The 72,089-nt window shown below is 38.9% G+C and overlaps 4 protein-coding genes and 1 non-coding gene across 6 annotated transcripts; 3 read left to right on the top strand and 2 right to left on the bottom strand.

Moving 5' to 3' along the window:
* Positions 1-2,373: 2,373 nt before the first annotated feature.
* TRNAE-UUC lies at positions 2,374-2,445 on the top strand. The gene has a single exon. It is a non-coding gene; the product is annotated as a tRNA-Glu (tRNA).
* A 14,356-nt stretch (positions 2,446-16,801) lies between these two features.
* Positions 16,802-61,900, bottom strand: LOC122642106 (3-hydroxyisobutyryl-CoA hydrolase 1-like). 2 transcript variants are annotated; one of them, XM_043835522.1, is made up of 14 exons: positions 43,608-43,639; positions 43,215-43,295; positions 43,005-43,073; positions 19,552-19,615; positions 19,372-19,451; positions 19,193-19,276; positions 18,918-19,002; positions 18,620-18,705; positions 18,171-18,292; positions 17,685-17,745; positions 17,399-17,497; positions 17,214-17,315; positions 17,040-17,081; positions 16,802-16,939 (listed from the first exon to the last, which is right to left on the bottom strand). In XM_043835522.1, exons 2-14 carry the CDS (start codon positions 43,215-43,217, stop codon positions 16,802-16,804), a joined length of 1,035 nt encoding a protein of 344 aa, XP_043691457.1. In that variant the 5' UTR covers positions 43,218-43,295; positions 43,608-43,639. The 2 variants fall into 2 exon arrangements, with proteins under 2 accessions (XP_043691457.1, XP_043691458.1); XM_043835523.1 differs by lacking the exons at positions 19,552-19,615; positions 43,005-43,073; positions 43,215-43,295; positions 43,608-43,639 and adding exons at positions 61,413-61,476; positions 61,591-61,659; positions 61,826-61,900.
* On the top strand, positions 49,050-50,840 carry LOC122642110 (secoisolariciresinol dehydrogenase-like). The gene is made up of 2 exons (XM_043835526.1): positions 49,050-49,191; positions 50,057-50,840. The coding sequence occupies exons 1-2, from the start codon at positions 49,154-49,156 to the stop codon at positions 50,838-50,840; spliced, it is 822 nt and encodes a 273-aa protein (XP_043691461.1). The 5' UTR covers positions 49,050-49,153.
* LOC122642111 (3-hydroxyisobutyryl-CoA hydrolase 1-like) lies at positions 57,378-61,240 on the bottom strand. Its single transcript, XM_043835527.1, has 10 exons — positions 61,184-61,240; positions 60,866-60,949; positions 60,605-60,689; positions 59,555-59,640; positions 59,029-59,150; positions 58,335-58,395; positions 58,048-58,146; positions 57,822-57,923; positions 57,679-57,720; positions 57,378-57,546 (listed from the first exon to the last, which is right to left on the bottom strand). Exons 1-10 carry the CDS (start codon positions 61,220-61,222, stop codon positions 57,409-57,411), a joined length of 858 nt encoding a protein of 285 aa, XP_043691462.1. The 5' UTR covers positions 61,223-61,240; the 3' UTR covers positions 57,378-57,408.
* An 8,403-nt stretch (positions 61,901-70,303) lies between the features above and the next one.
* Positions 70,304-71,334, top strand: LOC122643830 (secoisolariciresinol dehydrogenase-like). The gene is made up of 2 exons (XM_043837405.1): positions 70,304-70,341; positions 70,770-71,334. Exons 1-2 carry the CDS (start codon positions 70,304-70,306, stop codon positions 71,332-71,334), a joined length of 603 nt encoding a protein of 200 aa, XP_043693340.1.
* Positions 71,335-72,089: the final 755 nt, after the last annotated feature.

Genomic DNA, 72,089 nt, shown 5'->3' with positions numbered 1-72,089 from the left:
ATCGGATGGTTTTGTCCTCATTTTTTGAAGAAAAAATTACTATTTAAATCATTTTGGGGTGAAAGATCAAATGGCTGCATCAGGCAAACAAGAAGTGCTAGTTGGACCTGTATTAGCCAGCCCAAGACCATTCTAAGTGGTTCAGGCTTGTTTGGGCTTTCCAGATTCAGGCTAGCTAGCTAGCTGAGGTGCTTAGCTTGTATGAGTTCTCTACTTAACTATAGAATGAGAGAGTGTAAGAAATTATATGTTAGAGTATTAAGAGATCAAACATAAATGAGTAGAAAGTTATTTTTACTGTAAGAGCTTTTTCAAAATTTTTTTTGCACTGCCTCTTTCAAGAACATATAACAGAAATTATGTTAAAAAATTGGAGGACTGATTCGTGTCACTTGACATAGTCCTTAAGACTGTAGACGCCTTATGGTGCAACTGGGAATATTGCGAATTGGCCTATAAGATAAAACAACCAATTGGCTCTCCCAGTAATCGTGCACTCGACTACTAGACCCTTTCGAGTACTATAGGACTGTGCTCGAACTAAAAATAAAATACTTATAATAGTATCACTTTCAAAACTCAACAAAACAATGAGAATAAATAATAACATGCATATAGAATGACACAAGGGAAATTCATCTCAAGAGGGAGTTGATTAGACTAAAGGGGGACTTGATTCCTCTCAAAAGAGACTTGATTAATCTCAAGAGACTTGATTAATCTCAAGAGAACCCTTGATCCGTAAAATGTTAGAGGTTCCCTCAATTTATAGAGGAGAAAGACATTTAAGAGGAGATACTAAGGATCTTCCAAAACTAAATAATCAATGAATTAAGAAGCTTCTTAAAAAGACATAAAATGTCTTCAATAATTGAATTAACAAATTAAAGAAGAGGTAAAGTGTTAATGAAACTTATTTGTATTTAAACAAATACTTAAGGTTATTTTGAATCTTAAATTGTTTTAAAAACTTATTTAAAACCAAAAGAGAGAGAGAGAGAGAGGTTCTTCGTTGAATGTGTGGTTTGGGGCTATGAAAGAAAAACTTGGAGGTGCCCTGTTGCAGAATAATAAACACTAAAAGTAGAACTTAACAAGCAATGAGGTAGAGAAGCCACAAACACATTAGCATATAAATAGATGTATTTGGCACTCACTAGGCCTACAAAGCTTCTGCTTCTTGCTTCTTCGATGAACCAATAAATAAAGGGAAAAAAATAAAAAACTAGAAAATAGAAAATGCAATGTGGCTCTTCTCCAATCGTGGCGGGAGTTGGAGGGTTCAGCCTAGCAAAACAAGGGGGGCTTTGGTCATTTCACAGGTGGGACCAAAGTGGGCCCCCCTATGAAATGACTGTAGCCCCCTCCCCTCCTTTTTTTGCTGGGCTGAACCATCTAGCTCCTGCCAAGGCTAGACGAGAGCCAGATCCATAAAAAAAGAATTAAGATTTTTTCCTATGACATTTAACCACAAGACTTGATCTGCCACCATCCATGGGCTGTGGTCCCCACATCCCATGGTTGGTGGGAGATCGACTCTGATGATCTGATGGTCTGATGGATCAATGTCTATTTTTTTTTTTTTTTTGGGTGAAACTGATGGTTAAATGCCACACCAGATAGGATCCGAACTCAATAAAAATGCAATAATATTCGTCAATAGGCACCACTTACCTTTCTTGTGTTGGGATTCCCATGTGATTGTTAGATTTGCACTCCAGGATTTGGATATTAAAGAAATATTCATTAACGTTTTAACGCAACATCTGCGTAACATTAATAACGTTTTTTTTTTTAGGTAGGAAAACAATGGTTTATTCAAAAAGATAAAACTGAATCTAGGGATGTAAACGGATCGGATTCGGATCGGATACGGATCGAATGTGATCGGAGTCGGATATTCCCTGATCGAATTCGGATACCTCTAAACGGATTCGGATTTTTGACCATCCGTTTACATCTCTGCCTTGTGTAACCTGGACCTTCCTCCCCCTAGTGGATACAATTCACTCTCAATCCATATCTCTTAGATCATGATTATCTTTTCATCATATTCTAGAACCTATTGAATCTTAAAAAATAGTCAAAATCATTATTTATTTAATTTTTTATTATTAAGTATTCGGATTTTTTTTCGGACGGATTTTAATCGGAGTATTCGGATTATTTCTCGGATATCTCTAAACGAATACGGATGCCCCTAAACGGACACGGATGTAGATTCGGATTCGGATTTCGGTTATCCATTTACATCCCTAACTGAATCACACGGGGGAAAGATTAAGATACTTTTAATGTAGTGCTTTGATGGCGTACTTTGCACTTAATTTTTTAATTTAATTTTATTATAGAAAAATATTTTTCATTTATCCATCCGTTGTCGTCCAGCGGTTAGGATATCTGGCTTTCACCCAGGAGACCCGGGTTCGATTCCCGGCAACGGAAATTAAAATTTTTTAGCTCATGATGCGGCTTTGAAGGTGTGAGATGAAAGGAGAATCGAAACAAGTTCTGTAATGCCGGACCCATCCTGCGCAAGGGAGGTCCTCCCTCCTGATCGATCTATGACGGTGGCGGCGGGGTCTGGTTCATGCGGTGATGCGGTTTCCTCTGGTGGGGGCGGTGGGGCTATGCGCTCTTTTGCGGCGGTGGTTTCACATTCGGCTTTGAGCACGGCTCCTTCGGTCCCTCTTAAAAAACCCTCGACTCATCTTGGCTTACCGGCGGTAATTTTCTTCTGCAGATGAGATTGCAATTTCAAAAGTTCCCTTTCGTTCAGCCCTTATTGCCAAATGTTCATATGGAAGACCTTCAATCTTTGAGATCAAAAGGTTTGTACAGAATGCTTTCCACCTGTCGGCTGATGTGGTGATCACCGCTTTGGATCAAAGACATCTTCTGTTTCGCTTCTTGGATCAGTCGGATTATGTGAAAGTTTGGCTTAAAGAACAGAGTTTTATTAACAAGTTTTCTTTCCGGTTCTTTAAGTGGTCAAGTGATTTCAAAGCGGGGCAGGAGTCGCTGTTTGTTCCCGTCTGGATTTCATTCCCAGGTCTTCCGATTAATCTTCACCGTGGGAATTTCTTCTTGTCGGTGGCGGGAGCTGTTGGAACTGGGCTGAGAGTGGATGGGGCTGTAGACAATTGATATATTCACACTTTATTAATGAGAGAAATTACAATATATATAGAGTTTGTGCAGAAGGCTATGTGAACAGATGTGTACAGAGAAGGTTCTAGACCGTATAGATATTGATAGTGACATATAACAATAGATCCTAACAGTCTAACCAACCATAACACTTTTCTCCTTAACACGCCCCCTCAAGTGCAACGGATCTGTAACCGTAAGCTTGTCCCGGAGAGTAAGGAACCGTGTGCGTGGTAGACATTTAATTAAGATATCAACCACTTGATCAGTAGTAGGCACATAGCGAACTGTAAGACGGCTAGCAACCACAAACTCACCCACATAATGGAAGTCGATTTCTATATGTTTGGTGCGAGAATGAAAAATAGGGTTGGCGGTGAGATATGTCGCGCCAACGTTGTCACACCATAGTGTAGGAGGTAGAGGAAGAAATACGCCTAGCTCACCGAACAAGGATCGTATCCAAACGAGCTCAGTTGCTGTACTAGCAACAACCCTATACTCCGCCTCCGTCGAGGAGCGAGAAACAATGCGTTGTTTGCGAGCACCCCAAGAGATAAGATGGGTGCCGAAGAAGATACCAAAACCAGTAGTTGATCTCCGATCATCCGGGCAACCAGCCCAATCGGCGTCGGAGTAAGCCGTAAGAGAAACAGAGGACTTCGAACCAAAGAATAAGCCCAAAGAGATTGTGCCGCACAAGTAACGTAAAATACGTTTCACAGCGGACCAATGTAAATCGGTTGGCGCATGCATGAATTGCTCAACATGACTGACTGCATAACCAATATCAGGTCTCGTGACCGCCAGATATTGGAGAGATCCAACTGTTTTTCTATAAAGTGTGCCATCGGATAAAGCCTTGCCTTGAGTAATGGACAGTGTATCAGAGCCCATAGGAGTCGAGATGGGCTTGGTTGTAGACATGTTGGTTTCCTTGAGTAAGTCCATTATATATTTTTGCTGAGACAAATGCATTCCCGTGGCTGTGCGTTGGACTTCAACACCAAGGAAAAAGTGCAGGTCCCCAAGATCCTTTAGAGCAAAGGATCGAGACAATGCTTGTATGAGAGCCGTTATGGCAGCATTGCTGTTCCCGGTGACTAAGATGTCATCAACATAGATAAGGAAATATAAGACCACTGAGGCAGACCGATATATGAAGAGTGAAGTATCAATCCGCGACGCCATAAAGTCATGTGACAGGACAAAAGAGCTAAGCTTGGTGTACCAAGCACGAGGAGCTTGGCGTAGCCCATATAAAGATTTCCTTAAGTGGCACACATGTGAAGGAAAGGTAGCATCAACAAAGCCCGATGGCTGCGTCATATATACGGACTCAATGAGTTCCCCATGAAGAAATGCATTAGAAACGTCCAACTGACGCACCGGCCAACCATGAGTTACCGCAAGGGAAAGAACGATACGAATCATAATTGGCTTAATCACGGGGCTAAAAGTCTCATTGAAATCAAAGCTCGGTCGTTGGTGAAAGCCTTTGGCCACCAAGCTGGCCTTGTAGCGTTCAATAGAGCCATTGGGGCGCCGTTTAATTCTAAACACCCATTTGCAGCCAATGACATTTTGATGAGCGGCTGGTGGTACAAGGACCCATGTGCCGTTTTTTATTAAGGCATTGAGCTCATCGGCCATTGTAAGGCACCAGTGAGGAGATTTGACAGCTTGACTGTAGCAATTTGGAACATCATCTGAGGTGCCCACCACAGAAATCAAATTGAGCCGAGTAGTTGCCTTGAGAGCACCAGTACGAGAGCGAGTCACCATAGGATGAGACCTGTGAGTAACAAAGGGTGCAGCATCACCAATATCTGTAATAGACCCACTAACAGTCATGTTATTGTTGATAACTGCATGATCAGGCCCAAAACTCATATGCAGCCCAGGAACAGAAACAGTATTAGGCCCAGAAATAATATCCACCCTAGTGATAGGCCCAGAAGCACTGTCAGGCCCAGTAGTATCAAGGCAATTAGCAGCATTAATAGCAGGCCCATGTGAAAGCACATTAGCAGGCCCAGTGGCACAACTTGGTGCATGCCGTTCAGGTGTAGAACAGGGAAGTATAATCTGGGCAGGTTGCGATGGAAACCAAGAAGAGTAAGGTGGAGGAGTAGGCCGAGAGGAAGTCAAGGACACATAGGGAAAAACATGTTCATAAAAAATGACATGGCGCAAAATAAAAATCCTCTGATTTGTTGGATCAAAGCATCGATAACCCTTATGAGAAAGGGAGTACCCCAAAAAGACACAAGGTCTTGAATGTGGGGATAGTTTATGCATAGAGTAAGGCCGAAGCCATGGGTAACACAAACAGCCAAATACTCTTAAAGATGAGTAATCTGGTGAGGTGCCAAAGAGGCATTCCAATGGAGAAATGTTTCCCAAAGATGGAAGTGAAAGTCTATTGATCAAGTAGACACTGGTTTGTACAGCTGCTGTCCAAAATTGAGTAGGCATACCAGCCTGAAATAAAAGAGATAAGGCTGATTCGACAATATGTCGATGCTTTCTTTCAGCAAGGCCATTTTGAGCCTGGGTGTGGGGACATGAAAACCTATGTGAAATCCCATGTGTGGAAAGAAATTATGCAAGTTTGACGTATTCCCCACCCCCATCAGATTGTAAAACTTGAATGGAGGATTGAAAGTAATTTTCAACAAGGCATTTAAACTTGCTAAACACAGAGATAATGTCCGATTTATTACAAAGAGGATAAAGCCAGCAATATCTGGTAAAGTCATCTATGAAAATGATATAGCATCTAAATTTATCAAAAGAGACAACAGGGGCTGGGCCCCAAATATCAGTATGTATAAGCTGTAATGGTGCAGATGTAGTAGAAGAAGATGAAATAAAAGGTAACCTATATGACTTGGAGTAGCTACAAGCATCACAAAGTGGAATAGTACTAGAAGTAGTAAGTGGTAGCAAAGAAGTAGGTAAGATATGAGGCAACCGTTGAGCAGAGGGATGCCCCAAACGCCTGTGCCAATCAGTAACAATCAAGGCAGCATATGAAACAGGTAGCTGAACAGAGGAGTTGCCATGCTCAAAAGGTAATAATTGAAGCCAGAATAACCCGTTGTCACTCAGGCCTTGAGACAGAGTCCGATAGGTCTTGGAGTCCTTAACATAAAAGAAAGAAGCATGGAACTCAAAGTAAACAGCATTGTCAACACAAAACTTAGAAATGGAAAGCAAGTTGTAGTGGATTGTAGGAACAACAAGCACATTTGTCAAACGAAATATAGCAGTAGAAGAAGACACAGTAGCAGATCCATGATAAGAAATGTGCAAACCTTGGCCATTGCCAACAATGATGCTGTCAGATCTAGAATATAAGTCACAAATGGCTAAGTTGGACATGTCTGCGGTAATGTGGTTGTTAGAACCACTATCAAGAAGCCAAAGAGTGGGTGAAATGGAAAAACCAGGTGTAGCAGAAGAGCTAAACTTACCCAAATAGGCATGATTGAATCGTTGAGGACATTGTCCAGCAACATGACCCTCCATTCGATAAATTTGACAGGTAGTGCGAGGATTATTAAGGAAGGAAGGCTCACCTGAAGCAGCAACACCATTTGAACCTCCAGAATTACCTCTGTAACTAGTGTAAGGGCGACATCCATCAGAAGTGCTCGAAGCCAAGCTGCGATTCTTGGAACCATTTCCTTTACCAGAATAGGAACGATAACCATTGCCAGAGCCCTTGGGTGAATATTGGTGACCATTATTGGGATCATTACACCCCTGATTTGAGTAATATTGGCGACGACCATTACCACGGAATCGAGGATTTTGATCATTACGTCCAGTACGATCAGATCCAATACTGCGATCAGATTCAGTGGCAACATTAGCAGTCAAGATCGGAGCAGTCACAGTAGACGCTGAAGAAGATAGGTAAAGTTCCTGAGTCATAAGCAGACCACAGAAGTCCAAGAAGGTGACTGGTTCAGCGCGAATGCGCACAAAGGTGGCAAAATCATAAAAGTCCTCTCAAAGGCCACGCAAGGTTGTAAGAACCAGATCCTCATCGAATACTGGATTATTTATGGCGGCAAGAGTATCAGCCACTGATCGCACTTCAAGAAGGAACTCAGGTACTGTAGAGGTGCCTTTCTGAAGGCGCAAGAGGCGATCCTTGAGATCCATCACTCGAGATCTGGAGGATGAGGCAAAAACACGATTGAGAGTGTTCCAAGCCTCAAACGATGTTCTCGCACTGATGATATGTGGCAAAGTCTCATCAGACAGTGAAGATATGATCCAGCTTAGTATTAGCTGGTCCTAGCGATCCCATAGCTGTGACGAGTCTGCATCCAAGGAAGCAGGTCTTGGAAATGTGCCATCAACATATCCAAGAAGGTTGTGGCCATGCAAGAGCGGAAGGAACTGAGCACGCCAGAGTAAGTAATTCGCTGCTATAAGCTTGCGTGGAATCGCAGTAGTGGCATTCAAAAACACCAGCGGTGGCACTATGGTGGTGGTGGTAGGAGACAGACCACCGGAGATCTCAGAGGACATTTTGAAAGAAATGCAGAGTCACAGCAACGAAGAGAGGGACACTCGTAGGAGCATAAAAAGCTCTAATACCATGTAGACAATTGATATCTTCACACTTTATTAATGAGAGAAGTTACAATATACATAGAATTTGTACAGAAGGCTATGTGAACAGATGTGTACAGAGAAGGTTCTAGACCGTATAGATACTGATAGTGACATATAACAATAGGCCCTAACAGTCTAACCAACCATAACACTTTTCTCCTTAATAGGGGTGACGGCAAGGTGTACGCGAACGGTAGCTGCTAGGGCTTGTGTGGAGTTGAATCTACATAATGATCACCCAGAGCAGATTTGGATTGGATGTGGTTCATCTGGTTTTTACCAAAAGGTTGTTTATGATCGACTGCCCAAATTCTGCAGATGTTGCTCAAAGCTTGGGCATAGAGAGGAGGTTTGTCGCAAGAAGCGTGTTTAAAAGACTTGAAAGACTTAAGCTTCAACTTCGATGACTTGCATTGACGTAATTGAACCATCAAGATAGCCAAGCATCTGAGTTGCTCGGAGAATGGGTATGAATTGAGAGCGCCATAACAAGTAATTCTGACGATCAAGTTTGATGGAGGCAAGATTTGTTATGTTGGCTAGTGGATTGAGTGCAGAAGGTAATGTGGAGGCAGCAATACTGGCGGTGATGGCATCGGATGTTGTAGGGTTTGTTGACATGATGATGCTGATAAGGAAGAAAAAAAAAAAAGGAACGAAATTGACATTAGTCATCTGGCTCTCGATACCATAAAAAACTTGAAAGACTTAAGCTTCAACTTTGATGACTTGCATTGACGTATTGGTATCCATTTATACAGGAAAGTGGAGAGTTTAAACTCCAACAGTATAGCTATACGGTTCCTTAAATTAAGGAAACCATTTTACAAATTTTGAAATTTCCGTAGAGTAAGTTTAGGGATAATGTGAATCAGTTGTGGACCTAGTCTTTGGCATATCTTGAATGACTAGATTGTCCTCATCTACTATTCCGTTAATAGTGTTCCTCAAGAAGGGGAGGGGGTTACATCAGGTGTTGAGCAGACTGAACATGATGAACATTTGAACAAGGGGGTTAGGATGATGGCATCGAATAATAAAACTGGCCAAGGTGTTGCATCACAGCGTGAGGGGTTGTTGGATGCAAGGAATGCGTTATCACATGCGAATGTTGTTCGACCATTGGAGTATATTGAAGGTGGTGACCGTGAGGCTAGTGACTTTGTTGGGAAGAGGGTTTGACACCCTTCAGGTCGAGTGCTGCAATTGCATCACGTTCTTTCGTCGGAGAATGGTGCGGTAAGTGTTGATGTGGACGAGATTACCTCGGTCTCTAGAGGTAATAGAATCAACTCGCAAACTGGGAAGTCTCCAAATTTGGAACGTATTCAACCTATCTCCATTCAAGGTGTACAGTCTTCCCATTTAGTTGGGAATCCCGTTGATAGTGGAGAGAAAGAAGGGATAACCACGGGTGGGCTTCAAACCAGCACGAGTTCGCCTCACATGGGAAAGCTCTTTGAGGGGTTATAAGAGAATGAGCTGGCAGTTGAAGACGGTGGAGACATTCACATTTCTGGGGCATTGAATGCTCAAATTGGGTAAAGTTCTGATTTGGATCATGGATCCAAATCCGATCCAAAAGTTCAGATTGAAGGTCGTGTTGAGGAAATCATTGATCATCAATTACTTGAAAGTATGGAGGTGCATAATTCCCGCTTTCAAGATGGGGCTATCATTTTAAATATGCCTAACGAGGTGGAATCAGTTCAAAGATCAGATTCTAGTGGGTCGGGTTATGACCAATCTAATCAAGAGGAGGTGCAAGACGGATGGACTCAGGTGTTGAGTTAAAAAAATCGTGATAGATGTAGGAGTACTCTTCGAGGTGGTCGTGTGGGTTCCCATATGGCAACTCTAGTTATTGGTAGAATTCGAAGTCAAAGGAATGCAAATCTTGGTGTTAAGGCAATGGACAAGATGGGAGAAAAACATCAGGTTGAGAAGGAGTTAGGAGTGTGTTAGCACCGGACTATGGGCAGAACAATATAAGAATACAAATAGTAATAAAAGCATAAACAGCAGTACAAAACAAGAGTATAAATAATCAAATAAATATATGTATTTGTTAGTTGCAGGATATCGCCAAAGGAGACAGTAGGTTGGATCGAGTCGTATCTAGATGACACCCTCCTTAAAGTCTTTAATCGCCCCTTATTAGTGCAGACCGGGAACAGTGCGATTATACCTCCAAGATGAAACAATCCACTAATCACTAAAGGCGGCACTCCCAAAGTGATTACAGAAGGGGTTCAAAAGCTATACTCAACACACAGAGACAGTAAGGACGGATAGAAACACTCTCTAATGAAAAACAGAGAAGAACCACTCCTTGAGAAGCAACAAAACAGGAAGAGACTAAGTGAAGTTACCCCTACCAATACCCTTGAATATATAGAATATGTAGAGGCAGGTTGTAAAGGTACTGTACGTATACAGGCATCCCTGTATACGTACTTTAGGTGTCTCCTTATGTGTGCACAGGTACCAATACACACTCGTATAGGTACTGTAGGTGCATGTATAAAAATAAAAATAAGATATTTATTTATACACACCCACACCCACACCCACACCTAGACTCGAACTCGGCCCGACCTGGCCTGGCTCGGCTCGATTCGGTTTGGCACGCATGATTTAAAAGCACCTCGGACCAACCCCCACACAAGTGAGAGGACACACTTCTCTGTAAGGAACCCATGTCCCTTAAGGACCCATGAATACTTATAAGCAAGCTCACATCCTTGAAGCTAACCAATGTGAGACTAAACAACATTGGTTCTTTTACAAATGCAACTCAAAATATGGAGGGAAATGAAAACTCAAATTTGAATAAGATTAGACAATGAAAAGAACTTTTAGACAAAAGATAAAGACCACATGTGACAAAGACCTTTTGAATTTTTAGTATAATGAGAGATAATGAAATTGAATTTAATTTTTATCCAACAATCCCCCACAAGATTCAAAATGTCGATAGAGTGACAAAAGTGTTGAGTATATTAGACATAATAGGACACATCGTTGCAGGTGTCTTTCGAACTTGAACCTACACTAGGTCTGATGAACTTCACTACAGAGTACGGGTGAAGTCAGGCTTCTTGAACCTTTCCTCATTGGTGTAGCCCACAAGCTCACCACCCATATCCTATCAGTCGACTTTACGTGATGTACCCTTATAAATTAAATGGATATTTTTCTCTATTTTTCAAACAGAATCTGACCTTGTCCCATATCTTGGTATCATGGACGTTTAGAGAGTTCGCCTTTAAAACTCTCATCGATTGGTGGCCTCACCTCCTACATCCATTTAGGTCAACCCATAGTGTGCACCATAGATAACACACCCCCACATTTCGTGAGATTTGGTTTGATTAAGAGTTAGTAACTCAACCTCTTTCATTGTGGTGGTACTACCTTTCCATCTAACAGAATGAGCAACTATTGGTAGTACTCATCAGATCATCCGGTGATTTCGTTTGTACCCTTTGAACCTAATTTAGGAGTTAAACCTCTTCATAGGTTGGGTTTCCATCACATAACCTATGTCACAGGCTTTAAGCCCATTCCCTTAGATGATTCTATATAGATCTTTGTAGGCATTGGTTTTATGAATATGTCTACTAAATTACAGTCTGATTTCACAAAATCGATAGCTATCGTTCCCTCATTTATATACTACCTTACAAGATTATGTCGTAGGCGAATATGCCTCCTTTTTCCATTATAGATTCTACTTTTAGCTTTAGCTATAGCCGCCATGCTATCATAATGAAGTGATATCGAAGGAACAGGTTTTGGCCATAGTGGAATATCTGCCACTAAATTTCTAAGCCATTCGGCTTCAGTTCCTGCCTTTTCCATGGCAATAAATTCTGCTTCCATCATGGATCCTGTCCCACAGGACTGTTTAATCGATTTTCACAAAATCGCTCCATCTCCTAGTGTAAATATATATCCACTAGTTGCTAATGATTCATTTGTATCTGATATCTAGTTAGCATCACAGAAACCTTCTAATACAACTGGGTTTCCGCTATAGTGAAGACCATAATTAATGGTACGTTTTAGATACCTCAATAGTCTTTCAATAGCATGCCAATGTTCGTTGCTTGGGTTATGAGTATATTGACTCAGTTTTTCCACAACCAAAGCTATATCAGGTCTAGTGCAATTCATTAGATAAGAAACAAAACCAATTATCTGTGAATATCTTTTCTGATTTACAGGGTCACATTGATGTCGTTGTAAATGACATCCCATCTCAAAAAGTGTTTTGACCGACGATAAGTCAAAATATCCATGCTTTTTAAGCATGTTTTCTATATAGTAAGCTTGTGATAAGATAATCACTTTCTCCTTCCTGATGATTTTGATTCCTAGAATCACATCAGCCTCTCCCATGTCCTTGGTTTCAAAATTGGACATTAAGAGATTTTTAGTATGTCTCACTATATCTAGGTTAGTGCCCATAATCAACATATCATCTACATAAAGTAAGATGAACACACCTTTTTTGTGATGAAACTTACTGTATAGACACCTCTCGGCATCATTTACAAGAAATCCATTTGATATGAGTACCATATCAAGTTTTTCATGCCACTGCTTTGGCGCTTGTTTTAGTCCATACAAGGACTTAACAAGTTTGCATACCTTATTTGATTGTCCAGGCACAGTATAACCTTCCGGTTGCCTGATGTATATCTCTTCCTCTAAATCTCCATTGAGAAATGCTGTTTTTACATCCATTTGATGTATCACCAAATTGTAAAGTGATGCAACAACCACCATTACTCTTATAGTGGTGATTCTTGTTACTGGAGCAAAAGTATCAAAGTAATCATAGTTCTTCTTTTGCCTAAAGCCTTTGACAACTAGTCTGGCTTTAAATTTATCAAGTGATCCATCTGATTTCAATTTCTTTCGAAATATCCATTTGATGTCTAACACTTTGAAACCTTATGGCAGGTTTACCAATTCCCAATTATGATTGAATAATAATGAATCAATTTCACTTTTTATTGTCTCTTTTCAGAAGACGGCATCTCAGGACGTAACTGCCTCATTATACGTAAGAGGATCCTTATCCACAATATGGGCAACCCAATTACATGATTTGGGATCCTCGTTTATAGAATAAACAACCCAATCATTACCAAAGTGCTTAGCTTTCCTTTGCCTTTTACTTTTCCTCAAATGACTTTCATCATTGTCATTAGATATAGGATCATCTTGATAAACAGAATCATTTTCTGTACTCTTTGATACAGCATCTTTGAAATTTAAATCACCACTAGCATTAGTAACACCTACTTCATTGGATTTATAAGGAAATACATCTTCAAAGAATTCTGCATCCCTAGCTTCTATTATGTTGTTTTCTTCACAAACACCATCTATGGTTTTGAGAACCATAAAACGATAAGCATTACTATACGAAGCATATCCTATAAAAATATAGTCAAAGGTTTTAGGACCAAGTTTCCTTTTCTTCGACTCAGGTATTAATACTTTTGCCAAACAGCCCCAGACCCTTAAATGCTTTAAGTTAGGTTTTCTATCAAACCATAACTTAAAAGGTACTAAACCAGTTTTCTTATGAGAAATTCTATTTAAAATATAGCAAGCCGTTAGAATAGCTTCCCCCCACATATCAAGGGTTAACCCAGAACAAATAAGGAATGAATTCATCATTTTCTTCAATGTACGATTCTTTCTTTCGGCTATTCCATTGGATTGTGGTTGGTATGGAGCTGTAGTTTCATGTATAATACCATTCTCTTCACAAAATTTGTAAAGATTAAAACACTCTGAACCTCTATCGGTTCGAAGTCTTTTAACTTTACTCCCTATTTGATTTTCAACTTCTCTTTTATAGGATATAAAGGCATCACTTGCTTTATCTTTTGATTTCAGTAAATACAACAAAGTAAATCTTGAGTAATCATCAATAAAGGTAACAACATAATTTTTTTCACCTCTTGATTCATACGATTTAAAATCACACAAATCACTATGAATCAAGTCAAGGCGACTACTTTGCCTCGTTACTGACTTATGTGGCCTCTTTGTCAGTTTGGCCTCTACACAAGTAGTACATTTAGACACCGGTGGCTTTCCAAGGCTATCAATAAAACTTAACTTGCGTAATCTAGATAAATAAGGAGCACTAATATGTCATAATCTATTATGCCACAAATTAAAAGAGTCAACAATATAAAAGGAAGAAGCACTCGGCTTATCTTTTTTTACGTTCAGAACACTGATTACAAAAAGACCATCACTTACATAACCCTTTCCAACAAAAACATCATTCTTCAACAGTACAAGTTTGTCAGATTCAAATGTGAGTTTAAACCCAGCCTTATTGAGAAGTGGACCAGAAACCAAATTTCGCCTGATGTCTGGAACATGAAGCACTTCCCTTAAGATAAGTGTCTTACCCAAAGTGAGCTTCAATGTGACAGTTCCTTTACCGATAACATTAGAAGATTGGGAATTTCTCATAAAAACTTGATCACCCGAATTAACAACAGAGTAAGTACCGAACGCATTGCGATCGCCACAAATATGTCGAGTTGCACCCGTATCAAGTATCCAATCTTTTGGTTTTTCAACCAAACTTACTTCTGTAATCATGGCGGTGAAAATGTCCTCCTCCAGTAAATTAGCCTTCACTTTCTCAGATTCCATGGACTTCTTGTTCCGACAGTCTCTCTTGAGATGACCATGCTTACCACATGTGAAGCACTTCACTTTTGACCTCTTGAAATTCTTGCCTTTCTTGACTTGAAGACCTTTTTTGAAATGACCTTGTTTGTTTGATTCGACAAAGTTGGCTTTGAGTCTTGTATACCCAAGAGGCTTTCCACCATTTTCCTTGTTCTTGTTCCTCTCCTCGATCTTGATTCTGATCACAACCTGTTCAAAGGACCATTCCTTTCTCTTGTGTTTCATATTATTTTTTAAATCAATCCAAGAGGGAGGGAGTTTTTCAAGGAGGGAACTTGTGACGAAAACATTAGGAAGAATAACATTTTTCTTAGATAACCTTCCCACTAAGATTTGAAATTTATCAATTTGGGAAGAGACGCTTTCGTTGTCGATCATTTCAAAATTCAAGAAATTTGCTACCACATATTTCTTGCTGCCTGCATCATCAAGAGTATACTTGTTGCATAAAGGGTTCCAGATCATATATGCATACTCGTATGAGTTATACACATTGTATAGATCAATGGAAAGCGCATTCAATATCCGATTTTTACACTGAAAATCGGCTTGAATCCATGCAATCCGTTTTACATCTTCTTCCAGAACCTCACTTTGTGGTGGTTTGGGATCCGTTAATGCAAAAGCAACCCCTATTTGGGTTAAAGCAAAAAAAGCATTTGGCTCCATCTCTTGAAATTCTGCCCATCAAATTGTTCGATCTTATCGAACTCTCTAACAGTACTCATCTTCTCCAATGCGGGTTGAAGAGTGGTAACAGCAGGGACCACATTAGTTGGAATGGGATCAACACTGGATGTGTCCTTTTGACCAAGTGTATCTTGTCCAGCCATAGTCTTAAATCTGTTTATAACAGTATTAAGATCCACTGTTAGAAACAGCCACGATGTATTTAAAGACCTTAAGATTGTTAGCACTGGACTATGGGCAGAACAATATAAGAATACAAACAGTAATAAAAGCATAAACAGCAGTACGAAACAAGAGTATAAATAATCAAATAAATATACATATTTGTTAGTTGCAGGATATCGCCAAAGGAGACAGTAGGTTGGATCGAGTCGTATCTAGATGACACTCTCCTTAAGATCTTTAATCACCCCTTATTAGTGCAGACCGGAAACAGTGCGATTATATCTCCAAGATGAAACGATCCACTAATCACTAAAGGCGGCACTCCCAAAGTGATTACAGAAGGGGTCCGAAAGCTATACTCAACACACAGAGACAGTAAGGACGGACAGAAACACTCTTTGATGAAAAATAGAGAAGAACCACTCCTTGAGAAGCAACAAAACAGGAAGAGACTAAGTGAAGTTACCCCTGCCAATACCCTTGTATATATAGAATATGTAGAGGTAGGTTGTAAAGGTACTATACGTATATAGGCGTCCCTGTATACATACTTTAGGTGTCTGCACAGGTACCAATACACACTCTAGGTACTGTAGGTGCATGTATAAAAACAAGTGAGAGGACACACTTCTCTCTAAGGAACCCATGTCCCTTAAGGACCCATGAATACTTATAAGCAAGCTCACATCCTTGAAGCTAACCAATGTGGGACTAAACAACATTGGTTCTTTTACAAATGCAACTCAAAATATGGAGCGAAATGAAAACTCAAATTTGAGTAAGATTGGACAATGAAAAGACCTTTTAAAAGACAAAGACTACATGTGACAAAGACCTTTTGAATCTTTAGTATAATGAGATATAATGAAATTGAATTTAATTTTTATCCAACAGAGTGGGGTTGCATAAAATTCCATCTCCCTTTTCATGTATAATACCATTGGCTCTCACATGTACGTTCACCTGTTGGTACGTGCAGATGATCCATTCTCTAAACCCAATAAGCCAATAGGAGTGAGTAGACGTCGTTGCTGATGGCGGCTCTTACCATGGGTTCTGGAATCGAATAAGATTGTGGGCTGCTTATAGGGGCTCTTAATCATGGTTTTATTAATCAGAATTAGATTGAGCATATAAGCTATTATTCCAGATCGACCATCTAAGTTGCTTCGGATGCGCCTGTTTGTGGTCTAGCTCCTCCCTCCACACACTCAACCCGATTGTATTTGCAACAAATGATTGGACCATCACAGGCACTCCTCCTCTTCACACAATATTTATAGGATGGAAAGATTTTGTATTTTTTTTCTAGTTCATAGAGAAATGGATGTATACATAATAAATCGGGGAAGAACATAGATATCCAATTGGTATCACGTATTCTCGTACGCAGTACATTCATGTAATACAATTTTATTCTTTAAGATTAGAGTCTTGATAGGAATAAGTTGGCATCATCAGATCTAGCATCAAGCCGTAGATCTTCCCAATCATCATCATCCACTTTGGTGAAAAATTGACCCACCATTTCATTTGTGACCAATTCTAGTTTTGGAACCTCCCACTGCATCCTCAAAAAGAAAAAGAAGAAGAAAAAGAAATTAGAATCATTTTTACAAGAACATTATTATTTAAATAAAAATGTAGAATCTCTTTGCATGCACCTTTGGTTGTTTATCTTTATCAAACAATATTGCTCTACAACCCTGCAGCATTTGGAAAAAATATTAGAAATATTAATTAGATGAATGAAATTGAGCAATATTCATTGTATATATATATATATATATATATATATATAGAGAGAGAGAGAGAGAGAGAGAGAGAGAGAGAGAGACCTCATAAAAGTCATTGTTTACTGTTTTGCGCAAAGCATGAGAAGCCATTCTAAACTCACGAATTAGGCATTGATCTAGGCCTTGCCCCCGCCCTTTCCTGATCTGTTATTTATTAAATATATTTAATTAGTTAAACATAAACGTTGAAGAATTCTTATATTCATAATTAATGAAAAAGTTATTACCGATCTAAGAAATATTTTAAGACTAGTTGGAGATGCTGCTTTCATAGACTTGATTGCTGCCACAATCCAACTATCTGCCCCATTCTTAGCCTCATTTTCCTATACCAAACATGAATTTTTTTCTTCTGATGTCAACAAATCTTATCCATATATTGTAACAACTAATTAGGAAAATTATCTAAAAGTGGGAAAAAATTTATAAATGAAAACATTAATTAAAGAAAATGAGAAATTAAATAATGAACAAAATGGTCTTCTATATCTTTAAAGTTTTCTAAAATCTTACCAATGCTGATAGTATTTCTTCAACTGTTTTTCTTGAGAAACATTTGTTGATGATATCCATGCTGCATCATCATAACAAACTTCTATCACAATAAGTCATTGATACGGAGAACATAGGCATTGTACATGACATTACCCATTCATAATATGTTCATTCATGGTCCACCTATTTTACTCACATGGAGGGATCTTTGAAACACTACAACTATAAAGGTATGTTTCCATGGGCTTGGTTTTTTTTGGTTACATGGTTGTTTTGTAGGCACTTAGGCTTTGTGACGTGTTCTTCACATCATCATCTAACCATGTTTTGATATTCAGTCTAATTTGGGACAGTCAATGTTAGTTATTAATAGTTTTATTTGAAATAGCCTTATGAAGAAGAAGGGACGCCGTTATATCTCCTTAATAATTGAATTTTTAAAAAGAAAAAAAGAACAATCTTTTGTCTTGCCATAACTCCTTAAAATATTATGGTTATCATTACCTTCTAAAAGCAGAAGTAGATTTAATAGATGGTTCTTCAATGAAGTTATTGATTACTTTAAACACGACAGTTGGATCTCTAGAATTAATTCCATCCAACTCTTTTTCCAATGAAGGTAAATCCTGTCATCAAGAACAAAACCAAAATTTATAAATCATGAACATATAGTGCGCTTTAAATACTTAAGTTTGTTAGATATGAAATATTACTATATATTAGACAATAAGGAACACTATAAGCCCATATGATCATGAAGTTAGTAAAAACATCAAGATATTAAGAATATAATATAGAAGTACATGGCCTTTTCTATCTAAAGGTTGGAATCATGACATCATTCTGCCACGTGGCAAAAGCCATGAAGTGAAAATTTCTTTTTTTTAGTAACTATATATTGAACATTTTCAACAAAACCTCATATCAAGATATTAAGAATATAATATAGATACCTTGGAAAGGATAAAATGAGTAGCAAGGCCACATGCAACCATCTCTGCCCCACCTAACCGAGCACCAGTGAGGCCCAAATACTCTCCTGAATGATATTGGCACATGAAACATTTTTAAAACATTTTAGAAGACATAAGTATTGATTTTTTTTAATATGTATCTATTAAATCACTGACTTTAACACTAAAATAACAGTAATTCAAAAAGTCAGTTTCTTCTTAACTAGGAAATTGTTTCTTATTAGTTTTTTATTTTCTAGTTATTGACTTCACAGGAAGAAATGATTAGAGTATTTACCGAAGAAACCTGGCAGCCTAGACAAAAAGTATGAAGCACCTACATCCGGAAAAAGTCCTAAACTTGATTCGGGCATCGCAAATACCTGTATAAACAAAAATTAAAAGTTTTTTTTAATTTTATTTTATTATTTTTGGGTGAATAGATATAATATTACATTAATTTATTTTATATTATTAGTATCATATCTTGGCTACAAAATAATGACAATCATTTTTTCAATACGTGCAAATTAATAATAATATGTCAGATTTCATTAGATTTTGCGACATTACTGCTTTCTCGGTCACAACTCGAAAGTTTGCATTCATGGATAGTCCAGCACCACCTCCCATGACCACTCCATCAATAAGTGAGACCTTCACAAATCCACATTTTGTTTTAGGATCAAATCCATGTAATTAAGGCTAGTTAAAGAAAAAAAAAAAAAATACTAATAAAGATAATATCTCACCAAAGTTTTATCATGTGTAGCTATAATATAGTCTAGGATGAGTTGTTTTCGATAAAAACTTGCACCAAAACTCCAATGACCTGATACATTTAGTGAGGTGTATTATATAAGTTAATAGATTCTGGTTTAAATGTTTAGTATGCAAAATATTTTTAAGAACGTGGTAAAGTGGAAGTTTACCAGCAGTGATATATTTAACAAGAGCTACACAATCACCACCCGCAGAAAAAGCTTTTCCATTTCCCTGCAAAAATGTTAAATCATTTGATAGTGACCGATCTCTTAGAATTGATTACATGGATATATAAAGCACTAAATTAGCAATCTAGGCTGGGTGGTCTGGTCATGGCTTAATCTAGGGTCGGTTAAGTCTGGGCTAGCCTGAGCTAAGATTGGGTTGTGTTTGATCCCAAATCTAATCTAGGGTCTGTTAAGTCTAGGCTAGCTTGAGCTTTACATTGGGTTGTGTTTGGTCCCAAGGAGATAGAGAGGCTGCCGTACGTGGGTAAGGCTGACCTTGGCAACATTTTATCATTGCAACCTAATGTTTCGGTAAATAAGTGGCAGTACTGTATTGACTTGTACAATAATTAATTTTACTTCAAAATCTCTACCCCAAAAGCAAAAATACATATATATATATATATATACCTTCAATATCACTAATTTCACTCTGGAATCCTTTTCGTATTCTTTCAATTTCTTTAACATTTGAGAGACCTATCAATAGAACAAAAGAGACAAATAAACATGTAGAAGTGTGCATATAGTGAGATAGGTTAAAACGATGATGTTTTAATAACTTCTCTATCTTCATACCATGTGAAATGTAATAGAATTCAGTCTTGTAGGCCGGTTTAATATCACCTTCCTTACACTTGAATTTTCTTCGAACAAAACCTGTGTTTGAGAGAGAGAGAGAGAGAGAGAGAGAGATAAGAAGAAAAAATCACTAAATGAACCATTTTGAGCTGGAAGATCAAAGAGAAACCTGATTAGGTTCTTCGTTGAAAGTATGGTTTGAGACCATGAAAGAAAAACTTGGAGGTGCTCTAACTATTGCAGAAGAAGATTAATTAACACCTAAAGTAGAGAACTTAAGAACCGATATTGAGCCGAGGTATAGAAGCCACAAGCAAGTTGCATATAAATAGATATATGTATTGGGCACGTGCACGTACTGGGCCTATAAAGCTTCAAAGATAGAAAAGGAGGGAAAAGTAGAAAAGAAAAGCAGTAGTAATGTTCGTCAAAAGTCACCGACCTTTCTTTTGTTGGTATTCCCATGATGTGGATTGTTAGATTTGTAGATCGGCAATAATGTTCTTAACCCAACACCACCTGCGTAACAATTCAAACTGTGGTTAATTTAATCAAGATAAACGTGAATTGAATGGAAGTAGTTTTTTTATCATTCCGCATTGGATAATTTTTTTAAAAATGTTTTTAGGTAAGAAAAGCAAAAGTAATGTTTGTTTTTGTTTTTTTTGATAAAAACGCAAAAGTGATTGAGTCTCAGATTTTTATGTTTGAAAGCCGACCACGTTTCTTTTGTGGGGATGTTAAGTTTCCCAAGTGGGTAGCTGATCCCGACTCCCCCTCCAGCCATGTCTGGAACTGGAGAGTGATTTATTCAAGAGGATAGGGGGTATTTATTATCACTCCCCTACACTTAGCTTATATTTATTAAAACTCCCCTTTCTTAAACTTCTTTTCTAATACTCCCCTGCTTTTAAACTTTTACATCTTCTCTTCTCATGTTTTTAAATACTTAGATTGCCTTTCCTTTTCACCTGGTAACCTACAAATCTATTTATCCATTCTTAGTGAGTGGCTCACAAGTTGCTTTTATCGAATCAAGAAAGAACCAACCAGTTAAAAAATTTGCTTTTACCAAAACCCATTGAGCCGGAGATTTATGGCCATTCTTTTGGGTCAAAATTTATGGCCATTAATTAGTGTGGAAAAAAATAAACTTGGTTTACTTGTATGACCACATGCATTGAGACATGTATGGTTTGTATTTTTTATGCAAATAATATTTTGTAGAATGCTACCTAGGTGCGTGCTGTGTGCTGCCTTGCGCCCAGGTGTACGGAATGATTGTCATGCCCCTGAGAAATTCCATCTTTTCATGGGGACATGATGGTCATTCTGCGTGCCTCTATGTCTAGGCACAGGGGCAGTGCACCGCACACACCTAGGTAGCATTCTTTTTCCCTAATATTTTACATGAAAGTTTTGTTATCTAAAATATTTTTATTTTTATAATACCTTATTATTTTATAAAATAAATGGCCAAAAGATCTCTACCTGGTCGTATAGCCATTACATCAGCATAGGTGCCAATGAGAGCATGTATAGGGGCATCAACATGGGTAGGATTTTTTGTTTTACAAGACAAGATTGTAAATTGATACTCTTGTGTCTGGGGCAGGAGCCACATGATGGACCAGGCATTGTTTTTTGGGTAAAGTACACGTACCCCCCTAGAATGCACCCAATATTCCTCGTACCCCCCTAAGCGGCTCAATATTCCATGTACCACCCCTCAATATTCCATGTACCACCCCTGCTTTACACCCCAAATGCCATTTAAGTCCACACCAGGTATTAAATGCTAAAAAATTACCAAATCACCCTTTCTTCTATCTTTTCTAAATTTTGAAAAGACCTAATTGCCCTAACCTATTTGCTACAATTTGCAAAGACCAAAATGCCCTCATCTTCTCCAAACATCATCTTAATACCACCACCACCACCACCAACGCCGCCACCCGCCATTAACACCATCACCACCGTGAAGCCCCACCTCCGTATCTCTCTCTAATCTCATATTTCTCTATCTTCAAACCCTCGCACTGACTCACTCTCTGCCCTCTGCGCACTCTCATATCTGCTCACTGTGGCTCCCTTTCATTGTTGTTGTTAATCCCCACTCTTAATAACTTCTCCTCCACTTAATACTCCTGTTATTCCTTTCGAAATTCCTTTCTTGAGTTCTGGATTTGGTATTATTTAACCTGCACTACCAACCAGTTCCCAAACGAACTGTCAACACTGGTGTGAAATACAAAATTTCTGAAACTGAAAAAAAAAATTTGTGGTAAATTTACCTTCTTTCTTCATCAATCTTCTATTTACATCTGTGCATCGATTCAATCCCAACCCCCACGAACAAGCTACAAAGATGATCAATTTTCCTATGATCTGTTCCGACTTCGGATGCTATTTGACATTTATCCCAAAATTAAGAAGAAGAAGAAAAAAAAAGTAGGCACAGATATGTTCTATATAAACTAGAATTCGACATTTAAATACAGATTAGGGATTTGATGCGAGCATTTGTTGATGGAGAAGAAGATACACACATACACAGAGAGCATATATCACATCCAGAGAGCACCAACGTCTCGAAGCAAAGGCACCAGTTTTCCACTGAGATGAAGCACCGTCAGACTCTCTAATCCTCCCAACCTCTTCCCTCCTATGAACACAGCCGGTGTAGGTGAAGAAGGTGTAGACAGAGGCGTAGCCCCTGATCTTCCTTCACCATCACCCTGACTATCGTGAGCAGCGAGTGCTCCCAATTCGGCTTCTTCTAATTCGATGACAGGCGGGTGAACACCAAGAGTGGAAAGCAAACTCAGGGAGGTGGGCTTCACGGTGGTGAAGCCCCACCACAATCACAATCACATCGATCAAGAAAAGAAAAGTTTCAGAGTTCGTGAAGACAAACAAATCGAAAGAAAACACTGGATTCCATTGCTTCACGATGGTGATGGTATTAATGGTGGGTGGCGGTGGCGGTGGTGGTGGTAGTATTAAGATGATGTTTGGAGAAGATGAGGGCATTTTGGTCTTTTCAAATTTTAGCAAATAGGTCAGGGCAATTAGGTCTTTTCAAATTTTAGAACAGATAGAAGAAAGGGTAGTTTGGTCATTTTTTAGCATTTAACACTTGCTGTGGACTTAAATGGCATTTGGGGTGTAAAGCAGGGGTGGTACGTGGAATATTGAAGGGTGGTACGTGGAATATTGAGCCGCTTAGGGGGGTACGAGGAATATTGGGTGCATTCTAGGGGGGTACGTGTACTTTACCCTTGTTTCTTTGAACAAAATAAAAGAAGAAGATATCTTACTGTGAAGAGTTTTATCGGGAATTATAGAAAGGAAAATGATGATATAAAGGAATTTAACACACCTATAAGCATCTCAATTGTTCGTTACCAACACTTCCTACACTGTTCCTATTCTATGACCAAAGGCTTCTTCTCTCGTGCCAATTATGTCAACACATTAGTGTGTAGATCATTTTTCCTTTTTTTTTAGTGAAAGCATTGGTCTTCTTTTTTAAGAAATATGACAATGACTATTCAAGTTCCTCAATTACCAGACATCATTGTGGTATGTATTTGGCAGAGCCCTTCTTACCTATGATAAAATGATGCTTGGGTGAAAGAGAGAAAATAGTAGCTGAGATAAAATGGAGAAAACACACGTAAAGATGGCTTTATTGAGGAAGTCTAACCTCCCTACTCAAGAGTAGATTCATAGGATAGCTTCTTTTTTTTGGCTAAAGATCAGCAAGGTATATATTATGAATAGAAAAAAGAATGATACAAGAACATGGTAACTATCCCTACCAAATCAGTAAAATAAAGGGATAGTCACAATCACAAGCATCCTAAAGTCGATTAAAATTTGTAATCTGGGCGGCACATTGCCTCCCATACAATGGACTGAGCTATAAAACTCGGAGCTGTGGACCAGGAGTGTGATTCTTTACGCGTTGCTGCCTTTTTGGCAAGCACATCAGCTATAGAATTTACTTCTCTAAAGCAATGAGTCAATCGCCACTGAATGGAGTCTAGGTAGCCTGCTATCACCCACCAAAGTTGCAAGCAGTGCCAAGGAAGGTTGGCAGACAAAATAGATGAAACTACCGCTGCAGAGTCGCATTCTATCCATAGTTGGTTTATTTTCAATTCCTTAGCTTCCTTTATTCCCTCAAAGAAGGCTACCAATTCCGCTTTGAAATTCGCCCTCACTCCTTGGAAGGTAGAGAAACATCTGATTGGGGTGCCAAGATGATTTTGAAAAATCCCCCCTGCTCCTGAAGCTCCTGGATTTCCCAAGGATGACCCATCTATATTAAGCTTTATCCATCCTGTAGGAGGTAACCTCCACCATACCTCCTTGACTAAGTGGACTGGTGGGCGTGTGACCGCAACATGAAATCTTCTAGCTAGAATTAGATCGTGTATTGATTTCACGTGAGCCCCTATGATTCGTGAGGAGTCTGCAATCTCTCTTAGGCAGCGTTTCACAACTTGCATTGGCGACCCTCTAAGGTTTTCATATCTTCTTCTGTTGCGCTCAAACCATAACTGCTGACACCCAACAATTAGGAGCACCCCCCAAACTTCTTTTAAGGGCACCGTCTTACACCTCCTTCACCACCAAGAGAAGAGAAGCTCCACAGAAGGAAACCGGTTTTGGCTTTCATTAAAGTAAAACAGCATTTCTCTCCATACTTGACTTGAGAAGGAACAGTCCATAAAAATATGTGAGCTTGCTTCACTGTCTGCATTGCACAAATCACATCTTGAGACCATTGGAACCGCTTTTCGAGCCACCCTGTCATCAGAGAGGAGCACCCCATGCATTAGGCGCCATCCAAACAAGGAGCTATGGGGGTGCAAGTGTCGCTGCCAGATTTCCCAACTCCACTCAAGCGAGATAGCCTTCACTCTTAATTCTTCCCATGTTGTTCAGACTGAGAAAGAGCCTAAAGATGAGTGCGCCCAGGCCCTCCTATCTTCCCTGGCCGTTGCTGTAATTCCCAATTCTAGAATCATTGTAAGGACACCTTGTAGCGCAGCAGCTGAAGCATGTGGGAAACGCCATGTGTCATTGTCAAGGAAATCTGAGACTTTTGCTATAAGATTACATGGAATCTCATTCGGCTTCAGAAGCTCTTGTACACTGTGCTCCCCTATCCACGTGTCATACCAAAACCTTATTGATTTTCCATCACCCATAACCCATCGTTCCGCTTCTTGAACAAAACTCCACACCCTTCTAAGACCTGGTAGCACTGAAGATGCTCCCACCGATCTCCTTAGGCTTCCATCCTTTTTCATGAATCTGCCTCTCAAGAATATTGCGAATTTTGTGCTTGATGTTTTGATCGACCATGCAAGCTTTGCAAGTAGCGCCATGTTTAGCTCTCTCAGCCGCCGAATTCCAAGCCCCCCCTCTTTCTTCTGCTTGCAAAGACGTTCCCAACGGACCGTGATAGATTTAGATGAATTTGCTTCCCCCGTCCATATGAAATTGCGGATCCAACGTTCCATAGTAGCAATTGCCCATGCTGGCCATAGGTAGATTGAAAAGTTGTGTATTAGAATACTACGCATCACTGATCTAACAAGCTGAACTCGGCCCGCCATGGACAACAGTCGTCCTTTCCAAGTCGATAACCTTTTTTTGAAGCTGTCAATCATAGGCATGAACATCTTCCTTTTCCTCCTTCCTTGTATCAGTTCCACTCCCAAGTACCTTGTAGGCAGCGTGCACACTGGGATCTATAGAATCGATGCAAGCCGGAGCTTCCGAATCAATGAGATGCGCCCTAGGAAAACTTTGCTCTTGGTAAGATTCACCACTTGACCAAAGTAAGCTCCATAGTCTTCTAAAAATTTTTTAATCTGCTTCACGCTCCGCACATCCGCTTTCATGAAAATTAAAAGGTCGTCAGCGTATAAAAGGTGGGAGGGGGTAGATACCTGACGGTGCCCTGGCAGCGCCTCTATCATTCCCCTATTGCACAGATCGGATATGCCTCTACACAAGACTTCTTCAGCCAAGATAAATAAGAGGGGGGAGAGGGGGTCACCCTGCCTGAGTCCCCTTTCAACACCAAAAAAACCTATTGGTCCTCCATTTATTAATATTGAGATTCTTGTAGAGAGCAGAATCTGCTGGACCTATGAAATCCATAACTGAGAGAATCCAAATGCACCAAGGACATCATTTAAGAAATCCCATTCAAGCGTGTCGAAAGCCTTCTGGATGTCGAGCTTCATTCCCAAACCACCACCCCTACATTTCCGCATCATGGTATTGGTTAACTCCAAAGCCACACCAATACTTTCAAAAATAACCTTCCCTTGCTGGAATGCTCCTTGCTCAGGGGAGATTAACTTGTGCAAGATCAAGGATAGCCGTGTTGCCATGATTTTTGGAATCAGCTTAAAAAAGAAATTACCCAAGCATATTGGCCGAAATTGCCCCAATTTATTAGCATTGTCTACCTTTGGGACCAGGCTTAGAAAATTACAATTTATCCCCTTTGTCACCACTCCCTCTTTGAAGAAATTTTGTATCCCCCGGCAGACATCATGTCCTACCACATCCCAACATGATCTGATGAATGCTCCTGGAAATCCAACTGGCCCTGGTGCACTGGAGGGATCTAAGTAAAAAACAACCGCTTTTATCTCCTCTTGTGAAGGGATCTTAGCAAGCATATCATTATCTGCATGTGTGACTATAGACGGGATTACTGCAAGCAAATTCGCAACCTTGGTGGACCCCTCTATCTTGAAGAAATTTTCAAAATTTGAGGCCATATGAACACCAATGGCACTAGCGTCCGTTAGGACCTCCCCGTCGCCCTTTTTTAGTTTCCTGATTGAATTCCTTGCTGCTTTGATCCTGGCAATCATGTGAAAATATTTTGTGCACCTGTCACCCTGTTTTATCCACTTGTCCCTGGCCTTTTCACTCCAAAGCTTCTCTTGAAGCAACGTTGCCTGGTCAAAATTCTTTTTAGCCTGCAGCTCACTTTCTAGTAGATCACCAGAGAACCCTTCCGCTTCTATAAGTGCCTGCACAGCCTCAAGACTAGCCCTTGCATGAGCAATTTCTTGATCAATATGTGGCAATACTGCTCTTGCCCACTCCCGCAGTGGGCCTTTAAGTCGTTTCAGCTTTGTTGCAACAACATAAAGTGGTGAGCCCCGAACCAGCACCGACCATGAGCCTTTCACAAAATCATGAAAATCAGCATGCTCAACCCAAAACCGCTGCATCCTAAAAGGTACGTTAGAGGGCCGAGCAACCTTATCACAAGAAATCACCAGGGGTGAGTGGTCAGAAGGACCCCTAACCAGCACCCGCTGCACACTTCCCTCGTACTTTTGCCACCAGGCATCGTTGCAGAAGCTGCGATCTAACATTGCCATCACATTACCCACTCGTCGATTGTTCGACCAAGTGAACCTGTTACCAGATGAGGGAATCGGCAGGAGGGAAGCAGATTCCACCATCGCGGCAAATTCCTCAGCTAATCCCAAGTTAAACCTGCCCGGACCCCTTTTCTCTTAGGCATATAAGCAAGCATTAAAATCTCCTATAACTGACCATGGACAAATAACTCCTGCCAGGGATGCCAAATCATGCCAGAGCTGTCGTCGAAGCACACGAAAACAGCTAGCATGTATGACGGAAATGATGCTTCTAACTCCCTGCTCCTCCACCTGCATGGTTAAGTGCTGATCAGACTCTAAGATTACGACAGGCCGAGGCAAACCAAATCTCCACAGGAACCAAATATTTGGAACTCCAACTTCACGGTGGTTGCATGGTACTTCTGCGTGCATTCCCAACCTGGCAAAAAACTGTAATGGGCAATTACTGACCCGCACCTTTGGCTCCACCAGACACAAAAAATCTGGTCTTTCGTCCTTCATGAGAGACCTTAAGTGAGCGCGTGCTCTTTGGTTCCCCACCCCTCTAACGTTCCAGTAAATGCACTTCATTGATGGAGGATTTCTGTAGAATCCTGGCACCGTCCTTCAACACCCTCCCTTTGCGCAGCTAATATCTCTCTGTCAACCTGGCCTACCTCCAATACACTCTGTCCACGGCGACGCGAACCCGGAATTATGTTTGCATGCTGGATGTGCTTCTTCATTATCACCATTAGTGCTATTTATCTACGACTAAGGACACCTCACTAAGTCCCCCCTTCCTTCACATGTGATCATGGGCTCAACTATCAACTAAAAGGAAACTGTTCATACAACTTCAACTTCCATACTTTGGCTGGACTTCCCCATGCCTCAAGCATTATTGCATATATCACATTGGTTGTCTTTTATTTTTCTCCCTATGAGGATAAAAGCATTGGTCCTTTATCCTTTTATTTGATTGGCACCTACATCTCTGTGTCTCTCTCCAGTCTGCAGTGAATGTGTGTAGGGGGCTTGGAAGCCGTGAACCACTTTTTCTCAAGTCTTGAGAGTATCTTGGGGGTTTATATAAATGGAAAATTATCTCCTTCAGTTCCATGTCCGATCCAGTTCCCTAATGCCTCTAATAAGATCCCATCCAAACAGAGTGTTCAGACAAAGTTAGGGTGATCATTGTGTCCCTTTTCTTAAAGGCAATGCGGAACTGGCCAGACAAGAAACTGAGGGGATAATTAAGATCGAGATATATATCAATTTCGGGCAGCGTGCAATAGAGGATTAGAATCCGTTATACATACTAGCTTTCGGTAACACAATGAAATGGGTTCAAAAGACCAATAATTGGGAGAATGTTCTCTTTGCCGTAGCACAGGCTGCACCCAGGCATATGAGCAGCCTGTGCAGGGGGCAGGGTGGTCATTACGCCCACCCCCATGTGCCTGCCTTGGGGCAAAGAGAAAAACGCCTCACCCCCCCCCCCCCCCCCAAAACAAAAATATAAGGAAACCAATCGCTTGTGAAGCTAGCGACTGTCCAACTGTCCAAGGGATAGTAAATAAATACTTATTAACGTCTTAACCCAACATCTGCGGAACAGTTAACAACGTTTTTCTGTAGGAAAACAGTAGTTTATTCCAAAATATAAACGTGAATCACACGTACATAAAAAAAAACACACGCATAAGTAGTTTCCACAGATTGCGAAGTTTGTTACTGTTCCATCCGTGAGTTCTAAATAAAGCTGCTTTTTCTATTAAAAAAAAAAAATAGTTTCCTTATTGGTGTGAGATCAACTCTGATAAGGACCTTTTTCGATAAATTTCCCTCGTGGTTGTAATTAGAAGTTATATTAAATATGGATTAGGAGGTTTTTAAATCACGGTTTGTATGTTACACAGTACATAGTTAATGTGATTATGCAGATTCTTTCCATACTGCATCAGTCATTTTTTACTAATCCAAAAGTCATCTACCTTACTTTTGTTGGAACCTCTCTCTCTCTCTCTCTCTCTCTCTCTCTCTCTGTCTGCAGTGTGTGTGCGTAGGTGGCGTTGGGAAGTCATGGATCACATTTCCTCAAGACTTTGAGAGAATCTCAGATAGTCATAGTGTTTGTGTGTTGGGGGGGGGGTATATATACTTGCTTTGAGTCCCGATATGAGATACGGGTTTAGAAGAAGATCAACAAAGATCTAACTAACCAAACCAATCTCTTGTGAACCCACTGTCCAAGTTTCACCATGAGTTCTGACAAGCTTCTTACTTCTATGGGAAGGTGGTTCTCTCTCTCTCTCTCTCTCTCCTTATATTGTCTTTCATTTCTATGCTTTTAAAGAATGGCAATAGGGTTTCCCTCCGATGTTGTTATAACAGAAATGAGGCTGGTTTTTCCGAGTTCAGTTCCTCTGCACGTACATGTGAGAGGCAGTCACATGTCTCTTTTGTTTTCATAAATACTCCTCCTGCCCGCCCTTGTAAATGATAAAAATGGGACATGTGATTACCTCTCGATCACATGTACGTATGCAGATGATTCATTCTCGGGCTTTCCTAGGTACTAGGATCAACTAATTAAGAAACTTTAATTTCTTTGTCGGAAATTGAAACACCTTAGTTTGTGTATATTTTTTTCTTTTTCATTTCCAATAAATTGATGATGATGATGATGATGATCATAACCATTAATTGATTGACAGACTAGAAGGAAAGGTTGCAGTGATCACAGGTGGTGCTGCGGGCATCGGTAAAGCTACTGCCAAACTATTCAGCCAGCATGGTTGTAGGGTAGTGATTGCCGACATCCAAGATGATTTGGGTCAATCCGTGTGCGAAGAAATTGGGGCAGAGATGTCGTTATTCGTGCATTGCGATGTCACCAAAGAAGATGATGTGAAGAACGCAGTAGACGAGGCTGTTTCAAGATTTGGAAAACTTGACATAATGTTCAACAATGCCGGGACCATTGATCCACCTAAGGTAAGAATTATGGACAACGAAAAATCGGATTTCGAAAGGGTCCTCGACGTCAATGTCACCGGTGTGTTTTTAGGCACCAAACACGCAGCTCGTGTCATGTTACCGGCGAAACAAGGTAGCATCATTAACAATGGGAGTGTGAGTTCAATCGTGGGAGGTATAGCCACTCATGCTTACGTAGCTTCCAAGCATGCAGTAGTAGGTCTCACTAAGAATGCAGCTGCTGAACTGGGTCGGGTTGGGATTAGGGTTAATTGTGTCTCAGCATTCGCGATCGCTTCACCTTTTGTTAAGAATGTGTTGAAGAAGTATGAAGATGATATGATAGAGAAGAGTGTAGAAGGGTTGGCGTGTCTCAAAGGAGTTAACCTGGGCGAACAGGATATTGCTGAAGCTGCACTTTATTTTGGGAGCGATGAGTCAAGATGTGTTAGTGGCCATGATTTTGTTATTGATGGAGGTTTTACCGTTGCAAATACCAGCTTTGGTATCTTCAACAACCAGTGAAAGAAATGTCTTTCTTTCTTTGGTGGTGTATGATCTATTATCTACTGCTTAGGGTTATTAATTACTTATGTATTATTATTCCTTTCTCCAAAAAACAACTATGAATTGCTTCTCTTCTACCCCCAAAAAAAATATATGAATTATTTCTCTGAATTTATACTTGAGATAGAGGTAGAGAAGAGAGAAGGTGATGGTGGGGACATTGAATGTGGGTCCGATCTAATTTTGTTCGGAAGCAATTATTTTTGTCGGATTCAAGAAAAAGAGGAGTTTTGCAGTTTGCAGGGTTACGTGGATAGTCAAATCCGTCAAATTTGAAAATTTTCAAAAGAGGAAGGTATTCATACACTGGAGACTGGAGACTCATCTACTCCATCAAATAAGAGGGCAGGGGATGTTTATGTCATTTTAAATAAGTATTTATATCAATCTGACTACATGTAATACAGGTTGTACGCATATATGGTCAATCATAAACTTTTTTGTCTAAAAAAGGAAAAAGCTGGAAAGTCAAATATTTATCGTTATCAGCATCGATTAGCTCTTTTACCCGTAATTGAAAAACTGGATTTTGATTGGGGTGAGTCATCCGAGTCAAGTCAAATTTTGAAAAGCCTGGTCAAGAGTCGGGTAGACAAGGTCAGGGTAAAAAAATGAAGAGACTGGGTCATAAATGGTCCGAGTCAAATAAAACTCGGTATTTTTACTAGAGTCATGACAAAATCGACGAATTTAATCGTTTAAAAAAAAATCATAAAACCAATTCACTTAGAAACGGAGTTTTTTTTTTTTTTTTTTTTTTGGACAAGAGACTAAACTTATATTAAAGAAAATCAGCAGAGGAGGATCTCCCGCTGAGAAAAGTCGTATTTACAAGAAAAGGAGGTGGATTAGGCCACCAGATTCTAGATAAAACAAATTTAGAAGCTCTTATTGCAAGGAAGTGAGCTTCCTTATTCAAAGATCTAGGGATAAAACGAAACTCAACGTTGATAAAACTGAAGGAAATAGATAAAATATCCTCCACAATGGAGAGTGCAGTCCAATCAAGGGAGGATGGGATCCCATTAAGAGAGCTGACAAGGGCCTGGCAATCTGAGAATAAGACCAGGTTTGAAAAACCCAGGCTGCTAGCTAGCAGTAATGCATCACGAACACTTTCTGCCTCCATAGATGCTGCTGAGATACTCGAACCAGCCTTGCATTTAGCCGCAATGAAACGCTTAACTCCATCGAACAGAATTACCCCCTTCCACCTTTCATTGACTTGTTGTTCCATGCCCCATCAGTGAAAGCCAGTATAAAAGTTGGAGAAGAAACAGGCAGGCTGAAATCAAAAGACAAGCAGTATGAAGAATGATTATTATCAGGCAAATGAGGATTAAGGAATTGGCTTATACCCAGTCTACCTTCTTCCACAGTATGATTAAAAGCTTTGATGGTGGCAGTAAGGTTCGGATTTTCAAAGTTAAATACTACCTTATTTCGGGTTTTCCAGATTTGTCAAAGAAGAGATGACCATTGGATATAACAGTTGCGTTGGTTTGGAACATCCCTATACTTATCAAACAAGAACCAAATCCAATCTTTAAAATCATTACCTTGAAAGGAAGATGTGTCCAAACAGAAAGGGAAAGCCAACCAATATGAAGAGGCAAAAGAACACCGAAACAAAGCATGCACAATGGATTCCTCATCCAACTGACAAATGGGGCATTTAGCATTATGGGTGATGTATCTAATAAAAAGTAACTGATTTACAGCTAAAGCATTAACACAACATCTCCATAAAAAGAGTTTCAGTTTTGGCGAAATGTCTAATTTCCAAAGCTGTTTCCAAAACAAAGAGTTCGATGCAGAAGCACAATCAAATCTATTTCTAACAATGTTAGAATTCAAAGCTAAGTAATATGCATGCAGACTTTACTGAAAACTTACCACTTTATAGAAACGGAGTTAACTAAATAGTAAAAATCCATAATCTAAAACAATAACAAAGCCTCAACTCCTTGACTCCCTTTTCTTTTTCAATGGTATAAACTCAAAATGCATTGATATGTGATCACTTGATTTTTATTTTTATTTTTTTTCATTATTTTCTATATTTTAATGATTTTTTACTAATTTATACATATTTAATGCATTATAAAATTAAAAAAACGCGACTCCTCTTGACAAGGTTTGACAAGGCTGAGTAACCAGGTTTTTCTAGAAGACAAGTCGAGTCAGAAAATCTGGTTTTCCAACAATGCTTTTACCAACAAAATATAAACATCAATTAGCATATCCTAACTAAATAAACTCGGCCACATGGATCTTTGTAAAGATAAATTAATAATAAAAGACAGTTTTCCACCACTCATAGAAGACGGTTTACCCATCATCTTAGCATTCACAAACCACAATTGGGTTTTATTATTTTCCCAAAAACACCCTCATGATGCCATCATGTCCATCCCACATCTTTTCTGCAAATAGGAGACCACATCTTTATGATTCTGAATCAAGAATCACCTTCTCAAAATCTTCCAAGAGTGCATTATGTAGCATTGATGATCGAATCGCCATGGCTTCACCAATTGTTTAATCATGTTCAATATTAAAATATAGAGGAAGTGTTCTCTGTCTGAAACGTGGCTCCTGTGCACACAGGGGAATCAAGTGAGACATCATTTGCACATTCAATGGGGACTACCCCACCCTTTAATGGTAGGCCCACTCCGGATCAGGTAGCCCCTCCCAAGTAGTCAACCGCAAAGGACAGGTCAATGAAAGTACCAATGATACGATTGGAAGAACTCACCCTTATAAACCGGTCTACAAGGGGAAGGAACGTAATATAATATATGTCCACACCTTAGTTAGTAAAGTCGCGTATCATACGCGTATTATATGCGTTCCCATATTTTTAAACGTATAATACTCCGTCCCGTATTTTCCCGTATTTTTATAAAAAACGCGTTTTTTAAGCAAGCACGTATTATACTCGAATAATACACGTATTATATGCGTTTTTTATAAAAAAATTATCCAAAAGATTAGAATTTAGGAAACGATTTCACTTTCCCTTTCGTCCCTTTCGATTTGCGTTGAACATCCAATCTGCAGGCAAAAGTAGCCGCCCTCCATCTCCAATCATCCTCGCCATCTCCGTTCAACAAAGCGGCACTTAAGTCTTGTACTCTCCTCTTGTTTCTCTGGTCTTTCAACTTGCTCATGTCATTTTCGGACAATCTACATTCATTTCTTGTAGATTATTGATATTTTGGTATGTTAAATGATAATCTTAGAGATGTTATATAGCATATTATATTATTGTGTTTATTTTAGTTAATAAAATCATGATATTATTTTGTTTATTAGGTGGTGAATGCATGTTATATAATGAATATATGTCCGTTTTTAAAGTATTATTGCCGTCTATGCAGTATTATATCCGTATTAAGCGCGTGCCGTATTATTACCGTATGCATTTTATGAAGCGGATTTTTGAAAAGTATTATTACCGTCTAATCCGTTTAACTGCCGTGCGTATCCGTTCCCGTTCAATTGCCGTCCCGAACTTACTAACTAAGGTCCACACCCAAGTTCTTACGGGACCAATGTGAGACTGTTGTACATAACAGTCACTCACTCTTTCTCAGTTATTCTGACCTGTGAACCCATGCATGTAGACCCATAACAATTACACCAACCCCATTTCGATTTGGATCCCAATTTCAATCTTTAAAACCCTGATTTTTACAATCCAGTATTCCAATCCAGTCAGACGATGACAAATGGATTGTAGCCAAAAATACAAAGTTTCTTATAACATGCAGCAACAGTTACATTCGAACCTTTACTTAAAAGATAATTGTAAAATGCGATAATAAATAAAAACAGAGCTAGCAGCTGTTTGCACCGAAACATGTCTATCAACTAATATCCGTAATGTACGTTTGATCCGGACTCCGGGCTCGTCGACGGCTTTTACTTACAAGCGGCGAGAGGTGAACCACAGAGACACTTGTTATGGTAGAAGGAGTAGGAATCCAAGTTCTGAACAATTGAAGGCAAAACAGAACTTCAAATTTTGTCTCTGTCGTGGACAATTGAAGGCAAAACCTTAAGGCACACTATTGCCCAAAGTATATAACTGCATATTAATGTTCATTAAACCATTTGATTGGATTTTGATGGACACCTATCCAACAGTGACTTACCTATTGAATCCATTTACTGGTTTTCTGGTCTTCCTTCTTGTGAAGCCGTTCATTGTCGATCCATTTTTATCAAGTGATTCTGATTTCCGTTCAACAATGTCTCCTCCAATTTGGATTACTCCCTATTCATAGTAGATATATATAAAACAAAAATATATGAATTGATGATGTAGTTTGAATTAGTTATATATATATTATGAGTTGTATTATATTTCTTTTGTTTAACATTTCTCCACCGTTGCATCATTACATATTAATTCAGCCTCGTGGCCGCTATGGATCGGAAGAATCGAGAACGCTTTAATTCATCATGGACTTGATCAATCGAACAAGCACAACACAATTGTAGGAGGAAAACTCTCTTGAGCTCCAGAGACTAAGGTCTCAAATTTCATTCCAATAATCACTACCTTCATTGTTCCAACTGCAGGTAAAACTATGGTCCAGGGATCAAACCATGGTTCCCTAGGAAAACCAATTATAAACCAATTAGGGTATTCCACGCCTTGGGTTATCCCATGGTGTCCCATGGGTGCCCCATTTTAATTTTAGGGTTTCCCATGGTCGCCCATGGGAACCCTGGTGCATCCCTAATAAGGTTTCTCCTTCCCTCATGTGTCCCACGCAATTATAGAACACATTAGGGACAGAGAAAATACATCTCTAGTCATCACATGGCAAGAGGGATCCATCCCATACTCAAATGCGCAGCGGAAATAAATCGTTTCGAGTTCTTTTGCATCCCATAAATATTAAATAATTAAAACAAAATGAATTAATCAAGAACTGCTAACCTGGTGAGCCTCAAGTGTTGCTCCTCCAATAGACAGTGGTTCTTCCTCCAAGAAGCACTCCAAGCAGACTCTACTGAACCTTCAATGGTGCTACCAAGGTTCTCCAAGCTAATCCGAATATTTCTCCAACTAGATCTGGGTTTCTAAAACCCTAGCTCTCAAAACTAGAGAGCAAGAAGAAGAAATCACAAGAGGGAGAAAAGGAGAGCCAAAACGTGGGAGGGGGTGGCTATGAAAAACGTGGAAGCCTGCCTCCCTCATGCGTTTTGGGTTCTATTTATAGATGGGTTTCCAAAACCCAGATGGGAAGAATCCCTATGAGAGTCTGACACTCTCTCTCCTAATTTACTCTATCTCTTTATCTTAGATAGGCTCTATCTGTTTATCCCAGATAGGCATTATCTATTTATCTCAGAGTCCTTTGCTTGGTGAAGAAGCAGAATCTAATAGGAAAAGTATTAATTAATTACTTTATTTAATATCTATGAATAATTACAATTAGCAACATATCCATTAATTAAATAAAGAACCAATTAAAATAGCAAATTCCAAAGAACTCTCTAGATGATAACAATTTATCATATACAATCCCCCCCCACTAATCAACACCATCATTATGGAATCTAGGGCATGTACACATGTACTGCCAAACCCCAATCCATAGTACATGTCCATATACGAGCGTCTGTGCATCTGATCGGATCCCGCAAAACTCGATAAAACACTTTGTTCAAATAATTATAAATAATCTATCATTTTATGTAAAATAGATTTTTGCAAAATCATTTCCAAAATGGCACTGGATCCAGATTCCGATCCGACCATACACAGACAGTCTCAATCTTGGTGTTCCCCAATCGGGCAGTGGTGACCATGTTGGATAACTCCTTCACTCACAAAGTGTTCACGCATTCCCAGAACACCGGTTTTGACTCGCTTGAGTCTCAGTCATTGATGAATCAAAGAATGCGATTACACTTTGCAATGACAGGGTTCCGTCAGGCACAGGGTGTCGGTGACACATGTCTATCCCTTCCTATATCTGGCAGTAATACATAAGGGAATCGACAAAGTAGATTCTTCGCCAATGCACACATCAAACATGTGAGCACTCGCATTCGTACCCTGACATCACATGTCTAGGCATACCTAATGCAACGACCATATGATAAGGGTGTCCAGCCCAAACCCTAATCGTGACTACCATTTTAAGTAAAACTTACGGACATATAATGCTTACAAAGTTTATATCGCATGTGACAATATTAAACTAAAGTGTATAAATGTTCAATACAAAGGTGAACCGGGTTTAATCGGATCGAACCGGGTTTGATGGATACACACTTGTCCAACACCAACAAGCTACATTAAATAGAAAAGAAAACTCTAAATCTTTAACCCTATTGCTATTGATCATACAGCTGAGATTTTGTAAAGATAATAAGTCTAATCAAGGTAACCCTTAACTGATGGGATCCTTGACACAATATTACTATTAAAATAAAGAGGAAACTATCTTAAGATTTTATTAACTATAATAAAAGCAACCTAAATAAAAGCAATTAGATGCAATCACAAGGACTGCCAAAATCAAGGCCAATATATTGTCCATTTGTGGCTACCATGTGTGGTTTCAATTGCCACTAACCTTTCCTTAATGGAGCAAGGAATAAAACATGTGCAAACCTCATTTGATAAGCTTTTCAACTTGAGTGGTGTCCCTTTGGGCTTTCCATATTAAGAACCAATCAAGGGGAGCTTCAAATCGGGGAAGGCTTTACTGATTTCTTTTCTTCTTTGGGAATGTGAATCTCCTCCAATTGACTTCCTTATTTGCAAAAGATAGGATCACCTTTATTTAAATTAAATCCTCCCAAATTGTGGTGCTACCAAAATGGGAGAGATTCTTGATTGATTGTCAATCAATGAAGAATGATAGGCTATCCTAGCCGATCTCCTTATGACCTTGGTATGCTCGACATGACTGGTAACCTGGGTTTCATATTGCAGGCTGCATCACATATTTTCTAAATGTTTTTTTTAGACTTCCATCCATATGAGCTTGTCACCTATACTTTATGCCTGGAATGATCACTTCACTGCAACTAGAGAAGCCAAGGACAAGGGGGAAAAAAACATGTCCTATTCCAGGCCCATGGTGCAAGCTCTTCAAGGCTTGAAGTAAAAGAATAAGAAAAAGAAGAAGAAGACGACGACGACATATTTCTGTCTCAAGGAATTCCCCGTGCATTCATTCACCAAAAGCAACTTTATCCACCCATACATGGTTATAGCAACAGAAAAATAAAAGAAGGAAGAAACTTAGCAAATTTGGCCTTCTATCCATAAGATAACCAAATATTATTCATCACTATAAAGCATTCCAAACAAAGAGAGTTTAAACAAATTATATGGAAATTTCAAAGTCTAATAGCAGTGTTGCTAGGCGTCCTTACTTGAGCCAATATGATCAGCTTAGGGAATTTTTGAGCCAGTCTTCTAGATCGACCATCTAAGCTGCTTCGGGTGCGCCTGTTTGTGATCTAGCTATTCCTCGTCCACAAACTCAAACCGATTGTGTTTGCATCAAATGATTGGACTATCACAACCACTCCTCCTCCTCTTCATAAATCTATAGTAATATCGAAAGATTTTTTATTTTTTATTTTTTTTTATTTTTTTTTTTATTTTTTTGTAGTTTATAGAGAAATGGATGTATACATAATAAACCAGGGAAGAACATAGATATCCAACTGGTATCGTGTATCCTCATTCGCAGTACGTTCACGTAATACAATTTTTATTCTTTATTATATACGTTAAAATTAGAGTCTTGCTATGAATAAGTTGGCTTTATTAGATTTCACATCAAGCCGTAGATCTTCCCAATCATCATCATCCACTTCGACGAAAAATTGATCCACCATTTCATTTGTGACCAATTCTAACTTTGAAACCTCCCACTACATCCCAAAGAAAAAAAAAGAAGAAGAAGAAATTAGTATCATTTTCACAAGAACATTATTATTTATGTAAAAGATTAAGATTGTTTTTTTTTTTTTTAATTCATCAATAAAAATATAGAATCTTTTTGCACCTTTGGTTGCTTATCTTTATCAAACAATATTGCTCTACAAACCTGCATTTGGAGAAAATATTAGATGAATGATAATGTAAAAATTCAAGCAATATTCATTGTTTATCCATATATATAGAGTGACCTCATAAAAGTCATTGTTCACTGTTTTGCGCAAAGCATGAGAAGCCATTCTAAACTCACGAATTAGGCATTGATCCAAACTTTGCTCTCGTCCTTTCCTGATCTGTTATATATTCAACATATTTAAGTTAAACGTAAACAATGAAGAATATTCTTATATTCCTAATTAATGACATTATAAATTATATATATGATATCAATATGAAATGAAAAGTAATTACCGATCTAAGAAATATTTTAAGACTAGTTGGAGATGCTGCTTTCATAGAATTGATTGCTGCCACAATCCAACTATCTGCTCCATTCTTAGCCTCATTTTCCTATACCAAACAAGAATTTTTTTCTTCTGATGTCAACAAATCTTATTCATACATAGTAACAACTAATTGGGAAAAGAAACTAAAAGTGGGAAAAAAATTCATAAATTAAAACATTAAAGGAAATGAGAAATTAAATAATGAACAAAATGGTCCTCTATATCTATAAAGTTTTTTTTTTAAAAAAAATCTTACCAATGCTGATAGTATTTCTTCAACTGTTTTTCTTGAGAAACATTTGTTGATGATATGCATGCTGCATCATCAGAACAAACTTCTATCACAATAAATCATTGATACTGAGAACATAGGCATTGTACATGACTCCTTAAAATATTTTGGTTATCATTACCTTTTAAAAGCACAAGTAGATTTAATAGATGGTTCGTCAATGAACTTATTGATGACTTTAGACACGACAATTGGATCTCTAGAATTAACTCCATCCAATTCTTTTTCCAATGAAGGTAAATCCTGTCATTAAGAATAAAACCCAAAATTTATAAATCATGAACATAAAGTGTGCTTTTATTTTTCTGCTAAAAGATCCTTGAATTAATTAAAAGAGAACAAACAGAAAACACAGAACACAACCGAAAATCCACAAACTAGCCAACACCCAATACAACACACCCAAGGGCTACCGAAATCTATATTTTGGCAACGCCAAGGCATCATGAGCCAGCTGATCTTTGATAAATCTAGGGAAGACAAGGTTGTAGGTGGAAGCTCCCGATTTCACCGCAAGCTTTGCCAAATAGTCTGCTATTAGATTTGCTTCTCTATAGCAACATAAAGTGTGTTTTAAATAATTCATAAAATTAATTTTGTCACATGCGTTATCAACCTTCCAATGTAGTAGGGACACTCTATTGAGCAGTTTAGAGCGCCCAAAAACTCTCTCTCTCTCTCTCTCTCTATATATATATATATATATATAAATAAGCCCATATGATCTTCAAGTTAGTAAAACTAAAGTTGCTTGGAAGAAGTACATGGCCCTTTCTATCTAAAGATTGGATCATGACATCATTCTGCCACGTGGCAAAAATCATGAAGTAGAAATTTCTTTTTTTTTTTAGTAACTATATATTTAACATTCTTAACAAAACATCAAGATATTAAGAATATAATATAGATACCTTAGAAAGGACAAAATGAGTAGCAAGGCCACATGCAACCATCTCTGCCCCATTTAACCGGGCACCAGTGAGGCCCAAGTACTCTCCTGAATGACATTGGTACATAAACAGTTTAAAACATTCATGATGAGATTGAATAAAAATACTGTGTTTCACAATAACATTTTAGAAGAGATAGGTATTGCTTTTTTTTTTTTATTAATATCTATCTATTAAATCACCAATTTTAACACTAAAATAATAGTAATTCATAAAGACAATTTCTTCTTCACTAGGAAATTGTTCCTTGTTGATTCACCCAAAGAAGTTTTCTTATATGTTCCTAATATTTACCACATGATAGATTAGGTGGGGCTTAAATTTTATCAACAAAAAAGAAAGATTAGAGTATTTACCGAAGAAACCTGGGAGCCTAGACAAAAAGTATGAAGCACCTACATCCAGAAAAAGTTATTATTATTATTTTTGGGTGGATGCATGGATATAATATTACATTAATTTATTTTATATTATTAGTACCATAACTTGGCTACTAAATAGCGATCCAATCATTTTTTAATACGTGAAAATTAATAATAATATATTAGATTTCATTAGAAGTTCCAGACATTACCGCTTTCTCGGTCACAACTCGAAAGTTTCCATTCATGGATAGTCCAGCACCACCTCCCATGACCACTCCATCAATAAGTGAGACCTTCACGAATCCAATTTTTTTAGGATCAAATCCATGTAAGGCTAGTAAAAAAAGGAAAATACTAATAAAGATAATATCTCACCAAAGTTTTATCATGTGTAGCTACAATGTAGTCTAGGATGAGTTGTTTCCGATAAAAACTGGTACCGAAACTCCAATGACCTGATACATTTAGTCAAGTGTTTAAAAGTTTTAGTATGCAAAATATTCTTATAACATAGTAGTTTTTTTAAGTAGTCATGGAGGAATATGCTTCTAATAAGAACTACAGTGGAACTTTACCATAAGTGCAAATGTGAATAATAGCTACACAATCGCCACCAGCAGAAAATGCTTTACCATTTCCCTGCAAAATGTTAAATCATTTGATAATGATCTCTTAGAATTTATTACATGGATAAAACACTAAATTAGTCTCACTCTCACTCTTACATTCTTCTCAATAGTCCAGCCTTATTGAGGTAATCCCACATCGGCTGTAGATATTTCGACTATCAAGTGTAAGAACCACAAGGGGCCATCCCACTTTCACCCAATTGGTTTTAAGATGGAAGCTTAATAAGCCTAGCCTGCTCATCTCAATATTTTAGCAATCTAGGCTGATTGGTCTGGTCTTGTCTTGGCCTAATCTAGGGTCTGTTAAGTCTGGGCTAGCCTGACTTATCTGATGTGTCAACCCTGGAGCCGGTGCATGTTTCCTTAGTGTCAGAGTTGATGCTTGCAAGGAAGCTCGGACTCATGGTGAGTAGGCAGCCTAGGGGCAGATTATGGAAGCAGTTTGGAAGGCGCCGGATCAGGGATGGCTCAAGCCGAATATAGATGGGTGCTCTATAGGGAACCCAGGACAATCAGGAGCTGGGGGTATTTTCAGAGACCATGATGGGAGGGTCAAGTACTGCTTTGCGAGTTTTTTGGGGGTGGGAACAAATTTCAGGGTGAAAATGGAGGGTCTCCTCAATGGGCTGCACCATGCCAAGATATTGCAGGTGGATAAATTGTGGATTGAAAGTGATTCGGATGCTTTGGTTAGTTGCGTGGAAAATAACTTGCTTCCCTGGTGTTACCAACAAAGATGGCGGTTCTACAACAGATATCTTGAAAGTATTGATTGGAGGATAAGTCATTGCTTCAGAGAAGTTAATGTGGTAGTAGATATGTTAGCAAAGAAGGTGGCTTCAATTGGAACGTCAGAGGGCTGGGTGGCAGCTCCGAACTATATCGGAGGCGAGTTGAGATGGGAGGCAACCTCAAGGCCTAGATACAGATTTCCTATGTGAGATGGGGGTGGGTTTGTAAGATAATGTGGTGGTTCTTCCCTTCTGAAGGTTAGGCCAGAGGAGGGGTGTGAAGTCCAATGATCTTGGTGTAACTCGCTGTCTGTAACTGTTGTTTATACTCATTTAATACAATCCATTGCTAATCTTTAGCAAAAAAAAAAGTCTAGGCTAGCCTGAACTAACATTGGGTTGTACAATAATTTTACTTCAAAATCTCTACCAAAGAAAAAAATTTACCTTCAATATCACTAGTTTCACTCTGGAATCCTTTTCGTATTCGTTCAACTTCTTTAACATTTGACAGACCTATCAATGAAAAAAAGAGATAAAAAATAAAAATAAAGACAAGAATAAATATGTAGAAGTAGATAGATTTAAAAAAAAAATAAATAAATGTATTATGATTTATGATTATGAAAATGATGATTCAATAGCTTCTTTGCATACCATGTGAAATGTAATAGAATTCAGTTTCGTAGGCCGGTTTAATATCACCTTTCTTACACATGAATTTTCTTCAAACAGAACCTGTGAGAGAAAGAGAGAGGGAAACCAGATTTAGGGCAGTGCAACCTAAGAAATAAAAATTTGGATCCTCTACTGCACACTGTCCGTCCTGCCGCTGTGCTTCCTCACACAGGCAGCGCACAATGACCACCTTACCCACTGCCCGAGCGCCCTACCACAGACCAGGATTAGCTAGGCCAAGGCCATTCTAAGTGGTTCAGGCTTGTCTGGGCTTTCCAAATTCAGGCTAGCTAGCTGGCTGAGGCGCTTAGCTTGTATAGGATAGGTTCTCCACTCAACTAGAGAGAGAGAGAAAGAGAGAGAGAGAGAGACCTGATTAGGTTCTTCGTTGAAGAGATGGTTTGGGGCCATGAAAGAAAAACTTGGAGGCTCTCCGTTGCAGAAGAGTAAACACTAAAAGTGGAAAACTTAACAACCGATGCGGTAGAGAATCCACAAACAGACTTGCATATAAATAGATGTATTTGGCACTCACTAGGCCTATAAAGCTTCTATGTCTTGATTCTTTGATGATCCAAGAAAAAAAGGTTCAAAAATATAGAATACAAGAAGTAGAAAAGCAGTAATGTTCGTCAATAAGTACCTACCTTTCTTTTGTCTGGATTCCCATGTGATTTTTAGATTTGCTAGACTGGGTTGGATTATTATGAAAGAAATACTTATTAACGTCTTAACCCAACACCTGCTTAACAGTTAACTACCTTTTGGTTTTTTTATAGGAAAACAGTGGTTTATTCAGTTACGGTTTTTCAATACGGGTCCAATTCGGTTCTCTAATACGGTTTCATTCTCCTAGGTTGTCAATTGTTGCGGCCTTACTAATGTGTTCTCAAGTCATTCTATTTGTATAAATAAAATGCTCACAAAACCTTAAAAGAATAAAAAATATTAATATATATATAAGAATTTCAAGTGACTTCTCCCTAGGATTGTCAATTCCAAACCTGCACCAGTAGAACCAGCCTGTTTCGATCGATGAAAACCCAATACCGACACTACCGAATATAAATGTACCGGGCTTGAGACTGGCCGGATTGATATTCGATCGTTCCCAGTCCGTGGTATGAGACCGACCGCATTGACCGAAACATATTTCGTCATGATATTATATGTTAAAAACAAACAATAGTCTTGACCCATCTCATTTAAATTTAATGCATTAAGGCCAAAAGGGAACAACAATCCATAAATCCCATAATATTGCATCCCTCTGGCCACACCACCACATCTCAATTTGTGTTTTTTTTTGTAGAGTAAATTAGACGGACCTCTCCTGTAACTATGCTTAATTCAAAAAACATCTCTGTTTTTGCAAAAATTTCACAGACCTCCCCTATTGCACAAACTTGGTTACACTCAGCCCCACTTCGTTAGTGAACTATCGTTAAGTGATGATATCATAGAAGAAATAAATTTATAATGATTAAGTTAACCTTACCTGGAAGTTACATTACCCTTTTGCCCTTATGTTTAACTTTACCTCCTCCTTCGGCACGCCCATCGTAAGACTGAAACCCACCAGTGAACTATCGTTAAGTGATGATATCATAGAAGAAATAAATTTATAATGATTAAGTTAACCTTACCTGGAAGTTACATTACCCTTTTGCCCTTATGTTTAACTTTACCTCCTCCTTCTTCTTCGGCACCGCCCATCGTAAGACTGGAAACCCACCTCCACCCTTGCAACCCAGCCCCAACCCCTGTTCTTCATCCCAATCCACCGCCCCCCACCTCCACCCCTGCAATCCAGCCCCACCCCACCTCCTCACAAAACCACATCCCTGGCATGGTGGCACCAGCAGCTGCTGTCATGTTGCAATCGCCATCATTGCAAGCACCAGTCCCCACCCCTGTGAAAATTGCTTCTCCAGAAAGGGGAAAAAAAGAAAGAAAGAAAGAAATGCTAACATGATTTTCGTGTGAATTTTCTATCTTCCCCAGCCTGTATTACTCCCACACCACCACTAATCTCCAAATCAAGAACAGATGCCCTAAGAGTTCTATATCTCTATAAGACCTGGATAAGAAATTCGTTGATGAATTAAGGCCAAGTATGGGAATAAACCATGAAAAATGTAAACTTGGTTCTTCAATTTCTAATCAACTCTGATGTTAATGTCTTCTCAATTTGGAGATTCTCTATAGTTGAACTGTTTAAGAGCTGAATTGCACTTTAAAGGTTAGAGATAGAGAGGGAGAGGTAGAGAAGGGAGTCACATGCTAGAGGACGAGAGAAGTCTCTGAGAAAGAGCTTCGACCCTCTCTCGTTCATGGCGTGTTCACACCCTAAATTGATTTTTTTTTTTCAATCTCTTCTTCCCAAACCCTTCCTATGTTCCATTAAATCACCTTTGGATCTTTGAATCCATCTGGGTTTCAGAGTTGCAGGGGAAAAAGAAGCCCAACCCTTCTCTATTGATTATGCTATGAATCATGGAACCGGAGGTGAATTGGGATGAAAGGGATGAAGAACAGGGGTTGGGGGTGGAGGTGGGGCGATGGATTGCACCATCATCGTACCAATACGGCTGTTCCCTGTCATCAATTTCTTCCCTTTCAACTCTCCTGGCCAACGACTAAGATCTCCACTCTCATTTCACGCATTTTCACTCAAGTGAGAGAAGAGAAAACGTGGAGAGGTGGAGAAGGAAGAGGAAGAAGAAGAAGGAAGGAGAGGACCCATTGCTGTCTTCTCCTTGTTCTCTCTGCCTGTAATCTTCGACATCGACAACTTTAGTTGCGTTTTGGGGAACCTGAGGAGTCGAGACATTTACTTCTGTTGTGCCTTAACGGAATTTGAAGAATGGTTCTGTGAAACCCTTTCCATTCTTGCGGGAGGAACGTAGTTCTCATCTCTTTGATCCTTCTGATTCTTCTTCTTCTTCAGAATCTTGTGCTAATTCTACTAATCCTGGTGTCACTGCGTCTTCTATCCATCCAGAGTTAGCAAAGTTGTACGGCATTTGGGTGCTTTCTTTCTTCACTTATGAGAGGGTTTTCTGTTTGTGTGTGGAGGAAAGACAAAGGAAATCAAACCGTGAAAATGTATGTGCGTAGGTCAAAGCAAGGAAGAAGAAAGGTTTTAGATGTTTTAAGTGTTTTAGGTGTAAGGGTAGTAGGGTCATTTCAGGACTTTTAAGTGTTTTAGGTATAAGGGTAGTAGGGTCATTTCATTAGCCAACTTAACAGAGTCTAACGTTCTGGGGTCGACTGTAGTGTTTAAAATATCAGGGGTGTCCCTTGAATTGGAATAATTACAGGGGAGATCCATGTAATTTACTATTTTTTTATTTTAAATAATCCCTAACACTCCCCACTACGGCACTACAGCTGTATCTCCATTCTATTGAAAATGACCCTCTCTGAGGTGTCTCTCTCCCTCTCTCTCCTGTCTCCCTCCCCTTCCAACTTCTCAAAGACGAAACCCTAAAAGCTCCCTGATGCAGAATTAAGACGGAATCGACTATGTAGTGTGCAATGAGCCATATTTAACACCATTGTTAGTTATAGCCTCCCCCAGTCCGCCATCACCTTCGTATGCATAGCGTGAGGGCCTTCGTATGCATAGCGTGAGGGCAATATGGTTTCTTTTGAAACCTTGGTTTCTCGTCTCATGTCTTCTACTCTTCCAGCAATTAATGGTGATTTCAAGCCAAGTTCTTGAACTTTTGCATATACTTCCGGTGTCCTCAAAGTGTCCTTACCCTTGTTGATGCTGGCTTGCTTGCTTCCATCCTCTCTCTGATTTTGCAATTCTTTTTGTGCAACTCTTTGTTTTAGCAAGCGAGATGCTCCCCCATAAATTGGCAACGATTTGAAGAGTTTGATTTTGGCTTGCACCGATTATGGCCCAATGACCGACTGACCGATTGCTATTGTGTCCATGCCTAACCTTTCAAGGCCCGATGACATAAACGGTCAGGAACGATGCTAAGATTAAAAATGGTGGTGCCTGTTTAAGCCCAACCGTCACCAACCATCACCAACCAGTTGACACCCCTACTTCTCCACTTTCAGATCTTTCGGTTTACCCATCAATAAAGTCAAAGAAACACATTAAAATTATAGTTCCAAAAAGAAAGGTCACACCATAAAAAAAAATAAATAAATAAAACAGATATAAAATTTTAGATTTAAATGTGGTATTCCGTTCGATTTGGTTTTGACACCCTCAAGTTAACCTGGTGAACAAGATATTGCTGAGGCTGCAGTTTATTTTGGGGGCGATGAGTCAAGATGTGTTAGTGGCCATAATTAGGGTTATTATTGATGTATTAATATATATATTTTTTTATGGTATGATGTATTAATATTTTCCTCTTCTGTTTTGATGATTTTAATGTTGCGAGAAGAAAATCGTGGACATTACTAGGGTTGCTTATTGGGCCAATCCAACCAAGCCCAATAAGCAAACTCGATGACATTAGGGAAAAAAAAAACTAGATTGATGAGGATTGAGGAGGGTAGAAAGAGAGAGAGGGGGTCAGGGAAGGGGCTGCCGGGTTTGCAATGGAGAGGAGAGAACAGAGGAGAGAGGACAGGGCAGGGCAGGGCAGGGCAGGGCAGGGCGGGGCGGGCGATGGAGAGGCATGGAGGGGAGAAAGATCACCGCGGCAGCCAATTTTAGGTAAATGGTACAACAGCTGAGATTTGAAGAGTCTAAATCAACAGTTATCAAATTGAGGGGATAAAGATCCTTTAATATGACCTTTCTTACACATCAATTTTCTTCGAACAGAACCTGTTACTTGCGAGTGAAAGAGATAGGGAGGGAAACCAGATTTAAGGCAGTGCAACCTAATGAATAAATAGCTAAATGGACCCATGGATTTAAATCACGGTATCCGTTTCTGAAAGAAAAGGTTTCTCATTTATAGTTTCAACAACCTTCTCTTATTTCACCAAAAAAAAAACACTAACTTCTCTTATTAAAGTAGTTGTTGGCATTTATACTTATCTTAATCACTGTTGGTTAGTTGGTATCCGTTTCTGAAAGAAAAGGTTTCTCATTTATAGTTTCAACAACCTTCTCTTATTTCACCAAAAAAAACCTACCTTCTCTTATCAAAGTAGTTGTTGGCATTTATTCTTATCTTAATTACTGTTAGTTAGTTGGTATCCGTTTCTGAAAGAAAAGGTTTCTCATTTATAGTTTCAACTACCTTCTCTTACTACCTTCTCTTATCAAAGTAGTTGTTGGCATTTATACTTATCTTAATTACTGTTAGTTAGTTGGTTATAGAATCCGTATCTGAAAGAAAAGGTTTCTCCTTTATATCAGTTTCTACTACCTTCTCTTATCAAGTAGTTGTTGGCATTTGTACTTGTCGAATCTGTTAAATGCCATTGGAGAGGATCTTCTCCGATAAATTTCCGTCGTAGTTGTATTAAATATGGATTAGGAAGTTTTTCAATTACGGTTTCCAGTTTACACTCTACATAGTTAACGTGATTATGCAGATTCTTTCCATACTGCATTGGTCATTTTTTACTAATTAAATAGTCATCTACCTTACTTTTGTCTCTCTAAATAGGATAAGATCATGAATAGGGAAGGGAAGAAACTACTTCGAGGCATAGCAGATACAACCCAATGCACTCCTTTGTAACTAACTAACTAATCATCATGGCTCACTAATAATCCTAATCTACTCTTGATCCCCAATTCATAACAATCACATGCATTTCCTTAAGACATGAGAGAATCTCGATCAGATAAGAGTCATATAGAGGCTGTGTGTGTTGGGGGTTATATATACTTGCTTTTAGTCCCGATATGAGATATGGGTTTAGAAGAAGACCAACAAAGATCTAAGCAAACCAATTTCTTGTGAACCCACTGTCGAGTTTCAATCATGATTTATGACAAGCTTCTTACTTCCATCGGAAGGAGGTTCTCTCTCTCTCTCTCTCTCTCTCTCTCTCCCTCCTTATGTTGTCTCTCATTTCTATGTTTTTACCGATAAAGAATGGCAACAGTTTCCCTCCGATGTTGTTATAAAAGAATTGAGGCTGGGTTTTCCGAGTTCAGTTTCTCAGCATGTACATGTGAAAGGCAGCCACATGTCTTTTTTGTTTCTATAAATATCCCTCCTCCCCTTGTAAATGGCAAAAATGGGACATGTAGTTGCCTCTCACATGTACGTGCAGATGATCCATTCTCGGATTTTCCTTGTAGGCCAACAACTAAGAAAATTTTCTTTTATAAAGTTAAATAGGGCTGAAATTTAATGGGCAAATAGATATAAAAATTCTCAGGCTGCTCATATTTCAAGTTTAACACAAACATTATTTGAGATATCAAAGTGGACATTAAGGACCGATACAAAATTGATATTCCTAAGGGATTTAAATCCCTAGGAACGTCTTTCTAGTTCAGAAATGGAGAGTTTTGAGAGGAGTAATATCTTATTGAGTTTTTTCGATCATCTGGTGGGTGTTTATCAGTCATAACCGCCTTCCATCTTAGTTCTTTCCATTATTGCACGTAATTGCATGCAATAATGGAAAGAACTAAGATGGGGCTGTTATGACAGATAGTGTTGGTCTTCCTTTGGTTGATTTTGGTGTTATGTGGTTTTAGTTGAGCCTTCTCTCCTTGTGGTTGTTGGTCTCCTCTTAATCTTGGGTATCTCAACTCTCAGTCTAAGAAGGGTGCCATAGTTTGCATAGTTATGTTTCTTTTCTTTTCCGATAAATTGATTTATCTATCAAAAAAAATTAATCAACCCGATGATGATCATAACCATTAATGACAGACTAGAAGGAAAGGTTGCAGTAATCACTGGAGGTGTTGCGGGCATTGGTAAAGCTACTGCCAAATTGTTCAGCCAACAAGGTTGTAGGGTAGTTATTGCTGACATCCAAGATGACTTGGGTCACTCCATCTGCAACGAAATTGGGGCAGAGATGTCCTCATTCGTGCATTGCGATGTCACCAAAGAAGATGAAGTGAAGAATGCAGTAGACGAGGCTGTTTCAAGATTTGGAAAGCTTGACATAATGTTCAACAATGCCGAGACCATTGATCCACCTAAGGTAAGAATTATGGACAATCAAAAATCGGATTTCGAAAGGGTTGTCGGCGTCAATGTCACGGGTGTGTTCTTAGGCACAAAACACGCAGCCCGTGTCATGTTACCGGCGAAACAAGGCAGCATCATTAACAATGGGAGTGTGAGTTCAATCGTGGGAGGTATAGCCACTCATGCTTATGTGGCTTCGAAGCACGCAGTAGTAGGTCTCACTAAGAATGGAGCTGCGGAACTGGGTCGGGTTGGGATTAAGGTTAATTGTGTCTCAGCATTCGCGATCGCTTCACCTTTTGTTAAGAATGTGTTGAAGAATTATGAAGATGGTAAGATAGAGAAGAGTGTAGAAGGGTTAGCGTGTCTCAAAGGAGTTAACCTGGGTGAACAAGATATTGCTGAGGCTGCACTTTATTTTGGGAGCGATGAGTCAAGATGTGTTAGTGGCCATAATTTTGTTATCGATGGAGGCTTTACCGTTGCAAATACCAGCTTTGGTATCTTCGACCAATGAAGAAGCTCGTTCTTTGGTGTATTATCTATGTATGATGTAGTGTGTTAGAAGAACAATGATGTCAAAAGAAGAAGACAAAGAGATAGCCTAAGTCGAACAAGAACGCTTTGTCTTATTACGACATTGGGTTGCAGCAAATCTGCCTCCCAAGATAAAATAGACTGGACTGATTACTGATTTGCAGAGACAGTAATCACTTGAAACTATCAGAGAATTGGGAATTCGTTAATGCCTGACTGACTGAAATCGTCCCACAAAAATTGAATGATTTGGGCTGTCCATTTCACCTCTATTTATAGCGGTGGATGTCTCCCTTCAAGACACCTCATGGAATGGGTGTGTCCATTGACAAGAGTGGACATGATTAAAATATTCTAATCCAAGCACTTATATGTAAGTGTCTCTTGAAGATACCTCATGGTGTAGGTGTGTCTCTTGAAGATACCCCATGGTGTAGGTGTATCTCTTGGTTCAATGAATTAGATTAAAAGAGTCCAATCCAAGTGCTATGAAAGCACCTATACAAATGGATGCCTCTTTAAAGATACATGTCCATTGGATATGTCTCTTTGAAGATACATGTCTCTTAGATATGTTTCTTCGAAGATATATCTCCCTTAGTCAAAAAATCAGGTCAACATTGAACCAAAAAATGACCCAAAATCGTTCACACAATTATTGAAAAAATTCCAATATAGTGCTTAGGGTGATTAATGATGTATTATTCATTCCTCTTCAAAAGTAACTATGAATTGTTAATAAAACTGTTTTTATGATTATAATGCTGCAAGAAGCTAGTCTTGGATATCATTAGCTAAAATTAATTATTGGGCCAATCCAACCAAGCCAATGCCCAAATTTTTGGCTTATACAAAACCATGATTCGAAGAATCTGGATTACTATATGAGTCTGTGTTAAATCTTAGAGTGGCCCAACTTGTTGCTCAACCATGGTTCGTAGTCTCAAATATGATCGGCAGGCCTTTCTCGAGATTAGACCGATCTATTTTTATGAAATTTATTTCACAGATTTTAAGTTTTTTACTTTTTATTTTTTTATAGTATTTTCAATTCTGATCGATTCAATCCGAATAATATCGATCGATCCGATCTGATATCACAAATCACAACACCTGCCGACCCTGATACATGACCCGATCCATAAAAAAACGAAGGAAAATTACAGGATTAGTCAAAATCAGGTTTGCTTTTAGAAAACTATCTACTCATTCTATCAGATAACAATATTACATAGTTTTGAATTTGGATTTACAAAACTACCCAAAATAATATTCTCCACTCCCTCAGTCAAAGACCTTTTTTTGGCAGTTTTACCCCTTTCTTCTTCTTCTTCATCCTACTACCCCACCGGCCATACCCCAATGCCCACACACACCCCTGCCCTGTTGGCCAAACAACGATCCAGGGATCAAACCATGGTTCCCTAGGGAGACCAAGATATTTATCTTTAGGGTTTTGCACGCCCTGGGTTAGCCCATGGTGTCCCATGGGTGCCCCATTTTAATTTTAGGGTTTCCCATGGTCGCCCATGGAAACCCTGGTGCATCCCTATTAGGGTTTCTCCTTCCCTATTGCATTCCATAAAATTAATTATCACAATAGGGACGGAGAAATTTGTTTCTAGTCCATCACATGGCAAGAGGGATTCATCCCATACTCGAATGCGCAGCGAAAATTAATCGATTCGAGTTTCTTTCGCATCCCATAAATATTAATAATCAATGAACAGAAGGAATTAATAAAGAACTGCTAACCTGGTGAGCCTCAAGTGTTGCTCCTCCAATAGACAGTAGTTCTTCCTCCAATGAGCACTCCAAGCAAACAGATCTGAACCTCCAATGGTGCTACCAAGGTTCTATACGCCAATCCCAGATGCCCTCAAACTCCTCAGCACAGATCTAAGGTTTCACAAACCCTAACTCTCAAACACAGGTGAGAGAAGCAAGAAGAAGAAGAGAGATCACAAGAGGGAGAGAGAGAAACCAAAAATGTAGGAGAGAGAGTGTCTGCTCCAAAAACGTGGAGAGCTGCTCTTCTGCGTATTTTTGGTCCCCTATTTATAATAATAGGGTTTAATTAAATCCTAGATAGATTTAATAGAGCCCTAGTGAGAGTCTGACTCTCTCTCTCTCAGTCTGGCAGTTCTGTTTAAACTCAAAGTGTTACACAGGTGAAGGAGCAGAATCTAATAGGGAAAGTATTAATTAGATTCTTTATTTAATTATTAATGGATAATTACAATTAGCACCAAATCCATTAATTAAATAAAGAGCCAATTAAATTAGCAAATTCCAAATAACTCCCTATATGATAACAATTTATCATATACAACCCCCCCACTAATCAACACCATCATTATGGAATCTAGGGCATGTACACATGTACTGCCAAACCCCAATCCATAGTACATGTCCATATAAGAGCGTCTGTGCATCCGATCGGGTCCTGCAAAACTCGATAAAACACTTTATTTGAAATAACTATAAATAATGTATCATTTTATGTAAAATAAATTTTGCAAAACCATTTCCAAAACGGTACTGGATCCAGATTCTGATCCGACCATGCACAGACAGTCTCTATCTTGGTGTTCCCCAATCGGACAGTGGTGACCGTGTTGGAAAACTCCTTCACTCACAAAGTGTTCACGCATTCCCAGAACACCAACTTTGACTCGCTTGAGTCTCAGTCATTGATGAACCAAAGAGTGCGATCACACTTTGCAGTGACATGGTTCCCTCAGGTACAGGGTGTCGGTGACACATGTCTATCCCTTCCCTACATCTGGCAGTAATACATAAGGGAATCGACAAAGTAGATTCTTCGCCAATGCACACATCAAACATGTGAGCACTCGCATTCGTACCCTGACATCACATGTCTAGGCATACCCAATGCGACGACCATATGATAAGGGTGCCCAGCCCAAACCCTAGTCGTGACTACCATTTTAAGTATAACTTACGGACACATAATGCTCAAAAAGTTTATATCGCATGTGACAATATTAAACTAAAATGTATAAATGTTCAATACAAAGGTGAACCGGGTTGAATCGAATCGAACCGGGCTTGATGGACACACACTTGTCCAACACACCCTAGCTGAACCCCAATCCACCCACATATAAGGATGTCAATAGGATACGAAACCGGGTATTCGGCTCAGATCTGATTCGGTTCCAAGTAATGGCAGTGGGATCCAGATCCGCACCAAATCCCAGAACGATTCAAGCTGGGGTAAAACATATTGGTGATCATCATAGTCAGCAATGAAGACTTTCCTCTTAGGCATTTTCTATAATGAGAGATAAAACTGTGTGTGTTTGTTGTTTACATTATAGATATGGAAATATATCCATAAGATTACCATCTAATCTTTACAGTTATATATAGACAATAAAAGGAAACATATTTTTTATTTTTTATTATCAAACCATTCAGATCGACGAATCGGATGGAGTTGGACCAGCAACTGACAGGCCATTGTGGTTCGTAGATATTGAATGGGTCTTGGACTCTCGGGTGCCCTATAAAAAACATAGGCTTTGTTAGTAAGTCACGGATCCAAATTAAGAATCAGAGTCCACCTTAAAAATTCAAGTCCCTAATAAAAAATTTATGCATAATGATTACATGATCTTTTAACCAGCATATCGATCAGTTGTTTATTTTAGGGAAAATTTCACGTACACCTTCTAAAAGTATTTAATATCTCAAAAACTTACCATACTTGGTCAAAATGTCACAGACACCCCAAACGTTAAGCACAGTTAGTACCCAAAAGGTGAAATATTCATTTTACCCCTTGGTTATTTAAATAAAAAGACAAAATTGTCATTGCATCTTCTTTCCTAAACATCCATTTTACCCCATAGTTATTTAAATAAAAGGACAAAACTGTCATTTCATCTTCTTCCCTCTATGGCTTCGGCTCCGGCTACCATCACCTGCTCCATCTACGGCGACCATTACCAGCGGCAAGGCAAGGAGAAAGCGAACTGAAGAAGGGCGACAAAATGAGAAGATGACCGGACTTCCATTTCTACCCATGGTTGAAAGCGAACTGAAGAAGGGCGACAAAACGAGGCAAATACATCTTCCATTTCCGAAACCCCATCACCGACCTTCTCTTAAAACCCATCTCTGCTAAAACCGTCATCATCTTCACTAACCCCTATCTCTCCTTTCAGCCCTATTCTTTTCTCTTTATTTTTTTATCATTTTCATTCTAAAAACCCTCATCCCACCATCACCGATTCTCCTCTCCATTTCTTTTCACTTCTAATCTAACCCACATCCTTGTATAAACAAAACCCCAATCTGAATTCCAGCCATGACCATACCCATCCTCAACTAATTTATCATTTCTGATCCCATCATGTCTTTGATTTCCTTTTCCATTTTCCCTTCCAATAACAATCGGATCCCTATTTATTTTCTTTTATTCCCATTTTTCCAAACCCAACATAGAATCAGAATCCATTGGCTGCCATCATTTTTTTTCAAGCTCTCTGGAATCCATTGTCGGCTGTGGTGCAAAGAAATGTGGAGCAAAAAAAATAGAAGAAGATTAGGAAGAAGAAGAGGAAACCCGGGCGGAGAAGAAGGAGATGGGGAGGAAATTGTGCGGACATAGGAGGGCTGGAGGGGGTGGCGGTGGTGGTGGTGGTGGCGGCGACAGAAGAAACAGCAGAAGGAGAAGAAGAAGGGGAGAAAAAAGGAATAAAAAAAATATTGAATAAAACAAGGGCAAAATTGTCTTTTTCTAAAAACTAACTTCTAACATCATTAATTCATCATTCAGGGTATTATAGGGATTTCACTATGGTAAGAGTAATTTTGCCATTTAAAAAGAGTTAACAGACACTTAACTGTAGAGACTAATGGAGTGGACTAAATTGAAATAAATTCATAAAAATAAGGGGTGTTTGTGACATTTTGACCAAATATGATAAGTTTCTAAGATATTGGATACTTTTAAGGGTGTCCGTGAAATTTTCCCTTTATTTTATTGTATTTTTCACCTTCGTATAGACGCAATAAGAAATTAAATATGGACAGTTGTGATCATTAAGTCAAGCTAATTTGTCACTTAGGCAGCCTTGACTGGGACACATCATCAAATGGTCTAGGACCCCTATCCTTCCAAAATCAGACAAGTCTACTTATGGCTGTTCCATTCATATAAATTTAGATCTTGCTTGCTTGTATTTTTTATTTGGATGAAGCTTCTTCCACATGTTGAGCTCTCAGATCCGCACTGCAGTGCACTGCAAGGTGGCCGTAGTACAGAGAATTTTAATCCATATAAGACTCTACATCCTCCATTTATCCTCTTTGACTATTAGTTGCACCCATTGCTAAAAAGTCATCAAGTGAAGTCAGTGGGAGAAACCTAGAAGATAAATAGAGAGATAGAGAAAATAAATCAAGAGACATGCAGGTAGAGAAATATGGAGGGAGATCACGAATGAGATTGCAGCATTGCCAAAATGGAGATACTTGTTCATTAATGTTGGAAGAGATGGAGATTATGGCGAAATTGATGACTTGTTGGAGGTGTGAGAAAATAGGGGCCCGGGAGATTAAAGGATAGCAAGGAGTTCATCCCAGCGATAATTGTTAGGAAATTCCAAGTGAGACATTCAAGTACTCGGCATTTTTCAAAATTCCACCATCCACACCCCCTGATTTCTTGGTTGCACAGAAACATGTGCTATTCCAGGCCCATGGTTCAAGCTCTTCAAAACTTGACGAAGAAGAAGAAGAAGATGTTCTTCTCTCTCAAGGAATTCCCGGCCCGTGCATTCATTCACCAAAAGCAACCTTATTCACCATAAGGTACAAAGAGAGTTTAAATAAATTATAGCAAAAGGAAAATACAAAAAGGAAGAACCCGGCCTACTAAATTTAGCCATCCATCCATAAGATCGATAACCAAATATTATTCATCAGTATAAAACATTCCAGACAAAGAGAGTTTAAATAAAGGTTAAATGTTCTCTGAGCAGCAGCGTAGGCTGCGCCCAAACACATGAGGGTGGGCAAAATGATCACCCTGCCCCCTTGAATGGGCATCTCATGTGTCTGGGCGCAGCCTGCACTGCTGCACAGAAAACTTCCACCCTTAAATAAATTATATGGAAATTTCAAAGTCTAATAGTAGTGTTGCTTGGCATACGTCCTTAATTGACCCAATATGATCAGCTTGGGGAATTTTTGAGAGAGTCTTTTAGATCGACCATCTAAGCAAGCTGCTTCGGGTGCGCCTGTTTGCGGTCTACCTAGTCCTCCACAAACTCAGCCCGATTGTGTTTGCATCAAATGATTGGACTATCACAACCACTCCTCCTCCTCTTCACGAGTCAATCTCTAGTATGGAAAGAGGTTTTTTTCTGTTTTTTTTTTTTTTTGGTAGCTCATAGAGAAATGGATGTATACATTATAAACCGAGGAAGAACATAGATATTCAACAGGTATCGCGTACCCTCGTACGCAGTACGTTTACGTAATACAATTTTTATTCTTTATTATATGGATTAAAATTAGAGTCTTGCTTTGAATAAGTTGGCATCATCAGATCTAGCATCAAGCTGCAGATCTTCCCAATCATCATCATCCACTTTGGTGAAAAATTGACCCACCATTTCATTTGTGACCAATTCTAGTTTTGAAACCTCCCACTGCATGCATCCCGAACAAAAAAGAAAGAAGAAAAAATTAATATCATTTTCACAAGAACATTTATTATTTGTGTAAAAGATTAAGATGTTTTTTAATTCATCAATAAAAATATAGAATCTTTTTGCATCCACCTTTGGTTGTTTATCTTTATCAAACAATATTGCTCTACAACCCTGCAGCATTTGGAGAAGATATTAGAAATATTAATTAGATGAATGATAATTTAAAAATTCAAGCAATAATATTCATTGTTTATCCATATATATAGACAGACCTCATAAAAGTCATTGTTCACTGTTTTGCGAAAAGCATGAGAAGCCATTCTAAACTCATGAATTAGGCATTGATCTAGGCCTTGCCCCCGTCCTTTCCTGATCTGTTAATTATTCAACATATTTAATTAGTTAAACAAAAACGATGAAGAATTCTTATATTCCTAATTAATGACATTATAAGTTAAATATATATTTAATATTATTATAAAATGAAAAAGTTAATACCGATCTAAGAAATATTTTAAGACTAGTTGGAGATGCTGCTTTCATAGACTTGATTGCTGCCACAATCCAACTATCTGGTCCATTCTTAGCCTCATTTTCCTATACCAAACAAGAATTTTTTTCTTTTGATGTCAACAAATCTTATCCATACATAGTAACAAGTAATTAGGAAAAGAAACTAAAAGTGGGGGAAAAAATTATAAATGAAAACATTAATTAAAGAAAACGAGAAATTAAATAATGAACAAAATGGTCCTCTATATCTTGAAAGTTTTCTTAAATCTTACCAATGCTGCTAATATTTCTTCAACTGTGTTTCTTGAGAAACATTTGTTGATGATATCCATGCTGCATCATCATAACAAACTTCTATCACAATAAATCATTGATATTGAAAACATAGGCATTGTACATGACGTTACCCATTATATTCATTCATGGTCCACCTATTTTACTCACATGGAGGGTTAATCTTTGAAACACTATCACTATATAGGTATGTTTCCATGGGATTAGTTTTTTCGTTACATGGCAGTATTTGTAGGCTCTTAGACTTTGTGACGTGTTCTTCACATCATTATCTAACCATGTCTTGATATTCAATCTAATTTGGGACCGTCAATGTCAGTTATTAATAACATTATTTGAAATAGTCTTTATGAAAAAGAACGGCTGTTATAATTTCTTAATTAATTGTATTTTTAAATTTTTTTAAAAAAAAAAAGAAAAAAAAAAAAAACAATCTTTTGTCTTGCCATAACTCCTTAGGGTTTAAGCACAAAGTTGAATAAAGCAATACACCTTGCATATCAAGCTTGGAATAAACAAGCTATTGTCTTCAGTTAGTATTTATAGAAAAGACTAGGATTTTAAGTTAGATGGGTTCTATCTAATGGGACCCATCACAACCTGATTCTTTATTCAATTAAACTTATATTAGAACATATATTAGGGTTATAGAATATACCCAACAATCATTACCTTCTAAAAGCACAAGTAGATTTGATAGATGGCTCTTCAATGAACTTATTGATGACTTTAGACACGATAGATGGATCTCTAGAATTAACTCCATCCAACTCTTTTTCCAATGAAGGTAAATCCTGTCATTAAGAATAAAACCCAAAATTTATAAATCATGAACACAAAGTGTGCTTTAAATAGTTAAGTTTGTTAGATATGGAATATTACTATATTAGACAATAAGGAACACCAACGCTACAAACTAACACGCACATGCATATTATCAACCATCCAATGTAATAGGGACACTCTATTGGGTAGTTGAGAATGCCTGTAAGATCTATAACCCCATATGATCTTGAACTTAGAAAACATAAAGTTGCTAGTAAGAAGGACATGGCCCTTTCTATCTAAAGGTTAGAATCATGACATCATTCTGCCAAGTGGCAGAAGCCATGAAGTGGAAATTTTTTTTATAGTAACTATATATTGAACATTTTTTACAAAACCTCGTATCAAGATATTAAGAATATAATGTAGATACCTTGGAAAGGACAAAATGAGTAGCAAGGCCACATGTAACCATCTCTGCCCCACCTAACCGAGCACCAGTGAGGCCCAAATACTCTCCTGAATGACATTGGTACATAAACATTTTAAAACATTCATGAATAAAAAAAACTTTGTGCTCCACAATAAAGTTTTAGAAGAGATAAGAATTTTTTGAATATTTCTCTATTAAATCACTAACTTTAACAAAAAAATAACAGTAATTCATAAAAACAATTTCTTCTTAACTAGAAAATTGTTCTTTATTGGTTCACCCAAAGAACCTTTCTCATATGTTCCTAATATTTACAACATGGTTGATTAGGTGGGGCCTAAATTTTATCAACTACAGTTGGAGTAAAGTCCATCTTTATGCCAGATTTATACCAAAATGTAGTTGACCATATGACAGGTAAAAGATTTGAAGGCACAATAAAGACCTGACTTTTGAAAATTGATCGGGAAAAAATAAGACGACAGAAATACAAGACGAAATGGCCAAAATATGGGAGTAAATGATCAAGTTTGGCTTTGAACGTTAATTCATTGCATGCCAATATTAATTGTACTGAAATTACCAAATCACTCTTCAATGCATAACACACACACACACACACGGAAAAAATTTTGCTGCTACACTTGTAGCAGGAATGTTCCTGCTACAAGGTTGGCAGCCAAGGAAATGGAATAATTCATTTTCCCTTTAGGTTCATAAATACCCTCTTAGGTTTTAGTATTTTTTAAATATCTTTTAAGATCCCATTTCCTTGGCTGCCTACCTTGTAGCAGGAGCATTCCTGTTACTAGTGTAGCAGCAAAATTCCATCCCACACGCACACACACACACACACAAAAATAAAAAAGAGAGCCGTATATGGAGGTTTTCTTGGTAGGCCATCCAAATTACTTGTTGTCACCATCTTCTATTATAATCTTATATGTTTAAACTAACAAAAATTAGAGAATAGAATAATCACTTTATTATGCATTAGTTTTTAATTTTGTAGTTATTGTCTTTACAGGAAGACATGATTAGAGTATTTACCGAAGAAACCTGGCAGCCTAGACAAAAAGTATGAAGCACCTACATCCGGAAAAAATCCTAAAGCTGCTTCGGGCATTGCAAATACCTGTATAAACAAAAATTAAAATCTTTTATTATTTGGGAGAATGGATATAATATTAAACTAATTTATTTTATATTATTTGTACCATATCTTGGCTACTAAATAGAGATCCAATCATTTTTTAATATATGAAAATAAATAATAATATGTTAGATTTCATTAGACGTTGCACACATTACCGCTTTCTCGGTCACAACTCGAAAGTTTCCATTCATGGATAGTCCGGCACCACCTCCCATGACCACTCCATCAATAAGTGAGACCTTCATGAATCCACTTTTTTTAGGATCAAATCAATGTAAGAGAAGGCCAATTAAAAAAGGAAAACACTAATAAAGATAAGGGAGAATGTTCTCTGTGCCAAGGGCGTAGGCTGCTCCCAGACACATGGGGGTGGACGCAATGACCACCCCACCCCCTTGAGTGGTAGGCCCATGTGTTTGGACGTAGCCTGCGCTGCAGCACAGAGAACATGAGCCCTAAAGATAATATCTCACCAAAGTTTTATCATGTGTAGCTACAATATAATCTAGCATGAGTTGTTTCCGATAAAAACTTGTAGCAAAACTCCAATGACCTGATACATTTAATCAGGTTATTATAAGTTAATAGATCCTCGTTTAAATGTTTAATTCCACAAATGTAATAACATCAACCACAACCTTGTTCCAATTGAAAGTTTAGTATGCAAAATATTTTTAAGAACTAGGTAGAGTGGAACTTTACCAGCAGTGATATATTTAATAACAGCTACACAATCACCACCCGCAGAAAATGCTTTTCCATTTCCCTGCAAAAATGTTAAATCATTTGATAGCTAGCGTTCTCTTAGAATTGATTACATGGATAAAGCACTAAATTAGTCTCCTCAGTAACTCTTACATATTTTAGCCAAAAAATTTACCTTCAATATGACTAATTTCACTCTGGAATCCTTTTCGTATTCTTTCAACTTCTTTAACATTTGAGAGACCTATCAATGAACAAAAGAGAAAAATCCAATAAAAACAATTAAGGATCAATATGTAGAAGTGTGCATATAGATAGATAGGTTAAAAAAAATATTAAAAATAAATGTATTATGATTTATGATTATGAAAATGATGATTCAATAAATAGCTTCTGCGCAATATATATACCATGTGAAATGTAATAGAATTGAGTCTTGTGGGCCTGTTTAATATCACCTTCCTTACAAATGAATTTTCTTCGAACAAAACCTGTGAGAGAGAGAGATTTAGGGCAGTGCAACCTAATAAATAAATACCTTAATGGACCCATGGATTTAAATCATGGTATCCGTATCAGTATCAGTTTCGGCCAATACATTGACATCAATATCGGTTGATACAGGTTGTATTGGCTGGTTTTGACCTCATTTTTGGAAGAAAAGGTTGTTATGAATTGAACTCTTTCTCTTTATTCATCAAAAAAAATCAAGAAATGACTAAATTGATACCATGTTATGAATTGAACTCTTTTTCTTTATTCATCTCTCATCAATATATATACATATCTCATAAATAACTCCAGAACCTAGAGAACAAACATAGGTACACGTGGTTGATCCTCATCAAAGGTCACTATTTAAACAGTTTTGGGCTGGAAGATCAAAGGGCTGCACCAGACAGACAAGAAGTGGTAGTTTTGGACAAGGATAAGCAAGCCCAAGGCCACATTCTTAGTGGTTAAGGGTTGTCTAGGCTTTTAAAATTCAGGCTAGCTAGTTAGCTGAGGCGCTTAGCTTGTATGGGTTTTCTCCTCAATTATAGAGAGAGAGAGAGAGAGAGAGACCTGATTCGTTTCTTCGTTGAAGGGGTGGTTTGGGGCCATGAAAGAAAACTGCGAGGCGCTCTGTTGCAGAAGAATAAACACTAAAAGTTGAGAACTTAACAACCGATGAGGTAGAGAAGTCACAAACACACTTGCATATAAATAGGAAGCTTCTGCGTCTTGCTTGAAGCTTCTTCGATGATCCAAGAAAAAAAGGTGTTAAAAAGAAGGGAAATTTTCAACGCCACCCTCTCAAATGGACTAATATTTTAATATCAGCCCACTAAAAGTCAATATATCATTTTGGCCCAAAAATTAACGGAAATAAATGAGAGTTAACTGAATGAAAGTAAAATGATTAAATTTCCCTTTATGCTAAAAACATTAAAAACAAACCCAGCCTTCTCCGTCTCCCTCTCCTTTTCTTCTCCGTCTCTGGCAACCATGGCACCCGTCTCCCTCCCCCCTCCCTTGCCGGCTCCGATTCCGGCTCCATCCCTCTCCCCTCCAAATCTGGCCCAAAAACTCCCTCTCTGACCTCTGTCATGACCCTTCCTCATAAACTGGCGGCAAGCTCCTTCGCAGAGCGACCTTGATATGGCCTCTGCCTCCCTCTCTTCCATCCTCCACGACCTCGGCTTGCTCTTCAAATCCGGTGTCCTCCGCCAATCGAATGCCATCGTTCTCTCTCAACACTGTTCCGACTCCGGCAAAGAGGAGCTAGGTATTTTCATCCGCCACCTCTTCTCTCGCTTGCAGGAGGAGTTTGTAAGAGGAGCTAGGTTTTTTCATCGATCTCTCTTATACCTTTTATTTTTCGATTTGAGAATTAGTGTAGTAGTCATACACCCTAGGACAATTCAGGCTGTTGAATCTAGGGCTGAAAGACCACCTGGTTTATGAGGTCCATAGGAAAATCAGATCTGAACCTGTGATTATTGCCAGGATTAGTTGCAGGTCTTAAACCCTCCTTAAGAGTAGATGGGCAATCCACTAAGCACCAGATTTTTTGAACAAAACAACATGCGAGAGAGAGAGAGACGAATAAGGGGTTTGGGATTTGAGCAAAAACAACACCCAAATGGAGTTGCATAATCCACGGACAGAAGAGACAAACTAAGAATAAAAAAACACTTGGAATGGGGTAAAGAGAAATGAAAGAATGGAAAATCAAAGAAAGAGAGGAATGAAGGAAATGGGAATTCAAACCTTATCACAGCAAGGAAACCCCAACGACTTGGTAAAATATTACCCATATCGCAGCATAAAACGGAAAACAGAGGAAATAGAGCTCTAATGAAGGAGTTCTCTCGATTCAAAGCCAGTGACTTTGAAACTTCAAACGAAGGTTAGTAACCCCCAACTCTATTGAATCTCGGCCAAGGAAACTTCAGCCAATAAGTATTAATTTAACTATAGATTTCTGAAATTGATTCAGGCGGACAAAGGAATTGTAGATCTGATTCGCAAGTTGGGTGGGGCTTGGAAGATCCACCCTAAGTGAGTGTGTGCAAGGGTGCAGAGGTGAGAGATGGGCAGCTGTGCCAGTTGGAGAGATGGGAAGTCGACTGTGGAAAAAGAAGACTACATTAAGTTTAGTTGTTTTAAGGATAAGGGCAAAATAGTCTTTTAAAAAAAACTGGCATGCTGACATTACTAATTAACAGTTAAAAAAAATTTTCCGTTATTTTTGGGACCCAAAATGGTATATTGGCTCTTAGTGGGATGGCATTAAAATATTGGTCCATTTGAGGGAGTGGCAATGAAAATTTTCCTTAAAAAAATCCAAACTATAAAACAATATACTGAATATAATAGAAAAGCAGTCATGTTGGTCAATAGGCACCACTTGCCTTCCTTTTGTCGTGATTCCTATGTGGATTGTTTGTCTGTAAGAACAGGGTTTGGATATTAAATAAGGGGCGGTTGTTGTTGGCTATTAAATAAGAGTGTTGTTCTCTGTGCCGCTGCGCAAGCTAAGCTCAAGCACATGGGGTTGGTGTAACGATCATCTTGCCCCTTAAGTGGTAGATCCAAGTGTCTGCGTGCAGCGTTGCGGCACAGAAAACATTCTCTCATTAAATAAATACTTATTAATGTCTTAACCCAACACATGCGGGGAATATTCATGTATGTGAACAACTTACGATCATTCAAATAGAAGCTACTTTGTGAGAATGTTTCAGCTGAACGATTGTGAATCATTCCCGTATGCTCACGTACGTGAACGTTCACCTCCCCTCACACACGCGTAACAGTTAAAACAGTGGTTTAATCAACATACTCGTGAAGTAGTTTCCTTATCATTCCGGATTTGGCCATTTGCTTTTATATCTTTTTTGGGTAGAAAAGCAAAATCAATTGGCCAGGGTCTTCTATATTTATGTTTGATAGCCGACAACCTTTGTTTTGTTTTTTTATTTTTTATTTTTTATTTTTATTTTTTATAGAACAACCTTTGTTTTGTCGGGATGTTAAATTTCACTAGTGGTTATAATTAAAAGTTGTATTAAATATGGATTAGGAAGTTTTCAAATCACGGTTAGCATGTTACACACTCCATAGTTAACGTGATAATGCTTCTACCCAAAAAAAAAAGAGTCAACGTGATAATGTATTTCTTTCAAGTCAGAGTTTGAATTTGAATTTAATTCTCTTTATCATCGTATGTGATGAGAGGAGTGTGTATATAACAACATTTGAATTTACAGTTACAAAGGATAGTGTTTGAGTTGATCACAACACTTCCTATTATTTAGGATTGTGATAATCCTTAGAAGATGGAACTAACCCAGCGGGTATTGACTCTATCAACTTATTTGAATTTTGAATACGATTTTGAATATTTGAATTGTTGTTTACACGCCCCCTCAAGCGAAACGGGCGTGCGCAAACGGTGAGCTTGGACCGTAACATCTTGAACCGTGGTCCTGGTAACACCTTGGTTAGGATATGCGCTAGCTGATCTTGGCTTGGCACAAAACAAACACAGAGTTGATTCGACGCCACTTGTTCTCGGACAAAGTGATAGTCAATCTCGATGTGCTTCGTTCGTGCATGAAATAACGGATTGGCAGCAAGATACGTGGCACCTATGTTGTCACAATATAGGACTGGAGCTGAAACTTGTACCCCAAGATCACATAGCAATTGTCGTAGCCACAGTAACTCTGTTGCAGCATTAGCCAACCCCTTGTATTCAGACTCCGTAGACGACCGGGCAACAATGTGTTGTTTCTTCGAACTCCAGAAGACTAGATTATCTCCCAAATAAATGCAATATCCACTGGTTGATCGTCTGTCATATGGGCAGGTAGCCCAATTGGCATCTATGTATGCTTGGAGTTGTTGTGACATGGATGGCCATATTTGAATCCCTAAGTCAACCGTGTCCTTGATATATCTTAGAATCTGTTTGAGTGCAGCCCAGTGATCAACAGTTGGATTATGCATAAATTGGCAAACCCTATTTACTGAGAAGGCTATATCAGGCCTTGTTAGGGTCAGATACTGCAAGGCTCCCACGATGCTTCTGTATAGCGTTGGATCATTGAAGCTAGATCCAGAATTTGGGGTGAGTGGAGCCGTTGAGCTGGGAGTAGGCATGGGCTTGGCTGCTTCCATGTTGGCCTTCTGTAGAATGTCCAAAGTGTACTTTGTTTGAGACAAATGCAGCCCTTGGGAATTACGAACTGCCTCAATGCCAAGGAAGAAATGGAGATCGCCAAGATCTTTTATAGCAAATTCCTTTCCAATGGTGGCTATCACATCCTGCACTTGTGCCACATTTGTGCCTGTGACTATGATGTCATCAACGTACACCAATAAATATATTGTATGGTGTCTTGTTTGCTTGACATAAAGAGCCGTGTCTGAAGATGAGTGTTGAAACCCGATGGAGATAAAAAAGGTTCCAAGTCTATTGGACCATGCTCTTGGGGCCTTCTTTAGACCGTATAGTGCACGCTTGAGGTGACACACATGATTTGGAAAGGCTGGATCAACAAAACCTTGTGGTTGAGTCATGTAGACATTCTCTTGTAAGGCTCCATTCAAAAACGCATTCTACACATCTAGCTGCTTGAGTACCGTACCCATCCTCTTGAAATAGCAATTGACAGAACTATCCTTATTGTGTTTGGCTTCATAACTGGACTAAATGTGTCAAAATAGTCAATCCCCTCTCGTTGATGAAACCCTTTTGCTTCCAGCCTGGCTTTGTAACGTGAGACTGATCCATCAGAGTTTCCTTTGATCCGGTACACCCATTTGTTTCCAACTAGATTCATCGATGGGTGTTGTGGTACAAGTTGCCATGTGCCATTTTTTAACAACACATTAAATTCCTCACTCTTGGCCTGTCTCCATTTAGGATCCTTACTCGCCATTGTATATGAGGTGGGTTCAGTTTCCATGGGTTGAGATTGGGTGAGATAGGCTGTGGAAATTGGATGGCGGTTTGCCATTAAATTTAATTTCAATAATGGTTTGGTTACCCCGGACCGCAGTCTTGTGACCATAGAGTGTTGGACCGGTGGTGGTGGTGAAGGAGTTGGGTTTGATGGCTGATTGGGTGGACTTAAATTTTGAATCTGTGAGTGGATTGAATGATGTGTTGGTGATTGTGTGTTTTGAGATGGGCTTGAGGCTGGTAAGGCAAGAGTGGTGTGACCTAACTCGGTTATGGTATTGGATGGTTCGGTTATGGTACTAAATGGTGGCTTGAGATGGGTTTTGGTGATGTGGTAATGTCACAATATTGTCACTTGTGACTACCAAAGGTGGTCATGGGTTATGAATGGGTGGCTTGTTGGGTGGGATTTTGGTTGAATATGAAAACACTCCTCATCAAAGGTGACAAGGCGTGAAATGTAGGTCCTTCCAATTAATGGATAGAAACACTTGTACCCCGTATGGGTGTTACTATACCCAATGAAGACACATTGAGTAGATCGAAACTGCATTTTGTGCTTGTTATATGGTCGTAACCATGGATAACAAGCACTACCATAGGTACGTAGCAGCGTATAATCCGGATCTTTGCCAAATAGTGCTTGACAGGGAGACTTATTTTTCAATATTGGAGTAAGCAACCTGTTGATCAAGTACGTGGCTGTTTCAAAAGCTGAAGCCCAAAATTTCATGGGGACTGATGCACGTGCCATAAGTGTTAAACTTGTTTCTACAATATGGCAGTGCTTGCGTTCTGCCCGGCCATTCTGTTCAGATGTATGGGAGCATGAATATTGATGTACTATGCCTTTCTCTTTGAAAAAATTATCAAAAAATTGATATTCCTTTGCTCCATCTGACTGAAACGTTTTCACATTACATTTGAAGATGTTCTCAACATGAGCATTGAATTGTTTGAATACAGTGAACGCTTCAGAACGTGACACAATAGGAAATATTCAGGTGAACCTGCTATAATCATCAATACATGAGATGTAGTACTGAAAACCTTGCATAGAAGGAGTTGGTGCTAGACCCCAAATATCGGAGTGCACAAGTTCAAATGGTGAGGATGCCATTGAATTATTTACGCCAAAGGGGAGTTTATGTGACTTTCCCATTTGGCAGGAAACACAAATTGCTGAAGAAGATGACACTTGAAATGGTAGAGAATGCTGATGAAGTAGGGAACTCATGCATCTGGAGGAAGGATGACCCAGTCTGTCATGCCATATGGACTTGGTTACTCTCTCTCCAATGTTTATTGTTGACTGCAAAGAAGATGACTGTGGTTGAGGATGAGGCAGGCGATACAAGCCGTCCTTAATTATTCCTTTGAGCAATGTGATCTCCGTGCATGGATCCTTCACATAACAACAGGTTGGATGAAATTCCAATATGACATTGTTATCAGCTGTAAACCTACTAACTGACAATAAATTCTTAGTAATTTTAGGCACATGTAACACATCATTCAAGGTAAAAAATTTTAAAGAAGAGGAAATATTAGTAGTGCCAATATGATCTATGCTCAAACCTGCCCCATTGCCGACCCTTACTTGGTCGGACCCTGTGTATGGTGAACTGATATTCAAGTTTGCCATATCAGAGGTAATGTGGTGGGTTGCTCCCGAATCGAGGTACCATGCAGCATCAAATGATGCATTCGGTGTTGCAAGTAAAGCCTCTGACTGGGCTGCAGCAGCCCGTGGAGATGGAGCTTGATAGTTTGGGTTGAACCGATTGTAGCAGGTTGCAGCTGTGTGATTGGTTCGATGGTATATCTGGCAGCCTGTGTTGGCATTCATTTGTGTATTTTGAGAATTGTTGTTGCTGGTGTAGCTGCGTCCTCGGCCAGCATAGTTTCTATTTCCACGACCTCTTGCATTGTGGTTGTAGTAACCACGACCTCGACCATTTGTAGAGTAGGTGGTGGTCGATTTTTTTGCAGCCATATTGGCTTCAACTGTCGGCAGATCAAGATGAGGAGACAGTTGTTCCCTTAGGATTTCCTGGCTAAGAAGAAGGCCAGTGAAGTCCTCTAAGGATAGTGGTTCCAGCCGAGATGTGATAGATGTGGCGAATGACTCGTATTCTTCTCCAAGGCCACGAAGGATACTGAGAATGACGTCTGAGTCTGAGACTGGATGGGCGGCAGCAGCTACGTTATCAACCAAGCTCTTTATCTTTTGTAGGTACTCCGCCATTGAGAGAGTTCCTTTCTTCATTTGAAACAACTGATATTTCAGTTGCATAATCCTTGCCTGAGAATGGGAGGCATAGGTGCGCTCAAGGGTGCTCCACGTAGCTTGTGAAGTATTGAGGCCAACGATTTGAGCTAGGGTGCTCTCAGTTAGAGATGAGATAATCCAGCTTAGGATTATTTGGTCTTGCTTCCTTCAGGTTAAATAAGCAGGATTAGGGATGGGTAGATCAAAGGAATTAGATTCAGGTGAGGTAGATAGGAGCTTCGGTGGAGCAGGAATAGTCCCATCGACATATCCATAAAGGTCATTGGCATGAAGCAGTGGCAAAAACTGTGATTTCCACAGTAAATAGTTGTTCCTATCAAGCTTTACAGGAAGCAATGAGAGGATATTTGTTGGAGAAGTGTTGGTGGTAGGGGCACTGATGGTGGCGGCGGAGGTGGTGCAATTTTCAGATTGAGCCATGGGTGGAGGCGACGTTAGTCTACTGGCGATGATACCAAGTCAAAGTTTGAATTTGAATTTAATTCTCCTTATCAACTTATGTGATGAGAGGAGTGTGTATATATAACTTTGAGTGTAACGTTACATTTGAATATACAGTTACAAAGGATAATGTTTGAGTTGATCACAACAGCTCCTATTATTTAAGATTAGAAGATGGAACTAACCCAACGGGTATTGACTCTATCAACTTATTTGAATTTTGAATAGGATTTTGAATATTTGAATTGTCGTTAACATTTCAATAATGCATTTGTCTGTTTTTATTAATTCGATAGTCTTTCTATCGAATTCAGATTTTTTCCACACTTAACCACCAGAGTCGATCTCCTATTCTCCCACCATCCATTGGGTATGGTCCCTACATCCTCATCTCTACCTTACATTTGTTGGGACCACTCTCTCTCTCTCTCTCTCTCTCTCTCTCGTGTGTGTGCGTAGGGAGCGTTGGGAAGCCATGGATCACATGCATTTCCTTAAGACATGAGAGAATCTCAGATAGAGTCATATAGATCGAGGCTGTGTGTGTGTGTGTGTGTGTGTGTGTGTGTGTGTGTGTTGGGGTGGGGGGTTATATATACTTGCTTTCAGTCCCGATATGAGATACAGGTTTAGAAGAAGATCAACAAAGATCTAACTAACCAAACCAATCTCTTGTGAACCCACTGTCCAAGTTTCACCATGAGTTCTGACAATCTTCTTAATTCTATGGGAAAGAGGTTCTCTCTCTCTCTCTCTCTCTCTATGTTGTCTTTCATTTCTAGGTTTTTGCCGGTAAAGAATGGCAATATATAGTTGGGATCCCTCGATGTTGTTACAAAAGAAATGAGGCTGGGTTTTTTTGAGTTCAGTTCCTCTGCACGTACATGTGAGAGGTAGTCACATGTCCCTTTTGTTTTCTTAAATACCCCTCTTGGTCGTCTTTGTAAATGATAAAAATGGGACATGTGATTGCCTCTCGATCACATGTATGTGTGCAGATGATTCATTCTGGGGTTTTCCTAGCTAGTAGGATCAACTAATTAAGAAACTTTAATTTCTTTGTCGAAAATTATAACACCTTAGTTTGTGTATATTTTTTTCTTTTTCATTTCCAATAAATTGATGATGATGATGATGATGATCAGAACCATTAATTAATTGGCAGACTAGTGGGTAAGGTTGCAGTGATCACTGGTGGTGCTGCGGGCATCGGTAAAGCTACTGCCAAACTCTTCACCCTGCATGGTTGTAGGGTAGTGATTGCCGACATCCAAGATGATTTGGGTCAATCCGTGTGTGAAGAAATTGGGGCAGAGATGTCGTTATTCGTGCATTGCGATGTCACCAAAGAAGATGATGTGAAGAACGCAGTAGACGAGGCTGTTTCAAGATTTGGAAAACTTGACATAATGTTCAACAATGCCGGGACCATTGATCCACCTAAGGTAAGAACTGTGGACAACCAAAAATCCGATTTCGAAAGGGTCCTCGACGTCAATGTCACCGGTGTGTTCTTAGGCACCAAACACGCAGCTCGTGTCATGTTACCGGCGAAACAAGGCAGCATCATTAACAATGGGAGTGTGAGTTCAATCGTGGGAGGGATAGCCACTCATGCTTATGTAGCTTCCAAGTATGCAGTAGTAGGTCCCAGTGAAGAAGCTCTTTCTTTGGTGTATTCATTTCTCTTCAAAAGTAACTATGAATTGTTAATAAGACTGTTTTTATGATTATAATGCTGCAAGAAGCTAGTCTTGGATATTACTAGGATTGCTTATTGCGCCAATCCAACCAAGCCCATGCCCAAATTGTTGGCTTATACAAAACCATGATTCCAAGAATCTGGATTACTGTATGAGTCTGTGTTAAATCTTAGAGTGGGCCAACTTGTGGCCCAAGCATGGTTTGTAATCTCAGATTTGATCGACCGGGGTCTTTCTCGAGATTAGATCGATCTTTTCTCATTAATTATTTTTTCAAAAATTTTAAGTTTTTTATTTTTTATTTGTTTATAATACTTTTAATTTTGATCGATTCAATCAAGATAATATCGACCAATCCGATCTGATATCACAAATCACAACACCTGTCAATGCTGACACATGACCCAATCCATAAAAAAATGAGAAAAAATTATAAGATTAGTCAAAATCAGGTTTGCTCTTACAAAACTATTTACTCATTCCGTCAGATAACAAGATTACATAGTTTTGAATTTGGATTTACGAAACTACCCAAAACAATATTCTCCACTCCCTCAGTCAAAGACCTTTTTCTCTCAGTTTTATCCGTTTCTTCTTCTTCTTCTTCTTCTTCATCCTGCTACCCCACCCCACCCCACCTGCCATACCCCTATGCGCACACACACCCCCACCCCAGCTGAATCCCAATCCACCCACGTATAAGGATCTCAAAAGGGTACGGAACCAGGTATTCGGTTCGGATCCGGTTTGGTTCCAAGCAGTGGTAGTGGGATTCAGATCCG

Source organism: Telopea speciosissima, chromosome 10 (assembly GCF_018873765.1).
Source record: "Telopea speciosissima isolate NSW1024214 ecotype Mountain lineage chromosome 10, Tspe_v1, whole genome shotgun sequence".
Lineage (NCBI taxonomy): Eukaryota > Viridiplantae > Streptophyta > Magnoliopsida > Proteales > Proteaceae > Telopea > Telopea speciosissima.
This window is presented reverse-complemented; position numbering and strand designations above follow the sequence as displayed.

Bases quoted from the DNA above. Each gene is read 5' to 3' on its own strand.
- LOC122642110 (XM_043835526.1), top strand. From the start codon at position 49,154: ATGATTTATGACAAGCTTCTTACTTCCATCGGAAGGAG. The intron at 49,192-50,056 runs GTTCTCTCTCTC...CATTAATGACAG, and splicing joins CTTACTTCCATCGGAAGGAG to ACTAGAAGGAAAGGTTGCAG.
- LOC122642111 (XM_043835527.1), bottom strand. From the start codon at position 61,222: ATGCTAGATTATATTGTAGCTACACATGATAAAACTTTG. The intron at 59,641-60,604 runs GTAAATACTCTA...AATGTCATTCAG, and splicing joins TAGGCTGCCAGGTTTCTTCG to GAGAGTATTTGGGCCTCACT. The intron at 58,396-59,028 runs GTAATGATTGTT...ATGATGATGCAG, and splicing joins TCTACTTGTGCTTTTAGAAG to CATGGATATCATCAACAAAT.
- LOC122642106 (XM_043835523.1), bottom strand. The intron at 18,293-18,619 runs GTATCTATATTA...TCTTGATGACAG, and splicing joins CTCATTTTATCCTTTCCAAG to GATTTACCTTCATTGGAAAA. The intron at 17,498-17,684 runs GTAAGATTTTAG...TGTTTGGTATAG, and splicing joins AAGAAATACTATCAGCATTG to GAAAATGAGGCTAAGAATGG.
- LOC122643830 (XM_043837405.1), top strand. From the start codon at position 70,304: ATGAGTTCTGACAATCTTCTTAATTCTATGGGAAAGAG. The intron at 70,342-70,769 runs GTTCTCTCTCTC...ATTAATTGGCAG, and splicing joins CTTAATTCTATGGGAAAGAG to ACTAGTGGGTAAGGTTGCAG.